Source organism: Barbus barbus, assembly GCF_936440315.1.
Source record: "Barbus barbus genome assembly, chromosome: 15".
NCBI classification, from domain to species: Eukaryota; Metazoa; Chordata; class Actinopteri; order Cypriniformes; family Cyprinidae; genus Barbus; species Barbus barbus.
Genome location: NC_136743.1, coordinates 21470739 through 21542827, shown reverse-complemented (window position 1 = coordinate 21542827; position 72089 = coordinate 21470739). Strand labels below are relative to the sequence as shown.

At 38.2% G+C, this 72089-nt stretch overlaps 4 protein-coding genes across 11 annotated transcripts in view; 1 reads left to right on the top strand and 3 right to left on the bottom strand.

Annotated features, from left to right (window-relative positions):
• The window catches only part of LOC306881373 (chloride channel protein 2-like), a 66214-nt gene extending 53633 nt beyond the window's left edge, over nt 1-12581 (top strand). Inside the window, exons 15-24 of the mRNA XM_079435455.1 lie at nt 1-71; nt 396-606; nt 697-830; nt 2135-2313; nt 4246-4354; nt 4477-4523; nt 6172-6210; nt 6579-6683; nt 11826-11912; nt 11987-12581. The exon at nt 1-71 is cut by the window's left edge and continues 40 nt beyond it. Of these exons, the coding sequence (XP_079291581.1) occupies nt 1-71; nt 396-606; nt 697-830; nt 2135-2313; nt 4246-4354; nt 4477-4523; nt 6172-6210; nt 6579-6683; nt 11826-11912; nt 11987-12442 (1438 nt within the window). The 3' untranslated portion in view covers nt 12443-12581. The remainder of the gene's footprint in view (nt 72-395; nt 607-696; nt 831-2134; nt 2314-4245; nt 4355-4476; nt 4524-6171; nt 6211-6578; nt 6684-11825; nt 11913-11986) is intronic.
• A 6338-nt stretch (nt 12582-18919) lies between these two features.
• LOC306881964 (uncharacterized protein) lies at nt 18920-27712 on the bottom strand (the record flags this gene model as incomplete). The annotated part of the gene is made up of 5 exons (XM_079436361.1): nt 27489-27712; nt 23541-23628; nt 23256-23441; nt 21182-21319; nt 18920-19329 (listed from the first exon to the last, which is right to left on the bottom strand). Exons 1-5 carry the CDS (start codon nt 27540-27542, stop codon nt 18920-18922), a joined length of 876 nt encoding a protein of 291 aa, XP_079292487.1. The 5' UTR covers nt 27543-27712.
• A 7352-nt stretch (nt 27713-35064) lies between these two features.
• Nucleotides 35065-61897, bottom strand: LOC306881366 (eukaryotic translation initiation factor 4 gamma 1-like). Of its 8 annotated transcripts, none has more exons than XM_079435438.1 (33): nt 61517-61897; nt 55198-55277; nt 54913-55031; nt 54741-54824; nt 54532-54564; nt 51650-51829; nt 51479-51563; nt 50994-51104; nt 50473-50624; nt 50309-50401; nt 50144-50222; nt 48205-48969; nt 48028-48116; nt 47739-47925; nt 46014-46147; nt 45805-45924; nt 45306-45701; nt 44589-44735; nt 44263-44496; nt 41833-41937; nt 41406-41675; nt 41164-41272; nt 40526-40640; nt 40169-40434; nt 39947-40071; nt 39669-39841; nt 39375-39500; nt 39216-39297; nt 39031-39129; nt 36531-36665; nt 36326-36407; nt 36076-36216; nt 35065-35479 (listed from the first exon to the last, which is right to left on the bottom strand). In XM_079435438.1, exons 3-33 carry the CDS (start codon nt 54985-54987, stop codon nt 35298-35300), a joined length of 4974 nt encoding a protein of 1657 aa, XP_079291564.1. In that variant the 5' UTR covers nt 54988-55031; nt 55198-55277; nt 61517-61897; the 3' UTR covers nt 35065-35297. The 8 variants fall into 8 exon arrangements, with proteins under 8 accessions (XP_079291564.1, XP_079291565.1, XP_079291568.1 ...); XM_079435439.1 differs by having other exon boundaries at nt 51488-51563; XM_079435442.1 differs by lacking the exon at nt 50994-51104.
• Nucleotides 61898-63558: 1661 nt separating this feature from the next.
• On the bottom strand, nt 63559-70842 carry LOC306881487 (serotransferrin-1-like). The gene is made up of 17 exons (XM_079435621.1): nt 70718-70842; nt 70464-70615; nt 70279-70381; nt 69458-69640; nt 68915-69050; nt 68777-68832; nt 68480-68640; nt 68138-68285; nt 67670-67824; nt 67467-67563; nt 67337-67363; nt 65590-65751; nt 65328-65478; nt 65152-65219; nt 64854-65041; nt 64459-64624; nt 63559-64307 (listed from the first exon to the last, which is right to left on the bottom strand). Exons 1-17 carry the CDS (start codon nt 70752-70754, stop codon nt 64270-64272), a joined length of 2028 nt encoding a protein of 675 aa, XP_079291747.1. The 5' UTR covers nt 70755-70842; the 3' UTR covers nt 63559-64269.
• Nucleotides 70843-72089: the final 1247 nt, after the last annotated feature.

Sequence of the window (72089 nt, the reverse complement as noted above, 5' to 3'; positions counted from 1 at the left end):
CGTCTTCCCCGATGGGATACACGCCGACAACACTGTATATCCCATAGTTCCTGGCGGATACGCAGTTGCAGGTGAGAGCGTTGATTGTGCATGCCTTCTCGCGGATGTCCATTTGTTTTCTTTCAAAAGCCATCAGTTTCAGCCCGTTGTAGCTATATCTTATTCACACACGTAATTGAACCTGCAGGGTGTTGTATGCAAGAGTCATACATTTTTCATTAACCCACACAGACCAACAGCCAAATTAGATCTTGCCTGTGGAAATGGCTTCAGTGGTAGCGCTGCATTGTGCAGCGGAGCAAAAAGCTTGTCAGGAGCATAATAGGAAATCAGATGGCTTGCGGTGGGTGACTGCTACTGTAATTTGATGCGGGACGAAATGGTGATTCCCACAGGGGCGGCGGCTCTTTCTGGCGCAGTTACTCACACCGTGTCCACTGCCGTCATTGTGTTCGAGCTGACCGGACAAATCTCGCACATCCTGCCCGTGATGATCGCTGTGATATTGGCCAATGCCGTGGCTCAGAGTCTGCAGCCTTCCCTCTATGATTCCATCATCCGGATCCAGAAACTTCCCTACCTGCCAGAGCTGGGCTGGGGACAGGAGTGAGGGCTGTTACGTAATTTCCCCAAATTATCACTCTCATATCATGCCCCCTGGCTTTTTGAATGCTTCTCTTTTTTATTTACCTGTAGGAAGTATAATATCCGTGTGGAGGACATAATGGTGAGAGACGTGCGGTATATCACTCTCTCGTCCTCTTACCGGGATCTGCAGGAAGCTCTCATAACAGGCCAGCTTAAAACCCTGGCCTTGGTGGAGTCCAAAGGTGAGACATAAAACATCTGTTTAAAGGTATATTTTGCACAAACAAATCGGTTGTTCTGCCCACGTTTGGAATTTTAAGATACATTTTAGACAGTCTTCTTCCCAAAGTGCCTTTTTCCCCATTTAGCTCAATATAGAAGATTCGACTGAAATAACTCTGCAATATCAGCTTTTGATTGCTGAACCATTTTCAGCAAGAAATGAGCTGCACTCAAAATGAGTTTTCAATGACTGATACCAGTATCTAGAGAGTAAAGTAGTGCGTGTGTGTGTGTGTACTTCATATAATACATATATAAAATGTTTTATTAATTTCAAAAAAAAAAAAAAAAAAAAACTTGCAGACAAAAAAATATATATTATTATTATTATATTTTCTAGAGGGGTTACATTAAGCTGAGCAAATGTATAAATAATAATAATAAAAAATATAGTTATACTAATATAAAAAAAAAATTCTGTTTTAAATAAATGTTGTTATTTTGAACATCCTGAAAAAAGCATACACAAAAATATTAAGAAGTACCACTGTTTTGAACATTTATAATTATACATAATTTTTCTTGAGCACCAAATCTGTATATTAGACTGATTTCTGAATGATTATGTGATATAAATAATCCAAAGAGCACCTGGCCTACAGAAGAACATCTGACCTTTTGTACAAAGAGTCAAATCATTTTAATTATTTAATTAGTGTAGAGCATTTTTTAAGCTTCTATTAAATTTTTTCAAAATCCTAGACATTTATTTCAAGGTTTATATTTAGATTTTTTAAATGTGTAAAATATACCTAATAACGATTTTGAGTCAATATATTGCTTGAAAACTAGACGTGTACAGATGTAGATGCCTGGAAAGTAAATGAGCTTCTGAATGAATTTGAGAAACAGTTTAGTTTAGGTGTTTGTGTGATGCTTATAAATGGACAGTGTGCATTTGTAAGAATCAGTGTGCATTTGATTTTTTATAAAGAAAAATGAGTCTGTAAAAATGAGGCTGTAATATTATTATAGTATATTTTTTTGACATTTTACTGATTTTAGTACAGTTTCTTTTCCAGACATTTTCTTGATGTTCCCAAATGAAAGCTCACAGTTGGAAATGTAATCCCACAATTCCACCTCATACCCTGTGACAGACACATTCTTTACCTTCTCCATCTCCTTTCCCGCCCTCCCACCATTTCCCTTTGCTATCCCCCATTCCTCCAGCTATCCCGCTGTGTCTCTCTCACTTCTCTCTTTCTCTCTCTTTTCCTTTCTTTCTGCTGTCTCCCTTGCCTGTGTCCCCACCTGACTCCAGAGTCCATGATCCTGCTGGGCTCTATGGAGCGCTCCCAGTTGCAGACCCTACTCTCACAGCAGCTCAGCCGAGCTCGCAGGCTGGAGTACTTGAGAGAACGCGCTCAGGACAATGGCACCCATGTGCCCACCTTCCCCCAAGACTCTCCCCCCAGGACTGATCGTGGCGTACGTTTCCTGGTATGAACTTCAGAGAGAAGACGCTAGTGCTAATATAGGTTTATACAATATAATATGATCATTATAAACATGAATCAGACATACCATTCAAAAGTTTTGGGTCAATACTTTTTTTAAGGTCAAATTGTCACTATTAACTGTGAACTATGACTTCTGCCTCAATAAACTCCTAATTACTGTTTATTAATAGTTAGGAAGTTTATGTATTGGGTAGGATTAAAGGATGTAGAATACGGTTAAATATTCATTTGATTTGATTTTAAAGAAATTAATAGTTTTGTTCAGAAAGGATGCACTGACCCTAGACTTTTTAATGGTAGTGTAGACATAAAAAATTACTGTAAGTTAAAGGAATAGTTCAACAAAAAAATACAATTGTTGTCATGTCGTTCTAAGCCTGAATGCTATTTTCTGGGAAACTGAAATATCATATGAACTTTCAGATTGCACCAGGTTTTAGATGGCAAAACGCTGTTAGGGATGCATTGATATTAACATTTTGGCCACTTATGATTAGCCGATAATTAGTTTCATTTTATGAATGGTAACTGATGAATTATTTTCTGTAGTTTCTACATTACAGAATATTTGTCTAAATCAAGTTCAAATGAAACACAAAAAAATAAATTCAGTCATATTAAATGCTACAAGTGAGTTTAGGCATCACAGCAATGAGGTCATGAACTGCCTTTGTTTTTTATTTTGTGCTGTTCTCGGAGGTCCACTTATAATGTTATCAAGATTTTTACATCAATCATTTTTGAAAATCCCTCGTCGAATTGAGCCTTGTTTGTAAACGGATCCGCGGTTAAACGAAGTGAACAAAAGACCGACTTCTTACTTACTTTAATTAAAAATAAAGTTCATCCACTCTTTCCTATAATGATGGGATCAGAAGAAACGCAATGCAAATACTGCTTTTCCACAACTTGGCACCGCACAGCATCTTTTTTCCAGCGCATCTTTATCGTTTGGTTTCTGCATAGACCTGTGCATTCGCCTCTCTCGTAAACACTTTGTGCATGAATTGGTGGGAGGGGCTGAACAGACAGTGATGTCGATCTTCTGAGGAGGAGGCGGTGCTTATCCACACTATTACATCATAGAGTGCTACATTCCACAAGCTGTTGTTTTTGGCAGACTGCCTTCAATATAAGCTGTTTTTAGATTTATACAATAACCTCTTGTATGTCAAAAGATCAAGGGAATTTTGGTTTCTCCTTTCATGACCCCTTTAAAAACTATTTTCAAGTGAATGTTAATTGATGGCATAGGTAATCTAAATGTTAAAATAAGGGAAGTGAGTATGAACAATTAAATATCCAACAAAGCAGTAAATCCAAAAATATATGATATATCATACGTACAAGTGAATGCTGCGCTTGAACATGCAAGATGAAGAATAAGATTTGAGAGCTGCAGCGAAGAGGCACATTTTCCATAACTAAGGACCTAAATTTCAGTCTGTGTAGTAGCGCTTCAGAGGTCTTGAAATATAGCAAATGAGCCACATGGACTCCTTTTATGGTTCCCTTACAGTGTTTATTGTTCATTATGAGCTTTCGTACAAAATGAACTGCATAAACATTTATCCTTCCGTGTTTGACTGAAAACGGCATATGGGCTTGGAACAACACAGAGAAAGTATTAAGTAATTTTCAATTTTGGGTGAAATGTTTCTTTAATTATGTTCAATGTTAGTCTGACATTGTTTTTGGAGTCTGTGTTCCCCAGTTGTCTGTTTATTCCTCAAGAAGAATAAAGCATTGTCAGATCGCCGTCAGGTGTTTTTTTTTTCATGTTTTCTGTTTCATCCCAAAGAATTCCTTCCCGGCAGGCTATCATCTCTGAGTTCAGTAATACAGCTGGGAGTATGTGATAGAAGTAATCAAACTTATTTATAAGTGGATCTAACGGACTGTTTTTCTCCAGATCTCCACTGAAGAGTCCTCCTACAGCCCTACACTGAGTAACTCCCAGATCCCCCTCAAGTCTGCTCTGAAGACAGTGTCTGCAATCAGCAACACAGAGTCACTGAACAGTGTGTATATAACACTTACTCACACATTTCAACTCCTACTCATGTATGTCATGTTGCGAACTGTCTGCGACCCCCCTGGTACGCACCCATCTTGTGCTAATCTAATCACTCCTCTTCTGCAGGCTCTCCAAACCTCTCCTCTGGGGAACCTGTGAAGGAGCTAGTAGAGGTACGATGGCTCTCTAGGGATCGTGGGTGATGTGTGGCACTTATGTAGCTGTAGATTTTACAGGTGCCCAGAGACTGAATATGGGACGAGAGACTGGGAGGAACCATCTGCCAAACCGGCCTAACAATTAGCCTAAACATCTTGTTTGTTACTTTTGAAATGTTTTAGTGCTTGTCTTAGGTTTTGTTCAGACTATCTTTTGCCGTATTTGACTCGCTTCTCCAATTTTAAAAATTTTTGACAAATGTGATTCAAAGCACATAAATATGTGGATAAAAAACCTGAAGTCAAATTAGATTTCATGGATTTTTTTTATTCAACATTTCTGCTGTGCTTTATTCAAGCTTTGTGGCATTTACTATTGAATGCTGAGCGGATCTGATTTTTTGAATTGGACTTAAATACAGACCAGAAGTCGGATTCACAAAAAAAGAAGATAAGAAATTTCCTAAAATAAATTTGTAAGAATACTCCTAAATGCAATTTTATAAAAAAAAAATCTAAAGTAGTTCTTAAATATCTTTTTAAGAACATCTTATTTTTTTAAAAAAAAAGGAATTGGATTTAAGTGCATTGTGAACAAAGCCTTAGTCTGCGTTTCTTTGGAGTTTCACCTCATGGTTAAGTAGACTCCCACAGGACTTTTCTTATCAAGCGACATCTGTTGACCAGCACAAAGTGAGCATTCTGTCAGCCTGGCATTAACATGGGATTTCGGCTGCTGTATTTATTTGTTACACACCCCTTTCTGCCTTTCTCTTTGGAGGAACTTCGGCTCTAACAGTGTCCCTTGATAATAGTCAATGTTGAAGGTGCAGCTGTTGAGAGAGCGTTGCGTTAGAGTTACATTAACGCTTTATGCTCCTCCCTTTTCTATCTGTTCTGTCTGGAAGAGCAATGCTGGCCCCATGGCTCCTAAGAGGAGCAGGAGGCCCAAGCGTGTGAAGATACCCATGGCGGTAAGAATGCAGCCGCAGGGACTCGTTCCACTCTCCCACAAACACGCATCATCGGGGGTGGCAGTGGCACAGCCAATAGGGCCTTTACTCAGAGGCCTTATTGCGTTCTGCCTGTGCTGTATTGATACTCTCCTCCAGCTTAGTACTTACCCTCTAGGGAACAGGGAACAAGCTGACTCACGAGATGATTCATGCCATGTTATGAAGTGTATATTTATCTCTCATGGGTTTGAGTGCGTTTGTGTGACGCATGGTTTGGTTTTGCGGTTGTCAAGATTCAGAACAGGCCCCAAATGTTTGTAAACCTACAGGCGGACATCAGGGGATGTTGCAGTTGGACCCGTTTCTTTTGAACAAAGCTTTACAAAGTTGATTCAAGTCCAATTTTGAACTGGAGCCTTAAACTCTCCAATCAAATTAAAAACCTTTCGAAAAGCTATTCCCTGTCTTAGTTCTTTATTGCCTTCGTAATGGCATCCAGTCTACCTCACCCTCCCCTGGGCTGCATTTAATGTATTGCTTAAGCTTGCTAATGTTTAGTAAAGCTTGAGCCGCTTCGGTAGATTACATTAGTATGTGTAGCTTGTCTTGTGAACTGAGTGAATTGCATGAGTGTTTGTGAGGACAAGAATGTATGAAAGAAACATTTTGTGCATTTCTGTGTCTAATTCTCTACTTGATGTTTTCAGGATACACCTGATGTTGAAGATGACATGTCAACAGCAGAGGTATATCAATTAAATACTATACTTACCCCTTAATTATGTTGTAACTGTATCATGATTCTTGTAGTGAGTCACTTATTCTGCTGTATTTTCCATTTCATTGTAACTAATGTGTATTCTAGAATAAACAGAGGGGTTTGAAAGTTTGATTAGGGGAAGTCAGAATTCTATTTAAACTCAAATGATGATTTTGCATTTTTGCTTGAATTATTTCTTTAATATTTAATGGACTGCTTATGGAGAGGATTATCTTATGATCTTGCATAAATAGTATAAAACATAGGATAACTGCCCCTGTCAGTTTACATTAAATTGTTTTTTTAAACTTTAATAGTAATTAATAATATATTTTTTAAACATTTCTTATTCAGATAGCAGAGTGGGAGGAGCAACAGTTGGAGGAGGCTGTTAATTTTAACAACTGTAAAATAGACCCCGCCCCCTTTCAGCTGGTGGAACGGACATCTTTGCATAAGGTAAAAGATCTGCTGTATCTGCCAAGCATAGTGTGCTCTGCTGAAGTGATGTTGTTTGCATCACCCTAGCTCCCTTGACAAGAACCCAGAAGGATTTTTCCATTGGCTTTTGGGTTATTACAGAAAATAAGCTCTGTAACCAAGTTAATCCTCACAAATTAACACAATTTTGATGAATTTTAAAGCCTAAATACAGTCCCTAGAAGGGAAAAGCTAAATGTACTGTATGCACGCAAATACAGTTTAAAGTATGGTGTTCAGCAGTGGTCAAAAAGGATTTACACATTCAATTTTGAATCAATTACTTCTCGTAAACTCAAGATGTGGATTCGATCAGCAATTAAATTGCCACATTACCTTGGTGTTTGTTAAAAAGCAGTAGGTAATTCGGCCTGGGTTGTTTACGCAGGTGGTGAGAGAAAAACACTGACATTCTGTATTTGGACGGCACTAAAATCACTGACTACCCCCTGTAAATGGTGAAAATAACTTGCATCCCCATGAGAAACAATTACTGTCCGAATAGGGCAAGAGCCCAGTTAGTTAACACAATGAGGCTGTAAAAACAGATTATTGAGTAGATGAGTTTACCTGTTCGGCATTATGACTTTTAATGTTCCTGACAATCTCTGTAGTTCCATTAGGCCACTTGATAGCAACCACCTTTTTCAAGACAAGTAAAAGCTTTAAAAAATCACAAGCATTTCTGATGTATTTTATGTCATAGAATAAAACATAAAAATGTCTTGAACTTGAGTGAACCACAGACCTTATTTCAGTCATTTAAAAAAAACGATGCCATCCCTACGGCACTCTTTTATTTAGCCATATAAAATGACCACAAAATAAATAAATAAAAGTAGTGCAGATCATTTGTATGATATATTCTGAAGCCACATGGCAGGTTTTTGTCAGGAACAGATTGTATTGTAACAGGGGCATGTCTAGAGGGGGGGCACGGGGTGCCTGGACCCCCCTTATGCCCCCCCAACAGCGCAGACTGATCATAGTATAACACCTGCGGTGCGGGAGCAGTCTGGGTGCATTTAAAATCTCACGCGCTGCCACTGATATCATACATTAATCGGCAGCGTAGCGCTGCTTGAAGTAGAACCTATGTGTAGAACACACCTACTCACTGTCTGGTTCGCTGCCAATCAGTTCCCGAATACGATGTCATTAGAGTGCTGTCAATTTCACAGCTCAAAAAGGAGACGCGTGATTTCGCAGGCTGCAGAGTGCATTTATAGGCCTGCTGAAAAGCTGAAAATGTATGTTGAAAGCTCCTTAGAGTTTGTGCTTATTTGTGTTGTCGCGATGCACCAGCACTGCTTAAATTGAAATCGTTATGCTATGTTTCTTTCTGTTGTTTCAAAGATTAAAGGCACAATCACTTTCCCAAGTAGTCTGCAGTAACGTGGTAAAAGCTAAAATGTGGGGTTTTAATAATGTTAGCGTTCTGACGCTTGGAATTTTAAGATGTAGCATAGTAAACACTTTATTGAATAAACAAACGTTTTTTTGCTTGTAGTCTTATATTTTTTTATTTTCGTTTGCAATGTCCAAGAACAGCTTCACATTAAATGATTTTGTCTTTAATCAGATTATAATATGGCTCTTAAATATACTATTTATGTAATATTAATGATTGAGTTTTTTTGACAGAATTTTGTGTAAAAAAAAAATGAAAAGGGGACAAAGTAAGGCACAGCAGCAATACATTCAAGGTTTCTTCAAGAAGAAACCATGTCAAAGACAGGTAGATGCAGTACAGTGCATGTCAGAGCCAATTCGCCAGGCAGGGGCAAGTAGGCCAGCAAATTAGCAGCTCTGAACCTGGCAGCACGGGTCAGAGCCAGCCATAGAGGGCCAGTGAGGACTACACCAGCAGCCATCTATCTGCAGCAACAGAACATGAGCAGACACACACACACACACACCGTCTGTTTGGACAATGAAAGAAGTTGAGATCAAGTATTGTCTGTTCAATGGTTTTTATTTATAAAAAGAGAGATGAGTTGTCCAGGCACTTGTGCACAGTGTTGTGCAAGTTACTTCCAAACTGTAATACAGATTACTTGTTACTGTTATTTAAAAGTAATTCCTTACCTTAAAATATTACTGTCTCAGAATTGTAATGCGTTACATGACTCCTGTATTACTTTTGAGTTACTTTCACCAAAATATCTACAGAAGCACAACTTAAAATTCTTAAATGACGAAATGTACTAGAGCCCTGCCCTAATGGCAAAGTGTTTATATTTCGTTCCGGCTTTTTATTAAGTTCATTTAGAAAAAAAGTTTGGAGCATTTTTTGTTCATTAAATAAGTTTTTTCTTTCTTAAAGTAACGACCAGCGGCCAGCAGCAGACCGGCAGGCTGATCATAGCTTATGTTTGATCAATTTAGCCTTCTCAAATCATCACAACTTGCCTAAAATAAAATCTATAGATATACTAAAACAGTTGAAGCATATAACAATGTTTAACGTTAAACCTAGATAAATGTGCGCTCCATCCAGTAGTTTGTGTGGAGAGTGGAAGCTAAAGCGCAGGACATGGAGGCACCAGCGCAATCAGTTACAATGTTTTTGCAATGGAAACAACTTAAGCCATAATGTTTGCTCATAAAGGTAAGAGTAATACATAATTCGGAACTGTAAAGGGTCTACTTTTATTTGTGTGCACTCTAGGGATGCGCGGTATACCGATACTGGAAAAATACCGATATATATTATATTTCAAACGGTACGATATCATAATTTTGCTCAATTCGGTATTTCATACGCTGCTGTTGCAAAATGCACCTGTAGGTGGCAGTGCTTCCCAAATTGCTGCGCAACCGGTAAATGTGACAACAGAACAACGCGATGGATCAAACAGATGAAACTCAGCGCACCCAAAATGAATAAATAAAGAGAACAGTAGAAGTGAAATATGGCATTACTTTGGATAAAAAACAGATGACAAAGGTGAAGGAACTGACCTCACTGCACCTGTATGCAAGCGTTGCTATAGGCCTTGCTCCATGTTGCCACAGGAACACATCAAATCTTTTTAAGCATTTGTCTCTTGCTCATCCTGATCTTTTCAAACAATTAAGAGATCGACAGGTGAGTGCATCATTCATAAATTCAGATTTGATTTGACCTTTTATTTACATCTGATCAACGCACATTCAGATGTAATACAGTAAGCGCAAATGTGCATGTGAGACACGCTAGAATCAATGAAGTTTTGGTCACGTAATACATGCACTTGCATTTCATACAATCAAATTTTAATTGGATATGAATTTAGCAAGAGTTTTGCTATATTACTTTTAGTATCAATGATATTTAGGGAATGTTTCTGACGCGCTGCTGATCGCTAATATGAAGCTGGTTTCTTTGGTTGAGTCTGAAATCTGAAAACAATCTGAGAGAGAGAAATAATAACATGATTTTGAATATTACTTTTACTGTTAGAATAACACTTTACAATAAAGCAACATTTGTTGCATCAATTGCGCAACTTCAGTGCTATTTTTTTTCTTCAAACTTCTTCAAAATGAAACCTATGTTTCCTGTAGGTTTTTTTTTTAGGAGACAGTTTGCACTGTGTTTGCACTGAAAAGATAAGATTTGATATATTTTCATCTTATTACTTCAGTTAGCCTATTTTTTTTTTACCTATGTTCCCTTTAGGTTTTTTTGTTACAGTTTGATACAAAGGTATTAACATATGAATCTGTTTTTATTATTATTATTAATAATATATATTTTTTTAAATTCACTTATCTTTTGAGGCTGGTTATTTGTCACCTATGGTATCCATTTAGTATCGATACCGAGGTACTACATTCTGGTATCGTACCGAAGCCAAAATTATGGTATGGAGCCATCCCTAGTGCACTCACAATATCAACAAAACGTGCTTTTATCTTGAACAGGAGCGCATCACAAAAATGAACTGAAATACATGCCTCACAGACATGATAAATATATCTAAAGAAAGCTTTAAATTACTACTTAACGAAATAAATAAAAACGAAGACAAAAACTATTTAATACAATCGTTATCCGTGAAGATGCACTTCTCTCTAAAGGCACGTCTAACGAGGAGATGGCGAATCCTTACTATTTCCCCGGACACATTCATGGTAATTACTTTTGCTGGGGCTTTTGCTTTATTGGTGTATTTGAAGCAGAACTCTTCATCTGTGCTGACGGCTCGCTGCTGCTGCGGGACACTAAACACAGCACGGACTCATGTTGTTTCCACCAGCGCGGCAATTTTTTTTTCATCAATAATTGATGGATGTCTAAAATATAAAGATAAGGAGAAGTCTAAAACAGGCCCGAGGCCCGGCCCGCGTCTGAACTATGACGTGAATATTGGCCTGAAGCCCGGCCCTATAGGGACATAAAAAAGTAGGAGCCCGACTTTAAATTAGATTTTAAAAAAATTATATTAATAATCGGGGGCTAAAGGTGTGTTGTAATGCAAGCGTTACTGAACATGAATATTACTGAAAATTGATTAGTAATGCCTTACACTACTGCGTTACAGCAAAAAGTAATCCGTTACTGTAATGCAGTACTTTTGTAACGCGTTACTCCCAACACTGCTTGTGCAGTGCCCTTTTTATATCATCCCACTTGTGTTGGGGCAATTGACTTTTCCCATGGGCCCCCCCTAACTGGATCTTGCCCCCCCCCCCCTCCCCGTGCCACCCCATTTAAAAAATCATAGAATCGCCCCTGTATTGTAAGCCATATAAAGTCATATGGAAAAGCTAAGGTAACACTTCAGTTTAGGGACCAATTCTCACTATTAACTAATTGATTAGCATGTATATTACCAGCATACTGGCTGTTTGTAAACTGTTAACTTGTAAAACACATATTAATGCTTTATTCTGCATGACCATATTTTAGATCCCTTCACCCTGCCCATTACCTAAACTTAACAACTACCTTACAAACTATTAATAAGCAGCAATTTAGGAGTTTATTGGGGCAAAAAACATAGCTGATAGTTAGATAATAGTGAGAATTGGTCCCCAAACTAAAGTGTGATCAAAACAAACAGACCCGTTTTATTATCACAGTTGCCCTTTAATGAAACATGAATGTCATGTATCTCTGTCCCTTTTGTTCAGACTCACACCATTTTCTCACTACTTGGCCTGGATCATACCTATGTCACCAGCACTGGACGTCTTGTAGGAGTGGTCTCTCTAAAAGAGGTGCGTGATTGTATTCTTTTACTAGCTCTTCTTTATTAGCAGAAAAACTGATTTTTTAAATTGTCTGTTTATAGCTGCGTAAGGCCATCGAGGGCTCTGTAACCGTGACCGGCGTGAAAGTCCGCCCCCCGCTTGCCAGCTTCCGCGACAGCGGCAACAGCAGCAGCGTCTCAGAGGTCACCGAGCTCCACAAGCTCTGGAGTCGTCACAAGAGCCTGTCGCTACCACGGGAACCTAACCTCCCCGACCTGGACGACCAAACGGAGCAGCCGTCCGAAGGCAGCCTGGTGAACGAGACCGAGTGCACAGAGCTGTCCAGTCAGAACAGCCCATTACACACAGACGACCAATCGGAGCTGCCCTACACTGACGCCACACCCCAAGAGGAGCACCTCGCGCAGCTCCCCTGTGACTGTACCCACCCTCTGGAGGACGGAGGCTTCGAGGCTGTCGGCGAGCAGAGCCCAGCTCCAGTGGAGGAAGCGGTGAGGGTGGGAAGCCCCTCACCCTCAAAGGGTCAGCCAGAATGACAGCTGCTTGCGGTCGGTAACGCACACTCCATTTACACCATAAACCGGATTGTGAAGTCAGGTTGAGGAGAACCTGGAGGAAGTCTTTAAGCAGTGAAGCACACTCTCTGCTCCGTACTAATCAAACCAACCCTAATCTCTGGTCCTGCCTTCACACGAAACACGCCGTGTGTGTTTGTATGTGTGGGATGTCATAGATACGCATTGCAGTGTGAGTGCCGTGTGGCTTCGGATGGGCTTGTGAGCGATCGTCTGTGTAGTCCTCATAAATTTGTGTGTCTGTTGATTTGTGGCTTCATAACGCGTTTCGGTGTTGATTTATGTTGATGAGAGGTTTATGTTCGATGATGTCATGGCGGGTTTTCATCATAAACGTGTTTGTTTGTTGATTTGTGGCACGCTTGTGTGTGTGTTTCTTCATCTTTTGCGCAAGCGACAGAGTGTGCGTAAGAAAGGCCGAGTGTGTGTGCGAGAGTGACTCAGCTGCACCTAGCCAAAGCACCCATCTGGTGTCGACACTTTAAATCCAAATAAAATTGTCTCTGAGAGCCAAACTACAATTTTGCTCTAAATATAGCCCTTAATAACCCACACTGCAAGGAAACACAGAGGGAGAGAGCGGGGGAAAGAAAGGGAACGGGTGGGCGAAAGAGGACAGAGAGAACAAGAACATGATGCAAAATGAACGAAAGACAGGAAGGACACAGGAACAAGAGTCGTGGAAAGGCAGGAGAATGAATGGGAGAGTGGGGTAAACTGTGCCGCTTTTTACTTAGATTGTCAACCAGGCAAGAAGAAATAAGTCATCAGGGAAGTGAATATGCCTGATTATATTTCAGAACAGATAAAGGCAAAGAAATATGATTTTTTAGGGAAAATGGCTGAGTGACAAAACTTAGCCCCACATTAGGGGTAAGATGTGCCATAGTCATTGGGGAATATTTGAACTATTTCAGGGAAAATTGAACATTTAATGGACATTAATCTTATATTTTGATGCTCAATATTCACATCTTAATCAACTAGAAAAATCCAGTGTATTTGCATGTAGTGTAACAATTTTCAACATTTTCTGATGTAAGTATAGGCCTATATATTATTTTTCCTGCAGTTGAATTTGCATTCGACATGCTTTACCCAAAAGCTACAATTTTTGGGGAAAACAAAATATTAATTTCTGATACATTGCTAAATGTATTTATTTATTCATGATGTGATTTAACAATTCATATCATCTTTTGCTTTCTACACTGGCAATTCACCAAAATGTATGATAAATATTTTTAGACATGGATAAATTTGTTTTGACATCAAACTCATTTTACCTGCCATGTGGAAAAATTTACTTTGATATTCTTTTTTTTTTTAATACACAAAAAATGTACAATATGAATCACAGGCAGCTGAATACAACAGACCTTTTTTAAAACGTGTTTTAAAATCCAGTTTTCCAGATTACAGGGCTGGCATATCTTACCCCACTCTCCCCTACAAAACCAACAGCGACTCATACAGAGGAGTTTCCAACCAGGGTAGTTTTGAAGCACATTGTAATTACCATTCAAACAAAACACAGCAATACACCGGCGTTTTCCATACTGACAGCATCAGAAAAAAACTCCTTTAACAAAGCATTGTTGAGCACACGGTTTGGATGGTGTTGCCTGTAATTACGAGTAATGATATCCCACAATATGTAGGCACGTTAAGCATGCGCAGATCTGTATCAGGACCAGTTTGTAGCATAGCTGCCTGGCCATTTAAAATGAATTAAAGCATCTTCCCTAGAAGCTTGAAATACTCTACAAGTGGAGAAACGGAGCCTCTTCAATTCTTAATTATATGCATGAACCCCGATGCAATCATTTGCATGCTCAGACACGCGCATAAACAATACGCTTTCCAGCCAGCTTAAATTGCCTGCATAGGCCTGTTTCACGTTACTTCATCAGGTTTACTTCCATGGCCTTTTGCTTTTTCTTCAGAAAATCCGATGCGCAATACTTTTCGACGGCAGTGTAGATTGAGGGACGTTTTCGACTGTGTTAGAACCAGCCTTTGTATAAATACCATTGCAGGGAGTTTGTGGTCACTGTGCAGATCTCATCCAGCAGTCATCAAAGTATTAAAATGTACTTCATTACAAAAATGGATATTCTGTGTACCTGCGATCACATCTTATTTGAATTGTTTGCATATGCGCAAATCTTTTTACATTTGATTTTGAGCTGCCAACTGTGCAATAATGTCGTATTAGAATTACTGCTTGCTAAATAGAGTTATTTTCCTGAACGCTGGCTCTATTTCTACAGTGCATATTATTTTGAAACTGTTTGCAATAATGCACATCATGAATAAGACATGTATTGAACAAGTCCGTTTGCAGGTAAATGCCTTCAGATTTTGTTTTCACAACTAGCAAAGTGTTTACTGGCCCTCGGCGGTGGAGTTTTCACTAGTATCAGCCTGAGAATGATGCATAATGTTCTGTTTGCATCAAAACTGTGGCTGAACGACGCTATGCAGTATGGTCAAGAACAGCACAACTACCCCAGACACAGCCTAAGCAGAGCTAAACGGAGAATGAGTTACGTTTCTTTTTCTCGTGCACTGCAGAAATGGGAGGCTACGGGTTTGATTTAAACGGATCAAGGCAAGTGGACCAAAACCATAACCATGACACTGACTTCCTGACACAGCTATTCTCGTTCGCTCAGAAACGACTGCTATGGGTTCTGCGAGCCACACAAGTGAAATGTTTCCTCGCCATTCATCCGGCTGCACTAATCAGCTGTTTTATTAACGTTTGTTATGAAACCCAATCCTGACGTGGGACAGGAGTAACTTAAGCTAATAATGATCTTTAGATATGTTGTGTCACGTTTTGTCTCTGTTTGCCGCTTGTGCAGTTTAAGTCAAGCCCACGGTGTGTGTAAAGTGTCTGCTAATATGCCGCACATTCAGTGTAGAGTCAAGCAATAAGTCTGCTCCCATATCCGTAAATGGTTTTTAAAAATACAGGATACAGGGTAAAGCGGTATGTATATGAACTCTACTCTCATACCCTGTACATATATAGATAAGTATATTGAGTCAGCTGTTACCATTATTTTTCAGAAAACATGAAATTGTTTTGTACATCAGTAAATATTAAATTTCAACTTTAAAGCTTTCTGTTTTATGCAACTCATTTTTTTTGTGGGAAATACTGGAATTATTATTATTATTTAAATCTTGAAGTATTTTTGTCTTGTTTTCCAGGAAAATATAAAAACACCATTAAATAAATTGTACACAAAGTAAATCAGAATAAAATTGTTAGATTTAGGCAAACCTCAAACTGCAAAAACACATTTTCTTAAGACACAGTGAAACGTATGAATATACACATACTTTAATGCAATCATAATTCTCACATTTGACCTCAGACATTTTCTGCACAAACAATAAAAAAAAAAAAACTTTTTTTGTAGAGGGACATTCACATCAATGAACATCATGACATTTCCGGTTCATATTGAGGATAATGATGACAAATGTGGTTGGTGATGAATTTACACTGCCCTTCCTCATGCTTCTGCAATGAATGAATGCAGTCTGGAAAGGCAACATATACATTTTACTGTAGCTGCATGTCAAGGTTGTATTAAATAGCTTCAGAACCTGTTCGTTCAGCAGCCAATCACAAATCAAACATCTATTGAAGGGCAGATAGGGAGGAAAAAGAAAGAAACATGGTAGAGGATTCTCACTCAGTTTGGTATGGAAGCCTATTTCTGCCACAAAATTAAAAAAAAAATCATGCCTTGGCAATCATGACATAAAAAGTAATTATGGCAAAGTTATGAAATAAAGTTGAAATCATGCGATAAAAAGTCAAAATTATGAAATAAAGTCAAAATTAGGAGGTAAAATGTATAATTGACAAGTCAAATAGGACTAAAAAGTATTTTATCTAATTTTATGACTTTCTACCTAATAATTTAGATTTTCTTTCCATTTCAATTTCATAAGTCATAATGTAATCTTAATAATAATGGCTTTTTGGGTCCTAAATATGACTTTTTATGTCTTTGTCTTAAATAAATTTTTTATTTGACTATCTCATAATTCTGACTCTGTCTCATAAATAAATTGTCTTTTTTTATTTCATAGGTATGGCTATCATAATTTAGATGTTTCATTTTATAAATATGACATAATTATGACTCAACATTATCAGATTTTGTGTCATAATTTATCAAAGTTTGATCTTATGCATGCGTCAGAAATGAGCTTCCATAGTTTGGTAATATACATCACACAGTGATCATAATAACAGGCACATTCTATTCCATCAAAGCAGAAACCTCCTGCACCTCAACCCTTCTGGAGCAAGCCGAGATACACAAGCACTTGCAGCGTGACATCTAAACCCAAACAAAATAAACAACTGGGGCTTTTCTGTCCCTCAGGTAACCCCCGATCCTGAAGTATTAACAACATTTTACTATGAGCATCACGTCACTTTTGCACAGTCACAAAAGGAAAACGTTTGAAACCATGTTCCTCACAGAGATTTTCCAGTCTCTTGATGTGTCGTCACAGATATGCGACAAGCGGCAAGGCTGCTGAATACACAGAGAGCGCAGGTAATGAGCATCACATCTGCATTTCACTGGATACTGCAATCAATAATGTCACTATCATCCAACTCGCTGCTTGAATGAGGAAACAGTGCTGTGGTTTTCTTGAACGCTCAATTCAAATGAAGAACATGTAGATCAAGAGGAAGCAGGGATAGAGAGGAAGAGGGGTAGCGGTCTCAAAAAATGGAAATCCTGTCGTCAACGGTTAGTTTCCCCAAAAATGAAAATTCAGTCATTAATTACTCACCCTCCAAACTCGTAAGACCTTTGTTCATCTTTGGAGCACAAATGAACATTTTTGATGAAATCGGAGAGGTCTCTGACCCTCCATAGACAGCAAGAATACTACCACGATCAAGGCACAGAAACGTAGCAACGACTTCGGTAAAATAGTCCGTGACATCAGGGGTTCAAAGCTACGAGAATACTTTTTGTGCACAAAGAAAACAATAATAACATCATTTATTCAACAATTCTTCTGCCCGAGGAACTTCCGTAATTTTAGAGAGCACCCCAGAACGTAATCGGCGTAGTTTACGTTCAGCGTCTGCGCGCTTTCTACTGACTGTAAACAACGGTGATTACGTTGATTACGTAAATTTGCTTCGTAAAATTCCAGTTGAACCCCTGATGTCACATGGACTATTTTATCAATGTCCTTTCTACGTTTCTGCGCCTTGATTGTGGAAGTATCCTTGCTGTCTATGGAGGGTCAGAGAGCGCTCTGATTTCATCAAGAATATCTTAATTTGTGTTCCGAAGATGAATGAAGGTCTTACAGGTTTGGAACGACATGAGGGTGAGTAATTAATGACAGAATTTTCATTTTTGGGTGAACGAACCTTTTCAGTTATCCAAATGGAATTGTTCATGCTGCTCTTTTCTATACAATGAAATTTTAAAATGGAAATGAAAGGGAAACTTTAAATAAGCACCATTAAAGTATCATAAGTGGTCCACATGACTTATGCGCTATATTTTTAGTGTTCTGAAGCCGTACTATCATTTGTGTGGCTAAATTTAAGTCGTCTTTCCTGAAATTCTTGCTTCTTTTTTGCATTCATTTTCACTGTTTGGAAAAGAGCAGCTTGAATCAGGGTTATCATCATTAAATAAAACTGAAACCATATTGAAAAATAAAAATTGTCACTTGAAATAAATATTAACAAACAAAATTAAATATATAAAAACATTTTATTTCAGCTAGTTGCGGAGACAAGATTTCTCATTTTCATTGTTCAGTCAAATCTTCGTCAAAAATGATACTAAAATAACAATGGCTCACACATTTTTGAATCAAAGAGATACTATTATACTGTAGTTTTTATAAAAATTGAATCAATTTAATATTTTCCATTTTCTATTACATTCACTTTCATTTAAATTTTAGCCTAGCGTTTTAATGATTCTGTTGTGTTTTTGCTATTTTTAGTAGTTTTTAATATTTATTCATTTTACGGTTTTAGTTTTTTTATGTAAACCAAATTAAATGAGAAATGTTGCCTTGGCAAAAAGCTGAAATACAAATTCAAAGTGTTTACTGGATATATAAATTATTTCAGTGAACTTGTTTTATTTCAAGTAAAAACAAAATGGATTTAGCTTTAGTTTTAGTTAACCATTATAACCCTGATTCTGCATTATTTGTGTTCCACAGAACAAATATCAAAAAGATTGATAGAAAAGAGGGAGTAAAAATGACAGAATTTTTATTTTTAGATGAACTATCCCTTTAAGTATGGAAAGAAAATCAAGTCATTGTCTCTGAATGCATAACAGACTGGACAAACACGTCACAGAAGGGTTACTACAAAGGGACCGAGACAAAAGGGCGAGCGAGAGCACAGCGTCACTGCTTGGAACCTTCTTCCTGTTCATCCTCCTCCTCCTCATCATCAAAAGACACAGCTCCAGAGGTATCAGAGATACTTCGGCAGTGTCTGTACCAGCGGATGACTTCCTGAAAGACGTTGTCCTCCCCTTCCTCCACCTCTCTTCCATCCTCCTCCTCTTCGTCCTCAGGTGAAAGGCCAGACTCGGAGTAGGAGGTGGAGTAGTAGCAGGAGTCTCCCTTGCTCCTCAAAGGCCTGCGGTCTGGTTTGTTTGAAAGCTGGAGTTCTTGGGCGAGTGGTGGCACTTCTGAGATGAGCGGCTCGTCGGGGTCTGATTGACTGAGCGTGCCATCAGAGCATGGGATTTCAGCGGTGTCCGTCTCCGCCTGACTTGGCACGGGGTAGCTTTGATTGGATAATACAGCGTCTGAGGGAGGAGCCAAGTGTAAGAATATTTATGGATACAGGGCAGAAGTGGAAAAGAAGATGGATACAGACAGAAGGATGACATGAAGCACAAATGATACAAAAAAAAAAAAAATTAAAGGGTTACTCCATCCCATAATGAAAATTGTCATTAATCACTTATCCTCATGTCATTCCAAACCCATAAAAGCTTTGTTCATCTTTGGAACACAATTTAGGATATTTGGATGAAAACCGGGAGGCTTGTGACCGTCCCATTGACTGCCAAACAATTAACATGGTCAAGGAAGAGGAAAATATTAAAACATTGTCAGAATAGTCCATCTGCCATCAGTGGTTCAACCGTGATGTTATGAACCTACGAGAATACTTTGTACGCAAAGAAAAAAAAAAAAAGATGACTTTATTCAACAATTGGTTTCCTCTTGGAGAATATCCGCTGGATGCAAACTGCGTACGCTGCTCTGTGTCAGTAGCACCACACGGATAGCTCTTCTATGTTTGTTTAAGCTTTGATTTGAATGAAAACAGTGTATCCTTGTGGCACCGCTGACAAAGAACAGCGTATGCAGTTTGCGTCCAGCAGATACTCTCCAAAATGGCGCTACACTGACACGGAGACGAATTGTTGAATAAAATTATTTTTTTATTTGCGTACAAAAAAAACTCATTGCATCATAACTTTACAATTGAACCACTGATAGCAGATGGACTATTCTGACAATGTGTTTTATAGTTTTCTGTGCCTTGACAGTGTTATTTCCTTGGCAGTCAATGGGACGGTCACAAGCCTCCCGGTTTTCATCCAAATATCTTAAATTGTGTTCCAAAGACACACAAAGCTTTTACAGGTTTGGAACGACATGGGGGTAAGCGATTAATGACAATTTTCCTTTTGGGGTGGAGTAACCCTTTAAGACAAGAAGAAAATACACCAGAAAAGGCAGATGATAAAGAGCAGAAAAGATGAATGAGAAAACCAAATCGCTGATGTTCCACATAAAAAGAAATGCATTGTGACAAGAAAAATGCAAATATACAGGGCCCACAAAGTATATCTGAACACTTTCGGAGTCAAAATGTCACTGCACTACATAGAAAATATCAAACCAAGTGGCATCTGAAAACATGTTACAAGAAATCCTTCCACTTTTCAGAGCACTTTTTTTTTTAAGGTTTTTAACAAACTGGATTTGAGATTTTTTTTCAGTTTAGTTCAAGTAAGACAAGCAGAAAGTGTCAAACCCTTTATTTTGTCTTCATTTTAAACAATAGATTTCTAGTTCCATATTATGAAATCTAAAGTAAGTGTGTGTGTGCGAGTGTGTGTGTGTGTTTTCTCTTTCAAATATATACTACTGTTGTTAAGTTGTGTATTAAGTGGGTTGTTAAGGTTTTTATGCTCACCAAGGCTGTATTTATTTGACCTAAAATAAAGTAATATTGTGAAATATCATTACGATGTAAAATAACTGTTTTCTGTTTTAATATATATTATTATGTAATTTTTCAGAATTTTTAGAAGCCATTAATCCAGTCTTCAGTTTGTCACATGACCCTTCTATTATGCTGATTTGGTGCTCAAGAAACATTTCTTATTATTATAATGGTATGCTACTCATGTTGCGCTACCTAATATTTTTGTAGAAACTGATTTTTTTTTCCTTTCCAGAATTATTTGATGAATAGAAAGTTCAAAAGAGCAGAATTTTATTTCAAATGAAAATCTTTTGTAACATCCACGCTCAATTAATTTCTTTCAAATAAAGTTTTGAACATTAATGTGTGCTATTCGTCACTCATATGTTTTTATTTGTTGCTCAATCTCCAAATACTGTATATATCATGCTCACCTGAGCTCAGAGTTGTTGTGATTGGCTCGTCATTTAGAGGAGGATCCTCTTCATAGGACTCTTCGTCCATCTCTTCCTCATCCACAGAGGTCCAGGCACGAAGCTTCGCCTCTGCAATAGCAAACTGCTCAGCCACACCTAAAAAAAAGAAGAATCGTATCGAATGACCCTGGAGTTTACACAATGACACTAATTAAACAGATGGCAGTGCAACAAAATCTCTTTTGACACAGTGATGACGTAGACGTTACTCGTGATGCTTTTGTTCTGATTGAAAAAGCTCTGCTGCCGAGAGACTCAGGTTTTGTTAAATGCCACCCTAACTCAGCAGCCACATTTACTGCAGTCAGGAAACTGATGACAGCCAAACACGTAGCAGAGTATAAGAGCCAGAAGACAGGAATGAAGTAAACTGACATGCAGGATCCGCAGGTGTAGCTTTCTAATTTAACACCATCTGCGGAGTCTAAAAGCCTTCAGCTGGCACATCACGGACGGGCTAAAGTTGACTGACACTTGATCAAATTCCTTAGTTACATTACATATTAATGCTAATTATATTCAGTATAATATTAATGTTAAAATAATAGTAATAATAAATGCTATAGAAAAGGAAACTATTTTTCAAATTTTTAAACTTTTAAAAAATAATTCACATTATTATATATGTAGTGATATATATATATATATATATATATATATATATATATATATATATATATATATATTAGACAGACAGATAGATAGATACAATTACTACATTAATTCAAGTGATTATTATTAATAATATTATAATGTGTATATTATATATTGTGTTTATATATAGTAATATACATATATAATATGTAATGAAGTATAACCATTGTTAATGTTGGAAATCTGCACACTTATTTTCAAACCAACTGTGAAAAGTTTGGGAATTACTCTGGACTCTTCCTTTAAGTTTGATCAACACATTAACACAGTAGTTCGTCTGAAACTTCTGTCTAGAGTAAAGCCTTTTCTGTCCTCCAAAGATCTTGAAAGAGTCACACATGCTTTGGTTTTATCTCGATTGGACTGCTGGAATTTCCCAGTCCTCTTTTACAAGGCTTCAAATTGTTCAAAACGCTGCAGCCAGATTTTTAACGGGAGTCCACAAACATCAACATATTACTCCTATTTTAATGGCTCTAAATTGGCTGCCGGTACGGTATAGAGTTGATTTTAAAATACTGATGTTTGTTTTTAAATCTCTAAATGGTCTTGCACCCTCGTACCTGTCTGAACTTTTAAATCTGAATACATCAGGCAGGTGTCTACGGTCCACAAATAGTTACTCTCTAGCTCAGCCCCGAACACGACTGAAGTCAAGAGGTGATCGTGCGTTTGCCGTTGTTGGACCTAGGCTCTGGAGTAGTCTTCGTTTTTATCTGAGATCCCTGTCCTCTGTACATGAGTTTAAATCAAAGTTAAAGTCTTATCTTCTGGCCAGAGCATTTAGCGATTCTTAATTATGTTTATTATGGATTACTGTTTTTTCTTTCTTTTTTATCTTGTATCTTAGTTTTATACTCTGTAAAGCACAGTGGCTCCTGTTGTGTTTATTTGTGTTTTATAAATAAATGAAATTAAATGTATAAATATATATATTAGACAGACAGACACACCGATAGATAGATAGTGATTATTAATAATTATATTAATTAAAACGGGTAAAAAAAAAAAAAAAAAAAAAACTGCACACACACACACACACACACACACATATACATACATACATCAGAATTATGAAATGAATCTATAATTATTATATTTTAATCGTTAGTACTAATGAATGCAGTTTTTGACCTCAAATTAGTTGATTATTAAAAAAAAACTTAATCTTAAAATAAACGAAAACCAGAAATATACAGATTACCTATACATTCATGCACAATTTAAAATTTTGATGTGCAAAAATGAATTTCATGTCCACATTATTTGACAACAGGCCAGGCATCAATATCTTTGTACGCCAGCAGTTATCTCCTTAATATTTCTTTAGCAGTGAGAGATTTACAGCTGTACTAACAGGGTGGAAGGAGACACCCACCTGCTGCAAAGCGGGCCTCCTGCTCACCCTCGCTGAGATGGGAGTAAGAGTTAAAGTGGGACTGCAGTGTAGCAGATGGAGGGTCTAAGGGCTTAGACCAACCCTTCCACTCGATCAGATGAGCCACCCGACCCTGAGCCATGGCCGTGGGTTTGGTGACGTGATCCTTCACCACCTGTGAGATGCCTGTGGGAAAACACAGGGGACTGTTAAAGACTGATTAACTCAGTGTGTTGCTAACATGCATTATATTCATGATGATGCTACAGGGGTTTAAACCCTTACCATTAAATGATGATCTGGCCAGAGCTGCAATTTCTTGGATGCTAAGGGCTTTTCTTGACTTGGGGAGCATATCAATAGGGTCATCAACCTGAGGAAGCAAGTTCAAAGACAAAATGGTTTCCTTTTAGACTGTGTAAACATTATAACTTCACAGAAACAAGCAGTTTAAAATGATTTAGTCATTAGTAATCAACAGTGTTGGGGAGTAACTAGTTACATGTAACAGAATTACATAATCTTACAAAATAAATGTAACTAATCAATTACTGTGAAAAAATGTGTAATTAAATTACAGTTACTTATGAAAATGTGATCGATTACAAAGAAGGTTGCATCTGAATATTTTCACACACACACACAGATTTAATTTGATTTCTTTCCCAAATTGCATTGACTCACAGAACAGGACACATGCTTATTTAAGCTATTTTAAGCTTTATTTTTAAGATTATCTGAAGATTTGATCAACAACAGTATCATAGCTAAAGAATGATCTCAAAGTAAAAAGAAGTGTTAAAGTTCAATTTTGTGGTGGATGTGCTTTAAAATTAAAATATTATCTTAATTCAAGCGATGAAGAATTCTGAAAGTCTGACAGTAAGTAATGTTGAGTACTACTGCAAGGTTAACTCTGCCTTTACATTTTAAAATGATTAACAGTTGAAAATATTCATTAGAATTTTAGAAAAGTAATCAAAAAGTATTTAAATGTAATCAGTTAAATTACTTTACTAAAGTAATTGAAACTTGTAATCTGTAACCTATTACATTTCCAAAGTAACCTTCCCAACACTGGTAATCAAACACTTAGCACAAATGATGAAACTCTGCATACACAAGTTAAACCAGTCTAAACATATAGATGATTACTTACAAATTGAAGCCGGTTACAAATTACATGATCAAATTTGTAGTCAGTAATGTAATATTAACTTTAAATTTGAGAGGACCCTCAAGTAAATATTTTAATTCAAAGGGGGTTGAAAAACAAAGTTTGGAATAATTTACTGAAATTGTGTGAACTGTAATAATATAATATAATCTATACATATATATATATATATATATATATCTCATTAAAGTGGGTGATAAAGTTCACTACATATCAAATAGATCCATCTATAAATGATATCCACACATTTACTTTAAGTGCCTCCTATGACCGGTTTAAAGTTATCCACTGCTGTATGTGCGCCCCTGGTTGGAATGACAGCATGGCTAAAACAATCATCAAGGAATTAATGGCCAGTCACCGATTAGTTCTCTTACCTTATGACATCCCCTGACACGCTTCTCTCGCTGTATGAATTCACACATTGCAAGCATTGATTTTTCCAGTTAACACACAAGTACCAAACTACAAGAGCTCCACATGAAAGTAAATGCTCAAAAGCCAGTGCTGACTCAAGCTTCACCTCAGAAACAGATGCCAAATCCACAATTAACCCTTTGACAATTCACTTGCACTCATCCAAGTTGAAGCATATGTTAGTTGCACGGGCTGCTCAAATGGATCTGTGAGAGATCAGCCACACTGTGGCATTAATAATCAAAGCAGCTTATGGCTCAAACATGTTTGGCCAATCAAGCCTCTTTCTGTGGCTTGTTAATTTGCAAACAGCATTCACTGCCATGTCAGATAATATTAGCCTGCAGCCGCAAGATGATAATAAAAAGTCTGGCCACAGCTGGGGGCTAATGACCTCTGGCATTTGACATTAATGGGTTACATGACGGAAATCTGAATTGACAAGTGACATCCATCAGTTTAAAAAGAGAATTGACGTGTCCGATGAGTGATGAGGTGACTATTTGTATTCCTTGTATTGCAAAGCTTTCTGAAACACAGATCCAGTTTCTATTTTCAAAGGTGAGGTATTCGTAAACCATCAAAACAAAAGTAGGCCACTGTGTCATACATAACATGCGGCATTTAAGCTATATCCCTCCCAAAACCAAATCACACAGGTGGTTCAGACATACACTTGCCTGATGTTGAAGTCTAGAATGAAAGTACATATGCTTAAATCAGATTGCTCTCTAAAGCCCATAAGAAAAAGCTGCTCCTGAGGAAGACTGCAGCGGCACCAGCTGCCTGCCATGTTTCAGTGCCGTATGTGGGTCAAATATTTCTGCGTGAGACAGACATGGGCCATGGTGATCGTAATGAGGTCAATTAAGCCTAAACCAGACAATTCGGGCATAATTTACTTCATTAGCCTGGTATTATATGCTAATACCATGGTACTTTGATATGGTAATGACACACACCCAGCTCATCACACCATTCAGGAGACACCTTCCAAGAAGAGCTGCAGAACAATTAGAAAAACTAATTCCAGACACACCTGCAGAATATATTAGTATTATTATTAAAAATATTATCACAATATTACTATGGTACTATGTAAAAAAAAAAAAAAAAAACGCTATTACCATGGCACGTCCAAAAAATGCGGTATTACCTACCAACCAACCTATACTGTCCAAAAAAAACAAAAACATTGCCACACTAATTTCTCAACAACAAAAAAAGAAGAAATTGTATTACAATGGCACTATGTCTAAAACATAGTATTCACATGGTACGTACCCAAAACAAATGGTGTTAAAATAGTACATGGCCTAAAAAATAACATGGTACTATAGTACTGTATCGTTACATTTCCATGGCACTATGTCCAGAAACAGTATTAGCATAGTACGTGCACAACAAATATATAGTATTACAATATTACATGTCCTGAAAAATAAATGTACTAGTCAAAAAAATAAAAATAAAAAAGCATAAAAACATAGTATTACCATGGCACTATGCCCATAAACATAGTATTTGCCCAAAAAACACTGTATTAGAATAGTACACTACAAAATAACTTGGTAGCAAATTAAAAAAAATAAAAATAATCCCTTTCAATATAAGAAAGCAACATACCATGATTTATGCCCAAAAACACAGTAGTAGAATAGTATAGCCAATATGTCCTAAAGAGAACATGGCACTACTTTCGAAAAAGGAACAAAATGTCCAAAATGTCAAATGTCCAAAAACATGCTATTTTGGTATGCATGTCCTAAAAAAATAACACGAGTAGATGATTTCCAAAAAAAAAAAAAAATACTATCAATCTGCATGGCCTATAGGACATAAAAAAGATTTCGCTATAAACAGGAAAAATTAAATACAGAGAAATTGTCACGGAAGGAAAGAGGTCACGCATTGAGATTTGTTTCATCTCAGTGAAATGAGCCGCAGCGTGTCTGTGTGAAATAAACACAATTAGCCGTGTAAGGTCAAATATATCACAGCAATTGCAACAGAAAATGTATTTGCAGTGAAGGAAAACGCATCTAAAACAGGCCACCTGAGCTCAATTCATGGACAGCAACACAATGCAGTTAACGCGATATAAAGGCCGGTCGTTATAGCAACAGGTAACCCGTGGACCATCTGTCCCTGAGCATCATTAAGTCCCATTATCCATGCACTACACGCAGACACAGCTCTATGCACCGCTGTATTTGGTTGGTTCGATTAGATTGGTTTTCCTCAATCTGTTTTTTCCCCCCCCAAATAAATATAATGACTGGCATCATTCCACACAGAATCAGTGATCTGAAATCCCATCTGTTTCTACGCAGTCCCTGTACGACAGCAATGCCACAAATAACCGGTTAGTTACAGATGTATTTAGCGCTTGAGGTGATGGATCAGGCCCTAATAAATGAACCCCATCACAGAAGTGAGGGTGACACGACAGGACACAAGAAGTCCATCAGCTGCCCCAAACTGACTGATTGACGAGCAGATCATTTTCATAAACAACAGCAACAGCGCGTGGTTTCTGATGTTATTGACGGCCTATTGCCATCTCAACAATACCAGCCCAATAACACATGCATTACAGTCCAAAAACATTGATGGTCAGTGACAATCAATACACGTACCTTTAGATTTAGTTGGGGTAAAGCTGTTAAAAGCATTGCACATGGATACAGCATTAGCGTTGTGTCTGGAGAAAAGAATCGCGGAGCCGTCTTCGGCAGTGAATAATAGACACCACCTTTTCTTGATCATCAGAGACAGGGGCAGAAATGAATGCTGTTAACCCACGAAACACATCGTCCCTACCACACTCTCAGCCTCTCAGAGAGCATCATCCACCTGTAATGCGGCTCTCTTAAAGACACACGAGTCTCTTTCACACGTACAGAGTGCAACTTACTATGGCAAGCCTCGTTAACATTTACAACTTAAACTAAGCTATTTTTATGTTAGTAGTACTTACTACTAGTGGGTACTCAATTATACACATATACAGGGCAAATAAGTATTTGATACACTACCAATTTTTCAAGTTTTCCCACTTACAAAGAATGGAGAGATCTGTAATTTTCATCGTAGGGACACTTTAACTGTGAGAGACAGAATATAAAAAAAATCCAGAAAATCACATTGTATGATTTTTAAATAATTAACTTCCATTTTATTGAAATAAGTATTTGATCACCTACCAGCCAGCAAGAATTCTGGCTCTCACAGACCTGTTAGTTTGTCTTTAAGAAGCTCTCCTATCCTCCACTCATTACCTGTATTAATTCATAGGCGTAATTTACGGGTGGGACGGGTGGGACATGTCCCCACCACTTTTTACCAGGCTCGATATTGTCCCCACCACTTTTAAAAAGTAACTGAAAAATAGATTGCGTAAGGTATATATTAAAGGAAAAGCACCATCTACAAATCGTCACTCTTCATAATTAATTCATTCATTTAACACATTTTTCCGCCGGTCAGACGCTTTTCAACGTCCTCAAAGATGAATATTAAGTCTCGTTGTGAAACTATCGCGAGATACGCGATATGCGTCATGGGATATGTAGTTTCCTTTCCCTATAATTAGTCTACAGATCCTGTACCTTTCTTTTTACGATGTTCGTATTGTTTGGATACTGTTTCAAGGTTGAAATATTTTATTTGAGATTTTTGAGAAGATTAATTGGACAATATCTCTGGTCCACAAGTCAAATCATCACTCACTGTAGTCATCAAGTGATCAAGTGATGACTAGAAGGTGGACGACGGTTCTTCTTCAACCACGCAGCGAGGTGAGTTCACTTGAGGCATTGTTAAAAAGTCACAAGTCACGGTTATTATTACAAGTCATGATTAAGTGTTATAGGAAAAATTAAGTTATGTAAGAAGTAAATAATTCATTTTGGGATCTAAATGTTTACATTTGCAATCATAAGCAATATATTGGCATTTGTCCATCATTGAAGGCTGAATAATAGTTAAAGCACTTTTAGGCAACAGGACAATTCTATGTTATGACTGGGATTTTCACAATTAAAACAAAGTATACAAGTCTTTAGTTCATAGTCCTTTAATTCAGTTTTGTATTAAATCACAGCGCACTCCAGTGGCCGCCAGAAAACATGATTAGCGACAGTATTCACGTAAATTAAATATAATATGTTTTCGTGTTAAGCAAAGTAACTTACTGTGCGTGGCTGCTTCACTAAAAAGCTTCTTATATCACTTCCACACTTTCTTTTGGACATTTTGTTGATGTTTTAACATTTATGCTATAGGTAGCAACATTTACCGTTAACTAGCCTTTACATGTGGGGTGGGGGAGGAAAAAATAGAGCTTTTATACAAACATAATAAAAAAAAAAGATTCGTTAAAACAATTTAATTTATTTAATTATTTAATTAATAAAGGTAGTTTAACCATTTTAAACACAAATAAACACTCATGTTTTAAACAAGGTTTTGCGTAGTTCAGGATTGGTTAAATTATTTGATTGGATGAGGAAAATTTTGTGGGCTTGTCTTGACTCTTGACGTAATGTTTATTAGAAAATATGCAAGTAATTATGAATGAATCGTAATACACACAATTGTGCAATTAATGAATACGCTGCAGCTGAGCTGACCATGAAATGGCAAGTTCACCATATTTATCTTGCGTATTTTGATTGATATTAGCTACCCTGGATGTGTTGTGATAAGCAAAACGTAACATTCACATTGTGAATGTTACGTTTTGCTTATTCGGATGTTTATAGACATATTTGTGAATGTGATGCATGTGTGCATCAAAGTGAAAATGAAGTGCATTTCCAACTCTGAACTCAGTCCCCAAGTAAATTCGGTTATTAAATAAACAAATAGCAAAACGAGTTGTGCGGTGTCCCCACCACTTTTCAAAGCAAAGTTACGCCGCTGTATTAATTGCACCTGTTTGAACTTGTTACTTGTATAAAAGACATCTGTTCACACACTCAATCAACCAGACTCCAACCTCTCCACTATGGGCAAGTCCAAAGAGCTGTTTAAGGACACAATTGTAGACCTGCACAAGGCTGGGATGGACTACAGGACAATAGGCAAACAGCTTGGTGAGAAGGCAACAACTGTTGGCGCAATTATTAGAAAATGGAAGAAATTCAAGATGACTGTCAATCTCCCTCGGACTGGGGCTCCATGCAAGATCTCGCCTCTTGGAGTATCAATGATCCTGAGAAAGGTGAGGGATCAGCCTAGAACTACACGGGAGGACCTGAAGTTTGCCAAAGACCATCTGGATGATCCAGAGGAGGCATGGGAGAAGGTCATGTGGTCAGATGAGACCAAAATAGAAGTTTTTGGTATAAACTCCACTCGCCGTGTTTGGAGGAAGAAGAAGGATGAGTACAATCCCAAGAACACCATCCCAACCGTGAAGCATGGGGGTGGAAACATCATGCTTTGGGGGTGCTTTTCTGCAAAGGGGACAGGACAACTGCACCGTATTGAGGAGAGGATGGATGGGGCCATGTATCGCGAGATTTTGGGCAACAACCTCCTTCCCTCAGTAAGAGCATTGAAGATGGGTTGTGGCTGGGTCTTCCAGCATGACAATGACCCCAAACACACAGCAAGGACAACTAAGGAGTGGCTCCATAAGAAGCATTTCAAGGTTCTGGAGTGGCCTAGCCAGTCTCCAGACCTGAACCCAATAGAAAATCTATGGAGGGAGCTGAAACTCCGTGTTGCCCAGCGACAGCCCCAAAACCTGAAAGATCTGGAGAAGACCTGTATGGAGGAGTGGGCCAAAATCCCTGCTGCAGTGTGTCCAAACCTGGTCAAGAACTACAGGAAACGTCTGACCTCTGACCTTTGACCATATATGTGTGTGTGTGTATTATACATTAGTATACATGAAAATGTGTATTTTTCAATTAAAGACCGTTTATAGATTTAATATGGGCTGCTTTTGGTGCTTGACACTTTTTTTTTTTTATTGGTCATTTTGTGTTTCAAGAAAAATGTAAAATGTTTCTCTCTATTTAACAACATTGAAAGACGACTTCCTGACTTACTGATCACGTCTCTTGCGCGGCTGGATGTTGGACTCATGAAAAATAATCACGTTGTTTGTATTCACCAAAACTGATTTACTGAAGTGAAAACATGGACGGAATTGGTGTTAGAGCGAGCACCACTTGCTGTGAGACGGGAGCGACGAGACGACGAACAGTTATTCACGATTTCTGATTTACTTAACATATACTGCGTGAGGGTGGCTGTGACTGGATGATGACAGGTCTCGGTGATCATTTTTAAGTGATCATCACTCCTGTTGTTGTAGTATCAGTCAGTGGTTAGCAGAAACAGGACAAGGGAGGTCACGTACGGGACAAATAAATTAAGCCCAATATACGGGACGTCCTGGCTAGTTTGAAACGGTTGGCAACCCTACATATCTAGTAGGCTACATTCTTCAACCAGTAGCATGTTCACACAGCAGCAGAATACGGTTGTAAGTCCTGTATAAGTGACTTTAATGTGGTTAAGTTCACAAAAAGTAGTTATTGTGGAAGTGACAACTGCATTCTGAACGTCTTCAACTGCATAGTCTAACCAAACTCACACCCATAAATTTTAATGACTGCATTCTAAAAACACCTGCGCTACTTGTACGGAACCAGACTGGACAAGTCGTCCATCACATCCCACAATATGAGAGCCACTCTGCACTGCACAAACACATCTAACTGACAGAAGTGGAAATGTGACATTCAGTCATTGCTCTTCTCCACTAGAGCTGCTCCCTTCAGTTTTGTGTTCTACACATTGGTTGACTCAAATGCTCCGTTGTCCACCCCGATATAAGAGTTGCTGTTGCCGTCGCACATTTATTCACAGGATTTGAGACTGTTATTTTGTGTCTGTGCGTGTGAGTGTGTAGATATATAGTCAGAACGCTCCATTAAAAATCTTAAGAAATGTTACTATTAAAAATCAGAAAAAAATATTAGTGTATATTAGGTAATTTATTTATTACCAAGAGAATAGGAATGCATTCTACTAAGTATTGGAATATGTACAACTAAATACTACTACCTAATAAACAATGTGTAAAACAAACTAGAAATAGATATTAAAAAATGGAATACATACTGATATAATGAACTGGCAAATAAATCAAAGCCACTTTTTTTTCATGCTAGGCTGCATTACAGAAACGTCCTGTTTACTCTTGACTTAAGACTTGAAAAAGTTCTACTTCCTAAGTGAAATTATGATGGTTGGGGGAAGTCGTGGCCTAATGGTTAGAGAGTCAGACTCGTAATCGAAAGGTTGCGGGTTCGAGTCCCCGGCCGGCAGGGATTGTAGGTGGGGGGAGTGAATGTACAGCGCTCTCTCCACCCTCAATACCACGACTGAAGTGCCCTTGAGCAAGGCACCGAACCCCCAATTGCTCCCCGGGCGCCGCAGCATGGCTGCCCACTGCTCCGGGTGTGTGTGTGTGTGTGTGCATTTGTTCACTACTCACTGCTGTGTGTGTGCACTTGGATGGGTTAAACGCAGAGCACCAATTTTGAGTATGGGTCACCATACTTGACAATACGTCACGACTTTACTTTACAGATAGGATAGGTTTAAGTTTACATTAACATTCCAGTAATGCAGTCCCTGTGAAACTAGTAGTAAACAAATAAGTAACTATACTCCTAGATACCACATTTAAGTTAGGCTTAAACACTAATCACTAATTGGTTTACCTACTTTTAATAAAATAAAAACACCAAAACTACTAAGAATAAATGTTTAACCGGCTTGCCATACTTCATAGCGTGCTGCCGTTTTCTCAATACATTTTCATTCCCTGGGATATGAAGGTGTAATTTGCTCGTTTCAAATGCAGTCAGTAGCACCTGAGATAATACAATAGAAAACATGTTATTCATGCCACAGACACTGCTGCTTATAAGGCTTCCTAAACCTGCAAGCTATAGTCTGAATAAGTGGTTGCCTTCATATCTAACGTATAATCGTGTCCAAATGGATCATAGTTGTCTCAGACAGCCAATGATGCATCAATTTACCCTGTGCTATAAGGACATTAAAACCTCTACATTTCAAGGTCAAGAAGCTACGACACTTTTGCCATTTTACTCCACACATTCAAAGGAAAATAAATCATGTTTAATTCAGCAGCAGTCAGAAACCATAACTGCAGTTGTGCATGTGATGCATGGAAAAAGTGTAATAAGCTAGTCCTGTCTCAAAGGTGGGCTGCAGTTTAAAATAACTTGTTAGAGGATGTCTACCTTCCGTGACTAGGTTGTCTCTACTGACAATTTGTCCTGAAGCACACGTTGAAATATTTCTTAATATCTTTTCATCCATATATAGTTCCTTCTGTTGACGAAGACTTAAAAAAAAAACTAATCACATTTCAACAAAAACCCAATAACCTTTCATCATCTTTTGCTTACCCTGTTAGCAAATGTGCACACTGATAAGGGAGAAAAAGTGTCCACATCCAGCAATAAGAGTTTGTACTTATAAACAAGTTGTCAGAGGGGTCAACTTATTGCCACAATTTTTCTACAGCATTTGAAAAGATCAAAATTAAATTCTCTAATAAAAACCTTAGTGTCATGAACTTGAGCAAAAGGCACATAATGAACAGTAAGTCCTGCCTTAAGCATATCTATCTTGAAATATTAAAATTCAGTCCCAAGTTCCCAACACAATTAACACTTTCACTGTCTGATACAATTCTTAATTTAAAAGCACCTTTTTAAAAGGCACTCATTTTATGGAATGACCCATAAATATTAGTAGCACACACCTAGTGTATAACATGATATGAATCAGCATAAATGTTTCTACTTTGTAGCATCTCTACAAATGCTTTCTGAAATAACCTGCTTTCTGCCCATGTTTCCAGCCCAGAAACAGCTCATCTTTAAAATTTCATACTAAAACTAAAAACTTTGAAACCTGGATCCCCTGCCATCTGCGCTTTTCTTACGTAAAAAAAATAATGCTGAAATTAAGCATTTGAGCAAAACCTTTGTCACAATCTGTTCAGCAAGCCCTCTCCTGGCAGAAGGACTCATTACAGCATTAAAGCACCAACATTGAATTTCTCCACAGGGAAAACACGCTTTGCCTTTTCTATTATGAAAATACCACAATGTGCATACGCCAAAAAATAAATAAAGACCCCACATCCCTCAAACACTCTACTTAGCAACTTGATAATCTTTTATTATTTGCAATGCTTCATCTCTCCAACGTTTTCCAGTTTGATGCGAAAGCATTTCATTCCTTAAATAATGAGCAAAAAAATATTTACACTTTTTCCCAATAAAACTAACCTATGGATCACTGTAAGCACCTCTTACCATCTGGAAGAAAACATCTTAAATACAGGGAAATTGCCATTTCTGTTGGGAAAAAAAATAAATGGCATTACATCAGATTTTTTAACTTTTAATTTCTGGGGAAAAACAAAAAAAACTTTTCCATATGTATGTACAGAACGCTCCTGAAATGTGTTTCCACTTTGCAAGTAGAAAAGGCTTTAGGATCATTACTGTCATTTCATCAAGTTGATTTTTCTATATGCTTCAAGTTTTAATGATTTCTCTTAAAATTCCACCGCAGGCTTGCTCAAGTAGGGCTTCACAAAGTCCCCCATCAGTTCTTCAAAAGAGGTAAGATGCAAAAGTGTGGGCTAGGAAGCAGGACAAGGATGGCTTAGTTGGAAGCATGTTGGACCCCCACCTCATCCAGCAGCACTAAGGTCAAAGGTCAAAGTCCATCCAAGACCATCATTCTGAAGTTCAACAGGTCCACCCCTTTCTAAAGGATACAGGAAGCAAAAAGAGCGAAATACAAACGCTACTCAAATTTCATTCGTCACTTAGAGAATTCATCAAATACTACACTCGTGTATCAGTCTCTGTAGATTTAAAAACGACTCCTCTCGCACGCACACGAAAGAAAACGCCTGTAACAGCTCTGCATTTGATCAGACATTACAAACCTAGAAGGCATGATCGCCATCACGCCCTCTACACAATATATATGACACCATGTCTGTTTCGTCATATGCCACATTGCATATAAATCTATATTAACATGTAAGAGCAGCGTTGGTTTGTACTTTTCCCCAAGAATTTCTCGTTAAAAATAAATGACGATGAATTGGTAACACGTTTAAGCAGTCCTGCAGATTTTTTTTTTTTTTTTTATTGTTGTTTTTGTTGGACATTAGCCACAATAGATATAGAGAGCAAAAGAAATGACTGAGAAATGATTGTAGTTTATATCTGTCAAGAGCCACCCTGAACAGATAAGATTGGCTTTATGAGGATCAAGTTCAACTTGGTTGCCAGATATCCTCCTCTCATTAGTCCCTGGCAGCAGATTCTCTCCAGTGCTACCTGGGCTAGCAAAGTTCAGGATTAGCTGTTGTCCGATTCGGACTCGGCCTCCCGTAACCAAGTGAAGAAGGCAGTGACGGACTTCAGGGCCACACCCTTCCCCAGCTGCTCCGCCGGGTCTTTGCTGGACTCCCATTTGTAGAAGGCTTCCTCTTTAATCACATCATCATCGTACAACGCGTCGAAAAACATGCGCAGTAAATCTGGGTAAAACAGAGATAAAACTTATTCAGCTGCACTTCCATCAGTGTACTTTGTTGTAAAACAGTAACTTGTATTCAGCAAGGAAGTATTTAATTTATTAAAAGTGGCAGTAAAGACTTTCCCAATATAAAATATTTTTTAAAAGTTTACAAAAGACTTAAATATTATGAAACACTATTTCAAATAAATGCTGTTCTTGAATTCTCTACGCAAAGAATTCTGGGAGATGGGGGGCGGGGGGTGTATTCATTTCCATAGAAATATTACCATCTGTTATCACATTGATAAGGAGCATCTAGTGAGCAGCAAATCAGCATACTAGCATGATTTCTTAAGGATCTGGAGTAAAGGCTGCTGAAAACTCAGCTTTTATCCACCTTTTTCTCAGCTTTTATCCTTTTCTTTTTCTTGTAAAAATGGGCAACGCCTTTTGAAAATTCTATGGGTCTAATGATAGAATACTATCATTAATGCTGAGAAATTACTGAAAAAAACAAAAAAAAGTAGTCCTTTTGGGCATTAAGAATGCAATGTCATCTGTGCATGTGACTGAAAAGGAGGAAGTGTTTATAATAAAAAAAAAAAAAAAACTCACTGGCAGGCTGCTCCATCTGCACCATGAGAGCCTGGAGAGCATAGAGTGCCTGCAGCTCCTTTGTTTCGTCAGAGAGGTACTTCTGCAGCAGCTTGGCCCTTTGGGTAATCTGCTCCGCATCCACCTTGTAGGGGTTCTCACCTATAACAGTTCATTAATGCACACAATTAACATCAAGTACAAGTCAGTGCAAGTTCAGGTCTGAAGTCAAAAATGAGGGAAGTGGATTGCGTCTAATAGATTCACTCACAAATAATGGCAGACTGACACACAGACGTCATCAGGGCCCGCACAAACTGACTGGAGCCCATCTTCTGCTCATCTAGGTTGGCCTTTAAAGGAGAGAAACGCCAGTCATCCCATGAGAATAATGTTATACCCATAATGCAGATCGCTGCAATACCTTAATGTTTGATTAAAGAGCCTTGAATCACAGCCAAAGCGCACACACTCACCTCTACCCAGTCATTGATCCTCTGGTTGTTGGCTTTTTCCTGTAACAACCTGTCCAAATGTTTACTCAGCTGCTCAGCAGTCAGTTCCTTCTCACCGGGCTTCTCAGACTCCTCACCCAGAGTGAACTCCATTTTCTGCAAATATAACATCTTAATGACCTTCAGGCTCACAAAGACATAAGCACAGTGTGTATGTGTGTGCGTATGTATGTATGTAGTACAAATGCATGTAAAATATACAAAAATATTATTGCAGAGGAAAAGAACTTCATGAAACATTTCACGCAAATACATCAAAAAAAAAAAAAAGGTTAATTCTTTTGTGGCGCTGTCAGAAAAAATTTCTTGATGGCAAAGGATCTTCATAAGAATAATATCATGAGAAAGGAGTTATGATGATTACTAAACTTAAAATAATGTATTCTTTTTGGGTACTGCCAGTAAAAACATTTGAGCACAATAATATTTGTGCAGTAATTTATTTATTTTTTTACACATACAGGGCTCGCAAAATTTCTAAATCCCTGGTAGCCCTTCGGGCAGGTACTCTTCAGATTCTGGTAGCCCGAAAATTAATTTAACTAACACAAATAAAATAAAGACCATAAATGTCAACCAAAAACATTTTCAATACACAAATAAAGGAAAGTTTTATTTGACTATTTACAAGGTATCTGCAGAATTCTTTAAGGCAATTTGAAAAATTATTTCTTATACCACTATACGCATTTAAAACAGTCTACGGCCTTAAAAACTCTTCAGTTTAGTTGTATCAAATTTAAGGACCCGTGAGAGCAATGTTCACTAATTGTTTTTCTTGCTGAGCAAAACTTTTCTCTATTGGGCGGACATTTCGGGCACCTGAGCAAAAGCATTCTTTATACCAGACCTGTACAGCACGCGAACAAATAAAGTGTGTAACTTTTAAATTTAATGTGCTATTTATATTTGATTTGACCCTTGATGTAACTAAATGTACATTTTAATTTACCTGAGAAAACATTTTTACTGTACAATACACCGCAGTTCAAAAGTTTGGATCAATAAAGTTTTTTAAAGAAGTTTCTTATGCTCATCAAGGCTGTATCTATTTGATAAAAAAAATATTGAATATTATTTCACAAAATATTGCAATTTAAAATAAATGTTTTCCATTTTAATATACTTTAAAATGTAATTAATTCCTGTGAAGCAAAGCAGTATTTTCAGTGTCCCATGATCCTTCAGAAATCATTTTAATATGCTGATTTTTAATCAATGTTGGAAACAGTTGTACTGCTTTTTTTTTTTTTACCTGTGATATTTTTAAAATATAATAAAAAGTTAAAAAGAACAGTGTTTGGTCAAAATAGATATTTTGTGTTACAATATAAACTATTCAAGGGGGTCAGACATTTTTTCCTTTCTCAAATATACTTTAAAAAAAGTTTAAAGAAAGTTAAAAACTTTATTCAGCAAGGATGTGTTAAATGGATAAAATTGATAGGAAAGACTTCTATTGTAAGAAAATATTTCTATTTTGAATAAATGCTGTTCTTTTAAACTTTATTAAATCAAAGAATCATAGAAAAAAGAAACAGGTTACAAATAAATATTAAGCAGCACAAGTTTCAACGCTGATAATAAATCAGCATATTTGAATGATTTCTGAAGGATCATGGGACACTGAAGACTGGAGTAATGATGCTGACAATTCAGCTTTGATCACAGGAATAAATACTATTTTAAAAGTGAAGGTATTAAAATAGGAAACCAATATTAGAAATTGCAATATTTCCCTATATCACTATTTTTTCTGTATTTTTGAAATGAATACAGCCTTGATGAGCAAGAGACTCTTTTTTGGGTCTATAATATAGGCCTAACATATATTATCAAAACAAACTATTTAAACTGATAGAATAGAATAGAATATAAACTGAAGCAAAACCTAAGCTGAGATCTGTAAGTTAAATATAAAAAACGTGAACGTATGAATTCTTCTATAGCGGTCTAAACATCGTTATGAAGTACAGTTTGTACAATACTCTTGTGTGTGACTGTACATGTTTCAGAGTTTTATTACCATTCTTTGCCCATCCTCCGCTATTTCCAGAACTTTATCAAGCCACTCTTCTTTAATACATGAGGATGTTTTATTTCACATGTCATTGCGTTTGCGTTGTCTCTCGTGTTGAGCGCACCGCAACCATTGAAGTAATCAGTTTCAACAGCGACTCATTTGGTGCATATCATTCTCTTTCTATGAAACCGGTTCTAACTCTGTCGTGACATCAGCTCTATAGCGGTTTGCCCGAGCATTGCTATTCTATAATCCACGCGCGCGCTCAGCTTAGAGGGAACATTGAGCGGGAGCCCTGTATTTAAAGGCAGTGATACATTTTGGTAGCCCGACTGGAAAACGCAATACCCCCGGGACGTCGGGCTAGCGATTTTGCGAGCCCTGATATACATTTCAGAAATGTTGACTGTCAATACAATACAAAACAGCTTTTTGTACCTGCTCTGTAACAAACATATTGACATCCTCATCTTCAGGCAGAAAGTCTTTCCAGCTGAGTCCTGCCTCCAACCACATCACTCCAGCTTTTTTGTGGCTCTGAGAACATTACAGAGTAAAAAAATATTATAATTCTGCAATATGCACAAATATTTCATAAGCATTTGCCAGAGCATGATACTTACCAGTCCTTTGCAGAGAAGGTTAAGTATTTCAACAAGCAAGATTGCTGCTTTGCCCATAGGGAGAAGAGGTTTGGACACTTCCCTGTGGATGATTTAAAAAGGTCAGATGATTTTATTTGATGGTTTATAATCTTTGAAAACCAAGGTTCAGTGCCTAACCTGAAGAGCTGTCCCATGGGGATGCCTCCCTCTTGCAACATGGGTGTGATTATCTCGGCCAAGTAGAGCCAAATATGAGGAATGTCAATGGCCATGTCATCTGCTATCTCCAGAATCTCCTGCAGTCTAGAGTGGGTGAAATCAAACAAAATAAGTGCACAGCCACATAGAAATCATTTATATTGTGTAGAAATCAGTGTTGAAAATCAAAAAGTGGCTAAAATGTTCAAATGTCATTGTGTATCCCTGCCTTACTAATGCACAGAATAATAAACTGCTGAACTATGAACTCACCCCTTGTAGTACTGCTCAGGAGGTAATATTCTAGCACCAACAAGCTTCTGAAACAGCAGGCCCACATGCTCTCTAGCGATGGTGCTGCGCTCCAGTGTGGACTCAACACTGTTCCGTACAAACACAAAGAGCAGCGAGGCGCTGTTCAGCTCCTGCACGCACTGCAATGCCTCCTACAAAAGAGTAACAAGAACAACAATTGAAGATGCCAGGGTGAATTTACAGGTTATTTTCAAAATGTTTTCTGGGTCAATAACATATGGATGTACTGTACATACCGTCATGTCGTTGATGTGGAGATACTCTTCAATGATGGATTTGGATTTCCTGTCCAGCTCTTCCTCACTCAGGGCGGGTTTGGCTTGAACTGGTGGTGGTGGAGCAGGAGCCGACATTGGCTTCACTGAGAAACCCAACAGGTAAAGTGTTGATCAATTTATGGATCGTCAACTCAAAAGATCTGTATTGCCAGTTCTTTCTTTAAGACTATCAACTCTTACCTGTCTCCTTGCTTCTTTCACGCTCTCGACTGCCTCGATCGCGGTTCTCCGTCATGCTGGACACACGGCGTACAGAATCCGGTGGCCCACGACTGTCGCTTCCTCTGCGCTCATCATTTTCACGGCTGAAGCTGCGTTTGGTAATGGCCTGACGGGGTCTGTCGAGACCTCGGTCTCTGTCATCCCGCCTACTATCGAATCGGTCAAAGCGATCTCTGTCTCGGTCACCGCGATCTCTATCGCTACGATCCCTACTGGAACTGTTCCTGCACAGCAAATGTTTAATTAGAACTTGTGTAATTAAGCAGCGTTGATGTTAGTACTCATTTACCCTACAAAACAGCACTACAAAATTACCTTTGAGGCACTCTACGATCAGAGTCAAGTGAGGAGGATGATGATGATGATGGGGGTCCAGACTGCTGCAATGCAGAGAAGCGGTTGAGCGTGCTAGTGGCCGGTCTCCCCTGGTCTGCATCAGATAAAAGGACAGCATTAGACTTGCATTTATCATAAAAAAACACTGACAACCATATGTTTACATTTTCTGAAGAAAATGAGTGATGCTTGCAAAACACGAGCTACGTTGAGTGTGGTTATATGATGTTAAGATTGCTAAGAGTTGTTTCTACAATGTTCTCTGTGGTTAACAACTGGCTCAAGAAAAAGAAATCACAAAGTCTCTAAGTCACTCTGGTTCCTAGATAAGATCTGTGTCCCTCTGTCAATTTTAAGCACTTCTCAAACAGGGGCCCAGTCTTGTGTCTTCATTTATCGGTCTATATTTTTCTTTTTTTGCCAGTATTAACATCCACCACAAAAACATAAGTCTGATTCCAATGAAAAGTGATACCACTTTTCCTAAAGGTATCACTCATGTCCACTGCCTTTATAAACAGCAGAAATTAAAACTAACAGTCTATGACATTAATAAAAAGCTGGACTTCTCTATGCTGTGTGAGGTCCAAGGTAAATAAGACTGGGCGATTGCTCACCTTGATCTCCAGTGGACTTGGCTCCTGTGCCTCCACTGCTCCCTTTACCCCAGCTACCCCATGAGCCCTTTCCTCCCGGGGCCAGCAGCTGGTTGTTGAAATCACCAGGCTGAAGAAAAAAGACAGGAGAAATATGGCTAAGTACATCAAACATTTAAAATCATTCTGCTATGAAAACATGAAAAAATAAAAAAATTAAAAATTAACAACTAAATTTTTAAAGTCAGCTCAAAAAGCTTCACCTTAGTAATTTTACTGAGGCGGCTGGTGTCAATTGGTCTGTTCTTAGTGGATATAGGCACTATGTTCCAGCCCTCATCTTGGGTCTGGCTACCACGGCCCCCAGAGGTGTGCGGCCCACCACGGCCCCCTCGACCCTGACTGGAGTCTTTCTTAGACAGCAGCTGTTGCTGTACTTTGACTTGCTCTCTGTGTTCTTCCATCTCTGCCTCTTTATGGATCTGATCGATGGTTTTGGGACCCAGATCTCCTCTTCTGGGCACCCAGTTGTTCTGTGTGACAGAGACCATATTACACAGTTAAAAGAATGAAGATATAAGTGAGAAGAACTGAAACACACCACATGTCTTAAGAAATGTAAATGAGGTTACTGACAAATACTACAGTGGCCGTTACTAAGAACATTTGCTTAACCAGGCATGTGGTTACCTTTCGGAGGTCCAAAACATCCTGAAGCATGAAGCGGATTCTAGAAGACGTCTTCTTCTCTTTAATGATCTTCTCCATTTGGTGGAAGTACTGATCCATTCGAGGCTGCATACAATAGAGTAACATTAAGTCTAGGGCTGGGCGATATGGCCTAAGAAAAAAATCCCAGATTTGTTTTTACAAAAAGTCCGGTTTACGATTTAAATCGGGTTTTTTTCCCCCCCTACTTAAAATCAATCTGCTGATGACAAAGAAATTGTTCAAAACAAGTTGTTTTGAGTTTCCCTTCTGGGATTTAATCTGGATTTCCCCCTTGGGGTTAAAGTGAAATCAGAAACAACAAGCCAAAAAGACAAGATGGCAGGCCCTGCCATAGTAAAAAGTGCGCTTACTTTTCTTTTTAAGAGCGCGTCAAATAAAAAATAAATTCTGATCAAAAATTAACCTTCCCATTACGAGGTGATATTTGACTCCTTAAAGTGATTTACAGGGAATTTAGTTTTTACCTTTGTAATGGCATTTTTCTAACTTTATTAAAAGCATGTTATCTTTTGTCAAATTCAAAAAAAATATATTAATAAGCCGTTTATTCTTTCTAATTAAAACAACAGAATAAAAACAAGTAGAATAAGATACCAATCAAATGAAATCAGTATTTAAGAAATAAATTTGTACTACAGAGGTGGCACAGTGGCTTGTAGGTGTATTTTCAGATGTTTAATGAGGCTCAGAGGTTGCATAAGTGCAATTAAATTCATAAATTCATGTTGAGGTTAATGTTTTAAATATACAATTTTGAATGTAGAAATATTAAGGCCTGGTTTCACAGACAGGGCTTAGACTAAACCAGGATTAGGCCATAGTTCAATTAGGACATTTAAGTACTTTTAATTAACATGCCTTAGAAAAAAAACATTACTGGTGTGCATCTTGAGACAAAACAAAGGCACTGATATGTTTTAAGATCAATCAGTTCAAGTTTATTTCAGTTGAAACAACTCAGAATTACATTTTAGTCTGGGACTAATCTTAAGCCTTGTCTGTGAAACCGGGGGTAAATGATTTAAAAAACAGAAAAGATACTTAATTAAATTAAAACCACCAGGAGCTGGTGGTATGTCACTGATTTGATTACTGAATCATTCATTTAATTGATTCCTTCGAGCGCTGATTCATTCAGGAATGAAGTAGACTGTTTTATGAATGGGTAATTGAATCATTGAGTCACTAGATTCGTTTAAAAACGCAGTTCATTCACATAAACGAAACACCGCTGTGTTTGAATGGAGATGTGCTGCGGCTTGGCTGGGACTTTGTTTGAAACTATTTTCGTTGATGAAATAGAGCAAAATAAGGCAATTGTGTTGTAGTCAGACAATAGAAGTCATTTAATATTAACTTGTTTAATGAACTGTTGTATTAAATCAATATCACATTTGCAAACTCCCTTAATAATCATTAAAAGCTGTCCCTCATCTTAGTTCATCGCGATCTCACCAAACTCCATTATAATCAACGAAGCTCCTTACACTGTGTAAATAAGAGATTCATGCACTGTCTACACTTCTTTTGTTATGTGATACATTACTCAACACTGCAAAAACACGTAACACGTTAGATACCTTTAAAGCTCCCTCAGCACAATCACAAATATGCTGATCGGGTCAGTCGCACTGGTGCTCCTAAATATTTTTTCATAGTCGCACGCAGTAGTTTTCAGTCGCAAATGGGATCACGAGCGTAGGGACGCACTGAAGTTATTTAACAGTAATCAGTTTTTCCACATGTTCATGGCCGTTGTTTCACAGTTGAAAAGAGACGGGCATCAGAATAGCTGAGACTACAACAACAGACGCTCACATTGACAAGCGCTTGTGAGTGAGAGGGTATGAGACAGCTCAGCTTTGTTATCAATATTTGTTATCAGTCATGACTTAACTGGGAAAAATAGAGCAGACACTGAACATGGTTGAAGCTTTCTAGAGCGCGGGCGGCCCAGCTTCAAATGGAGTAAACTTTGAAAGGCTGCGCGCTCGTGAACAAAAACGAAGTAAAGTTAGGCCTTTATCATCATGATGTCTATCAGCCGTCGGCCAAACCCTATAATATGGCAAACGCGCGGGGGGAGGGCTGAGCTCATTCGGAACTACTGGAGCTCAGAGGGGAGCATCAGCGGATGTTAAAAAGAAAACCGATTTTCATTCAAACAAATCGATGTAAACTACACATTCGAGTTAATCGATAAAATCGATTTATCGCCCAGCCCTAAGTCTGACTGTAACAGTAAACGACTGTCTAAAATGCTATACAGCAGAAAAATATACTACACTCAAAAGAAATGTAGACCTAATACAAGTGTGAAGCTCATATTCTGATGGGCATTTGATTGGTCAATTGCAGCATTCCGCATAAATACAAATGGTGCTTTACCTTGGCCTTCTCAAAGTCTAGATCTTTTCCAATAGTGGAGAGTAGCCGGCAGAGGCACTCTAAGCTCTCCTCATCATGGTTCTTCAAGAGCTTGACAATGCAGTCATGCATGATGGGTTCTGTCAGCATTTTCAGCTTGAACAGCTCTCCGATGAACTTGATGTTTCCAAGCGACCGTCTACGTGCCTTGTCCTTGGCTTCCTCCAGCTCCTCCTTCAGGCGCTGACGCTCTCCCTAAGGTAAAAATAAAACTGCTTTAATTTCAACAGAACTATTTCAAACACCTTGTACCAAGTTGAAAGTTTACAAATGTGGTAAGACGTCACCTCAGAGGCAGCATCCAGCTCTTTCTGTTTCTGCTCAAAGATCTCATCGTCATCCTTGTCCTTTTCAAACTCCTTCTGACAACGATTGAGTAGTAGTTTACGGAAATTCACAGTGACTCCCGGTTTGTCTGAAGTGGGGACTTTAAGCTGGAAAAGCAAATCAGTTACAATATTTCAATTACTTCAGCAATTCAGGTAATTTTGTCATGTGGTAAACAAATTCAAATATACAGATTTATTGCGCACATATCAAACAAGGACAAAAAAGGCTAAATTTAAATCAGTTCATCATATAAATAGTTTGAGTCTCTTCAGAATTTTTAAGATTAAACAGCTTGCTTCATATTGTTTTTTTTAAACAATGTTTTTATTAACTTGCAACATATTTGACAAAAAAGGACTTTCACTCGAGCAACAAATCTTTTGTTTTTTGTCATATGTTTGGAAGATGAACTAAAGTATTATGGATTTGAAACATGAGTTTGACAAGTGGATAATTCACTAAAAGATGAAAAATGATTCTACATTTGCAACCGCAGAAATTACAAATCAATGAAACATATTCCTGACAAACACTATCAAAAGCTCATCAGGTTTCTAAATCAATCAGATTTCTAAACCATCAGAGTACATCAGTGGCCCAGACACGTGGCTCAAATTGGAAGTCATCACTGGAGCCCACACATGCAAGCCTACATACAGCCGAACGTTACTCACCCCCATAAGGCAGCGGCACATGTTGGCATAAGCTACAGAGAAGTTGGGTTCGGAGATGGCTTTCTCGAAGATGAGGTCAATGACACCCTTGAGCCTCTCTTCTGTGTCTATGGTGAGCTCGGTCACCTGCTTCATCAGCTGCTGGAACATCTGTGGCGTGAGCTTGTTAAGGACGCTGCGCACGCGGCGGAACAGATCCTGCGTTTTCGCAGCTTCTGAGTCTTCCTCCTCCTCCTCCTCTCCTCCACGGCCTCGGACTTGTTTCTTCACTGTAGGCGTCCAAGCATTCTCAGCCTGGTTGAGTTCCACATTGTCTTTAAGAGACAAGCTGGTGATGATCTTGGGGTTGCGATTCATTTGGTCTTTGCCTCGACCTGGCTGAGGGCGCCGTGCAGACTGAGAAGAGTGCAACTTTTAAAAATAAGTGATCGATCTCAACATACAGGAACATTACTTTTAACTGAATTTTGAATCGTGAGAGTAAAGAAAGTCAGCTTACCGGTCCTCGCCCTCCTCCGCCAGATGACGGTCTACCCAAGTTAGCGTATGAAGGTGTGAAATCAGGCCCACAGTTCATCAGACTCCTGGGATCCAAGGGCCGCAAGGGGGTTTTATTTGCCTGTTGTACAAACAGCAAAGAGCAAGAGGGTGATTAGAATTTTTAGCAAGAGACAAGTTAAACCTGTTGGGTCCAGATAGAAGCCTCACCTTGTCCAAGACGACATCACTGATGTGTGGCAAACCCTCTGGCTTGTGCATGCTTGCACCAATGAACTGGAAGCCAAGCAGGAATTCTCGATCATATCGTTTCTTCTCCTCTGGGTTGATAGGCTTCCATTGTTCTGCAAAAGGAGAGTGAAGATAAAAAAAAAAAAAAAAGTTGCAAAACAGGCCCACAAACATTTAGAATTTGCCTTGCTCAAGACACACTAAAAATCAATAGTCTTGATACATTATGTACCAGCTTTCAAAGTTTTTTTTTTTTTTGCCTTTTGCTTATATCAATTTAAAAATATTCATTTTATTCACTGCTGAACACAAAATAATGCAATGAAAGTCAATGTTATAAAAGTATGTACTAATGTAAAAAATATTTTATCAAATGCATTAATGTAAATGTATATTTAAAAGTCTGTGGTCAGCGAGACCACTCTTTTCAACACTGATAATACAAAATGTTTCCTGAGCATCAAATTATAGTATATTACTAAATAAAGCATATTAGAATAAGTAGAATAAGAAAATTCAGCTTTGCCATCACAGCTATTAAAGGATTAGTTCACTTTTAAAAACACTTTTGCTGATAATTTACTCACCCCCATGTCATCCAAGATGTCCATGTCTTTCTTTCTTCAGTCGAAAAGAAATTAAGGTTTTTGATGAAAACATTTCTCCATAAAATGGACTTCATTGGGACCCAAACGGTTCAAGGTCAAAATGACAGTTTCAGTGCAGCTTCAAAGGGCTTTAAACAATACAAGACGATGAATAAGGGTCTTATCTAGCGAAACGATCGGTCATTTCAAAAATAAATAAAATAGTTTAAGTTTTATAAGCACAAATGCTCGCCTTGCTCTGTTCTGTGATGCGCGTTCGCGACGTCACGTAATACGCAATGACGTTGAAACGTCACGGTTGACTTAGGCGGAAGTACCGAGTCAGTAGGCTTTTTAATATTAAAACACCCAGGATATGCACACGAAATGGGCCTTTTAAACGATAAACTGACACAAAGACATTTGAATATGTGTATATGGTCCTCCTTCCGCACATTTGTAAACACTGACTCGGTACTTCCGCCTATGTCAACCGTGACCTTTTCAACGTCATTGCGTATTACGTGACTTCGCGAACGCGCATCACAGAACAGAGCAAGGCGAGCATTTGTGCTTATAAAACTTAAACTTTTTTATTTATTTTTGAAATGACCGATCGTTTCGCTAGATAAGACCCTTATTCATCGTCTGGTATCGTTTAAAACCCTTTGAAGCTGCAATGAAACTGTCATTTGGACCTTGAACCGTTTGGGTCCCATTGAAGTTCATTATATGGAGAAATGTTTCATCAAAAACCTTAATTTCTTTTCGACTGAAGAAAGAAAGACATGGACATCTTGGATGACATGAGGGTGGGTAAATTATCAGCAAAAGTTTTTTTAAAAGTGAACTAATCCTTTAAAATCTATAAAAATAGTATATTAATATTTCACAATATTATGGATTTACTGTATTTTTGATAAAAAAATAAATAAATGCAGCCTTGGTGAGAATAAAAGATTATTCGAAAACATTTAAGAAATCTTACTCACTGAAAACTTTTGAACGATAGTCTATTTACAGTAAATTGCCCTTTAAATAACAGTACTCATATTTCTGTAATACATAAAATACGATAAACATTACCGAATGAGATCCAAATAATCTAACTTCTAACCTTCTTTATATTGATACTTCTGTTCCACAGTTTTAGACGCCTCAGGCTCAATATTTTCTATGTCCAGCTTGTCCTCTTTGTCCTCCCATGTTTCGTCTGTCTCTTCAGCTGGTGGGGCAGGGGTTGGAGCAGGGGAAGGCTCTTTCTGAGCAACCTCTGGCTCAGGAGTAGGCTTTTCCTCCTCAGGCTGAAACAGATACAGAAGATTTATAAATGCACAACTGTACTCTTCACAGCAGTCACAGAAGTCCTACTGTAATAAAGACAAGATGTGTCATACTATACAAACCTCTTTGAAGGCATCTAGGACATCTCCTACATCTTTCTTATTCAGATCCTTGATCTTCTTTTTCTTCTTTGGCACGGTTGTTACGGCAGCTAGGAAGAGAGAAACCAAAGTCAAACTTAATCCTGAAAGAGAAAAAAAACAATATGCTAACTGTTCCACAAGAACTTATTTCCCCACCTTGCATAGTCGTTTCCTCAACAGGGCAGACTGTTACAGGAGCAGGCGTCTCCTCTGGTTGTTCCTTCTCTGCTTCCTCTACAGGTGCTTCCACAGCCATAAGGCAGCTCTGTTGGACCTGAGGAACCTCTTGTTCAGCAACTGGATTAGTGGAGCTCTCTGGCTTCACTACTGGAGCCTCTGCAAAGTCCTCAGGCAAACCGTTAAGCAAAGGCTGTTCCTTTGGCTCATCAACGACTGGCTCTGGAAAGGGTGTCTCCGTGGATAGAGGGGTGGTGTCATTCGACACAACCTCACCATCATTAGCTACAGCAGGAGGAGGCTCCACAGGAGTGGAGATGACAGCAGCCAAGCTAGAGTCATCAGATGTGGCCTCTGTTTCGGCCACAGGTTCAGGCTCTTTCTCTTTGGCTACCTCGGACTCCTCTTTCTCAACACCAATAGAAGTTGGCTCCACTGGAGGGGCGTCCTCGGGCTCCTTTTCAACTGGGGCATCAGGGAGTACTGGAGCATCCACACGGTCACCAGTTTGAGGATTTGAAAGTTGGGGATTGTTTGCAGGAGGAGGAGAAGGTGTGAGCGCTGGGGGTATCACCGGGTCTTCTTCTGGAGGAATGGGAATCTTGCTGACAGGTGAAGCAGATCGGATCTCTGGCACAGGTTTAGAGTCAGCTGCTGAAGATGCAACAGGGGCTTGCTCTAGCATCTTTGATGGAGGAGGGGAGGACACAGCTGGAGGAGGAGCCATGGACTTCACTTGATCATCTGAGGATTAAGGACAGGAAACAGTGTACCCAAAATAAGCACACAAAAAAAATAATAAAAAAAAATACACCTGCTGCTTTATCTTTCAAACTGGCCTGGAACACATTCCTGGGGCTGGATTCACAAGGCATTCTTTAGAATTACATTTTTCTTTGCTATTAGTCATTTTCCTTCTCAATTTCTAAAGAATGTTTTTTTATCCTAACAACAAAAACGTTTAGATGATCGGTTTTCTTAAGATTGTTCTAAAGACAAAACTTACAAATTTGAATTCCTGGTAGGAATGTCCCTAAAAATCAGAGTAAATAACTAGGGCCGGGACTTTAACGCGTTAATTTAGATTAATTACACAAAAATAACACGTACAATTTTTTTTACGCATTTTAATCGCACTTATTTTTGCACTGCGGAACGTTTCTCACTGGATGAGTTTCGGCAGACCGATTATACTGGAGCACCAACTAGCGTTCAGACAAAAACAAACCACAGTGAACATGGACAAAGAAGCTGATGAGACCGCTTTGGTTGGCCCTGTGGATGGGAAATTTAAAAATCCATATGAAAAAAAACTTACTTCTCACTGCTCTCAGGTTAAATATTTATATGCGATTAAAATGCGATTAATTTCGATTAATTAATTACAAAGCCTCTAATTAATTAGATTATTTTTTTTAATCGAGTCCCGGCCCTGTAAATAACAAAATTATGTTTGAGTTGTTTTAAACATTAAGTATTACAATATAAAACTACATATCCGTATTACTTATAGGAACGTGAATGAGTACACTGAAGTGACACCACTTATTGAGCGAAACAACAGTCAAGTTATGCATGATGTTTCTCTGAATTTGCAGGCAAATGAATACAACAAAATACTCCATCTTCAGACAGGCACTTTATAAATAATAAAAAAACAACATTAAAAACTAAGGTACTGAGTGCTGAATTCCAGTCATGCTTACTGCAACAAAAGGAAGCACAAAAAGACGGCCTTTGAGGTGTTTTTGATTCTTCAGCAAAAAGTGTCAAAATCGGATAACACCAAAGCCTCTGACATTTTGAACCATGGAAATCACTTACAATTTCCTGATTATTTCCACATTTGTAAGGATGGTGGAAACCCAGACTTTAACGTCAAAAACCTGTATGGGCATTTTCAAGAAAGCACACTCACCAGCTCTGACCACAGCAGCAACAGGCGGAACACTTTCACCATTGGTCTGGACAGGACCTCCCACCTCTGGACCAGCAGTCTGCGTAAGAACAGCAATCCATTAAAAGCAGCATGTAATTTTTGCCATGCTCATGTCATTTTAAACACATGAAGCTATCAACAAACCTGTGGAGGAGTGGGTGTGGAGGTCGTTCTCCCACCAGACATGATCTCTTCAGTAATGTCACGTCCACCTTGGTTGGGGTCACGTATTCTGATCTATAAAGAAACAACTGGTAAGTCTCAGACAAATGGATCAAATTTAAAACACACCAAATGTTTCCACACACCTGTTTGCGCTCTCTCGGTTTGACTGGTCCTGACTGCTGAGGCGGAGCTTGCTGTGGAGGTGGAGCTGGTTGCTGCTGAGGGGGGTTCATCACGAGAGATGTGGCGGACACTGACGTTGGGTACTGCTGTGTTGCAGGATAATAGGCAGCCGCTAAAGAACAAAAAAAAAAAAAACAAAAAAAAAAAAAAAAAAAAAAAGAGAAGATTAGATACCAAAATAAGAGACAGTCAGCTTTAATGGTAGGGGGATACACATGCAAAGTATTCCCCCTCCTGACAAAAACACTTTCTGGTGCACTGGGAAGAACAACACTTCACATCATTCTTGTGATAAATGACTTAATGATAATCACAGATCGATCCCAGAATGTTTGTAGTTGTTTTTTTGTCCAGCACACAGAGTCAAAGGTTAAAGTAGCATCAAAGGGTTACATGTTTCCTTGCCATGTTAAAGCACAACCAGCCAGGCTAAGACACAGACAAGAGGTGTAACAGACACAGCCCTGCGCTTCAGACTCACCAGGATAGCGCTGGGAGGTGAGAGGAGCTCCGTGCAGCGAGAGACGTCCGTTCTCTCTACCTGCACCTCTCCCCCCACCCCCCTGCCTCTCCCTCCCTGCCAGAGAGGGATCTGAACTCAGCCAAAGGAGAAGGGGAGAGAGGCAAGCAAAGAGAGACCGAGGAAGAGACAAAGGTCGAGAGTGAGTAAGAGGAAACAACAAGCAGCAGATATATGTGCTGAACACTGTTAGTGAGGCAATAATATGATCAGACATGAAAGGTAGAACTAGGCATTTAGTGATTAGTTATGACAGGGCTATTATTTAATGTATTTGACTGATCTAACAGTCATAAGTCTAAGGTGAAGTTACAAAATCTATCCAAAACATACACATGCATTTTATAACCCAAAGGGGGGGGGGGGGGGGGGGGGGGGGGGGGTTAAGAAAAAACAGGGTTGGGTGGTTCAAACAAACAGGGGAGGCCCAGAGCAGAGCCTCTTACCATATGTACCGTATTCAGCTGGACTGCTTCCAGGGTAAAAGCCTGCAGAGAACTGCTGTGTTGGCGGCATGTAGGGGGCGCGGTACTACAATAGAAAACAAAGTCGTTGCATGATGCATGAACAGCCTCACAAAAAGTGCACAACTTAGCTATAAAAGAACAATGTGCTACCTGTCCGTGTAGGAAAATGGCATGGCCCTGAGTGTTGGCGAATTGCAACTGCTGCTGGGGAATCATCATAACCTGTGAGGTAGGTTGGTAGACGTGAGCGGGTGCAACAGACCGGGGGGTGCTGCTGGGTGGGGCCCGAGGGGCACTGCCTTGCATGTTGGGCCGGTTAGGGTAGTACGCCTGTTGAGGAAATAAGAGAGACTCAGAAGACACAAGACCAAACTTCACATGTTCTGTTACTTCTTTACTGTTATTACATCCACATCCATGCAAACACGACTACATTTTCAGCTGCCATTACTCTAGTCTTCATTGTCATATGATCTTGAACAGTAGTGTAGAGAATATATTTTAAGATTAATACATTTACATTAATTGACGCTCATTATAATTAACATTATAACAAACAGAAGAGCTGAAGGGTGACATACACTTGCCACATTCATTCTGTAATACTTAACGCCTAGTGAGACCGCACTTTTTCCTTACATGGCATCAATTCACCGCAATAATTATGAATAAACTATTTTCCTTTGTGGTCTTTCACATAAAATCAAAATGACACCATTTTCTTAACACAAATTTCTAGTCTTGTGCAAACTTCATTAGATTAACTTGTAACTTGCTTTTTCTTTAAAATGTTCTTGTACAATTTGACATGCATATATGACAAGAACTCTGGACAGTCTAATTACGTTGGCTGTGGACAAAGGGAGATGAGAGGGCCAGTTACCTGCAGTGACCTGAATCCACCCTTCAGCCACACAAAATAGCAGAAGAAATAGAGTGGAGAGAAGGCGTGAGAGAGAAACACGACAAGAAGCAGCAGTAAACGTTAGCCTTCAGCAGTAAAAGCAAGCTCCCAACATGCAGAGTTAAGAACAGCCTAAGAAATACAGTGCAAGTACAACAAAAGTCAGCGGCACACAGGGAACAAGCTGGCAATGGTGAAAGGATGAGACTCAAAATGGCTATTAAAACGCATGCTGTCTTAAGACTGTTAGGGTTGAGAATTGACAATTCAGAATTATATGATTTCGAAGGTTCAGTTCCATTAACAACACTCAAACATGCATTCTTCTGTGTACGTAGAAACCATTGCATAAAAACAGTATTTTATTATATTCTTCACAATATCACTAAATTTAAAACCTACTGGTTCCAATCGAATTTCAGATTCCAAAATTTGTTTATATGAAGCCAAAGCATGGCAGTCCAATGCTCATATTTGTTTACATGTATTGATAAAACTCCAGCACACACATAGTGCCCAGCCATCATGTTATGAACTGAAGAAAGCATCGCTATAATGTCACTGGAGCTATGGCAAGTGTAATTGATTTTGATGACATATCCAAAAAGACAGAAGAAGAGTCAATGTCAGAAGTAAATATTAAATATACCAGTTTGTAATATATAAATAAACATACATGTGCATAAGAAATTGGGAAGTGTTTATATTCCACATTGATCGGATTATTTCAGGTCTATATCACCCCTTTCAACCCAACTGAAATTTCATTCGGCTTGAGGTGTTTATAAGGCGGCTTTACAGTCCGAATCACCCATCAATCCAATTACTTGTGGATTTGGTTGAATGTAAAATTAACTTGGTTGCATGCAACAAAGCAAGCATTTAGAACCACCAGTAACTAATAAGCCAGTTATAAATAAAAATAAAAATAAATAATAATAATCATCATCAATCAGAAAGACTGATTGGTTTGAAACAGTCTTAAAGGGGTCAATATGATGCGATTTCAAATTTTCCTTTCTCTTTGGAGTGTTACAAGCTGTTTGTGCATAGATCAGATCCCTAAAGTTGCAAAGACTAAAGTCTCAAAACCAAAGAGACATCCTATATAAAAATAAAAAAATAAAAAAAAGACTCGACCACGCCCCCCTAAAACGGCTACTTCACGGTGTGGGGAAATTTGCAAAACACCACCCAAAAGTATACGCAATGAAAGGCGGCGGAACTTTTATTCTCGCTCTTTTATGTAGTATTGTTGCTGCCGCCGGCGCCCTGTCGAGGAGACGCTATTTCTCGTTGTGAAAGCGAACGTACTTTGTTTGACCTTCCAAAAGGACATAACTAGAAATCTGTGGGTAAGTTGCATTTACAACACTGTTCCAGAACTGTTCAACCCAAATATTTGACTGTTTTATGGAGGACTATTTCCTGAAGCTGGAAGAGTAGCCTACAATGCTGGCTTGCACAAAGGCTGTTTCTATAATGTGGAGCAATTCCAACTTTGCAAGGACAGTCTGGTGCTTCTGACTCACAGCCTATAAGAATGTTTTGTTATTTAAAGAATTTGCCACTGACGATTCAAACGTTTTGAGCTGTGTAGAGTAGTGCTTGTTGTTTGACGTTTCTCCGATCACAAATGCAGACATTGTATCATTTACGTGGCGCAATACGGCATCACAATACGGTAAGGGGCGTAACATTTCCGTCTCACGCTTGAGGTATTCAGCCAATCACAACGCACTGGATAGCTGGTCAATCAGAGCACGCCTCGCTTCTCAGAACGATGAGCTTTGTAAAAATCGGAGCATTTCAGAAAGGTGGGGCATAGAGGAGCAACAATAATTTACAGTATGTGGAAAATGTGTTTTTTTTTTTACTTAAACTGCATAAAAACATTGCATTACACCAAAAACACAAAATGATGTTCTTTTTTTAGCAACGTCATATGACCCCTTTAATTCCCAACCCTATTAACAATGGTAATGAAAACACAGAAAGACCAGCGAAAGCAGCACCTAAATGCAAGAAAACCTGCAGCTTATTACAGACTAGTTTTGTGTGGGGGGGTATGTACAGACAGAAGACTTTGGAAATTAAGCAGGCTCCAGTTTATGAAAATTGGTAGTACCTGTTGGTGTAAAGCACGAGGCCCTGGTGCAAACTGGGAGGAAAGTAAAGAGTAAAAGGTCAAAGTTGAGATGCAAAAAGGAGGCGGACTCTGCCACACGTGCAGTTTTTCCTCAAACACAAGCAGGAATTAGGACATCTAGCTAAGCTACAAAACACACAGAAAGCTTTGTCGGTCGTGGAGAGTTTCATAGCTTGAAGATGGTGTACCTGTCTGGGTTGCGGTGCAATGTTCATTTGTGGAGATGGCCCGGGAAAAACAACAGAGGAAGGCTGACCTGGGGGATAGGCAGTCTGTGGAACAAATGGAAACACAGATATTGTTAAAAGAGACTCAAATATGCTTGATCATGATTGCAGGTTTCGCCGATTCCGCTTTCACCTGTGTCAGTCCTGGCGATTGGGCGGGGTGGGGAACAGCAGGGGATCCTGTTAAAGGCTGAGGTGGTTTATTCATTTCCTGTGGTTCTGCATGAGGGGGCCTCACACTTGCCTGCCAAACTAATGAATCAGGAAAACATGATTTTATGATTAATAATCACATAACCAACCATATTTTTAATATAGAAAGATTGAACTTTATAATGCCAACTAATCAATTAATTTTACAGCCATGTAAGTGAAGTATACAATAATGCATGTCCTACATAATTTGTGAAAATCATACCTCTAAATTAGTATTATGAATCTCTGGGGTATCGAAAAGCCCTCAGGGTGAGTCCTTGTGTAGTGTGTTAGCAATTCACCCTGGAGAGAAATAAGAGGCAATTAGTTTAATATTGCACTGAAAAAAAAATTACTAGCATCAGTTATTCAGTTAACAGGGTAGAAATGCTCATCACAACCAAAATCAGATCTCGTAGTCAAGTTCTGTATTGTAATATAGGTACGACAAGAATATGATCTATCCTGTGAATATTGTATGCAAATACAATTCAAAAACTTGATGTAAAAAAAAAAAAAAAAAAAAAAAAAAATCTTGATTTGTTAGACTAAAGTAACTTTTTAAAATGTAAACACGGTAGTCAAACTGTAACCACACCCATCTGTTTTTTGCAGAGTGGGACTAACAAACTTGGACAATGCAATCATAGCTCAGTTTCATTCAACAAACGAAAATCAAGCTACAATCAGCCTCATGATGTACAATGTGTAATCCTTCAAATATTTTATTAGGTCACAAGCTATAGTTCAAACGTCACCAAGGCTTTTAGTTTTTTTTTGTTTTTTTTTACCAAAAAGTTTAATATATTTATCAAGCTCAAAGCTTCAGTGTCATATGATTGGAAATCATTCTAATATGATTCAGAAATCATTCTAATATAATTTGGTACTAAATCAACATTTCTTATAAAGGTTTAAAACAGTTGTGTTGCATATGTTTATGGAAACCATGACATTTTTTCCAGGATTCTTTGGCCCCGTTTACACTAGTGCGTTTTCGTTTAAAAAAAAAAATGAACACCTATCTAACTATTGCTACAGTTACACCTATCATTTACACTACTCCGGCGTTTCAAGGTCGAAAACATACTTTTGAAAAAGCTGCAGACCCCGCTTTAGTTTGAAAACTCCGGGATTGTGTTTCTATGTAAACGGAGCAAAACGGAGACTTTTGAAAATGATGGCATGGCTGCCCACATTCGCACTGCATATCCTTGATGACCATGTTAACAATAACATCATACTCATTGTTGTACCCATAGATATATATAAAACGCAATTTTAAAAAGAAAACGCACTAGTGTAAACAGGGCCTTTGATGAAAAGAAAGTTCTAAAGAACAGCATTTATTTAGAATAGAAATCTTTTATAACATTAGAAATGTATACTGTCACTGATCAAATTAATGCATCAGTGTGGAACAGAAGTATTACATTTTTAAAAAAATTAAAAAAATGCAACCCCAAACTTGTGAACAGTAGTGAAGTAACAGTAGCGACAGACTATGCACAAGGGTAGGAAACATTCCACAACTAGCACTATTCATCTTTAAACACTTCAAAGAACAAATTTCAGCTGCACCAACAACAAGGAACCAAGTTCAATCAGTGACAAACATCTGAATGTCAAACATGACGGCAGCAAAGACTGGAACTATAAGATGCACCAATTACGCTGTAGCAACGTACACTACCTGATTACACTCGCAGAATGGCCTGAATGAATGCTCTCTGCGAGCAAGTAAAGAACGGGTGGGGGTCTTCTAGTGTCAATTGAGATAAGACCACACCACACCCTTAAGATCTCAAACACACAGAGCCAGACTGGGCATTTAACACAATCTCTCAGCATGGGGAAGCTGCAGGAGAGCAGCTGGAGAGCTCAGACCATGGGTTATAGAGATGTAGGCTCTTCATTCTGGGAGTGTAGTCTGCCCCCTGTGACCCTCACACAATAGGGCAGGACTTACAATCCAGCTCTGTGATTTTGATCCCAACAGATGGCAACCAATAAACACCCTCAGACCCTCTCAAAAAGTCCTGACTTTCTGGCAGAGGGCAGACGGGGGAGGCGAGCGATTCTGGGGAACTGAAGCACGTGGGGAATGTGCTTCCTTCAAAGGGAACACGAGAGCCTTTGACAGACCACCAAGGCAAAACTACTTATGAATTTCTTTCTCAAAAGGGAAAAAAATGGGGACAATGGGTCAGAAAGGCATTGGTGTCATGGGTGTAACTAAAGTAGGACATAGAAAACCTAGCCATTGGATGTGGACATCCAGATGAAGTGTGTGTGGGGTGGTGGGGGGAGGGAACACCAGGCTCGAGTTCTAGAGTTATGATCAATGCATTTGGGAGAACTGGTAAGACACCAGTTTTTCCCATACATTGATTTATTTGTGGTGCAGGGCTCCAGACAAAAAAAAAAAAAATCGAGTAAGGAGCCATTGGCTCCTATAAAAGAAAAACTTAGGCGCCAAATAATTTTTTTAGGTGCCACAGAATAAAAGTGGTTTATTTTATTATTATCATTTTATTTTTCCCCCCTATTTTAACATTTCAATCATTTTGTCATGTGTTTATGTCTTATCTTTTCTAGGCTTTATCAGCATTTTACTCCATCTTTTAGATGATCAGGTCGACCGGGGAACTAAGGTTCACTTAAAGTGTGAATTAAATGTCTTTTACAACTTGAAATATACAGTCACAAAGAATTGTTCGTTACACAGAATCTGTACCAATATCACGGACCATAAGCATCACTTGGCAACTGAGTGCAGTGCATTCTATAAATGTTGTCACGTCTTTCACACATTCAGTCTGTTTTTCTTCATTAGTAAAATGCAATTTTATAGGAGTTGAATCATGTACAACAGAATAAGTAAAAATATTAATATGCAACAGCGCATAAATATAGCAAAACGTTCCTCTTTATAGTTATTTTTCTAGCTGACTGATGAGTTTATGGACACTGAGTGGTTATTCTGAGGTAAATTAGATTAGATTAGATTCAACTTTATTGTCATTTATGCAGAGTACAAGTACAGAGCTAATGAAATGCAGTTAGCATCTAACCAGAAGTGCAAGAATAGTGTTTTATATACATATAAGTGCAGAGTAAGTGAAGATATGATTTACAGAATATACAGTGGAATTGCTATATACAGTATTGAGCAGAGACAGAATATAAAATAGGAATGCAATGTAGGGATTGTATGTACATATGAACAGAGCAATGTAGATTATATAGATTACAGATTATATATACACATTATGAACAGAAAGAAACGTGAGAACAGTGGTAATAAATAAATACAGCTGGATGAGTGTGCAAAGTATTGATAGAACAATGTATTCTATGCAAAATAGCAGTAGTGCAATATTTTAGAAATAGTTTACTGTGCTTGTACAGTAACAACTTTAGACAGTTTATAGTGTAATGACTTTGACAATGTGCAGTCTGTGCAAAATATGAGTAGTGCAAATGCATGTGTGTAAAGTACTGTGACCAGTGCAGTAATAAGCAGGTGCAGGTTAGATTGGTGGTGTGGCGTTCAGAAGTGTCACAGCTTCGGGGAAGAAGCTCTTCCTGAGCCTACTAGTGCGAGAGCGTAGGCACCTGTAACGCCTGCCGGATGGAAGGAGGGTGAAAAGTCCTCCTTCCATCCGGCAGGCGTTACAGGTGCCTACGCTCTCGCACTAGTAGGCTCAGGAAGAGCTTCATCCCCGAAGCTGTGACACTTCTGAACGCCACACCACCAATCTAACCCGCACCTGCATTGTAAATGTATTACAATGCAATGTTTACAAGCTTTATACATTTCCTCAGTTTGAAACACTGAATGAGCTTTTACATAAAACATTTCAGTAAGTTGTACTATAGGCTCTCTTATTGCCTACCTTTTGATCATGTTCATTTCATACTATAGTAGTAAATCGAAATATATAATGGGTTCACTTGCTGCTTTAACTGAGGTGCTAAAGAGATCGCGCCTGAGCATTAAGTGCGACACTCTCCGCTCGCGCGATCTGGACGCATACACGGACCGTGTGGACGCGGGGTACTGGTGTTTATATTACCGAAAGTGTGCGCTTGTGGTCCGTATTAAAGAGCACCCAAACCGTTATTGACTAATTATAAAGTAAACAAACAACTCTCCCGCTTAGCTTAGATATCACTGCTTTGCTTACTGTGTGGGAGACTTGCTGATATCGTGTTTGGTCTCGTTCTGCATCGCGTATCTTGTCCGTGTTGGCGCTTGCATGGCCATTTGTTGTGAAAAAATAAGGAAAGTGTGTCCAGCTAAATTAAATTAGTATTTTGTTAGACGGGTATAAAAAAAAATCTTAGTTTACCGCGGCAGCCGTCGCGTGAAGGCCTCCTTGTATGAAGACCGAAGAGTGTAAAGACCATCGACACTACCGTGCGACTCCACCGGACAGGAACACCGGATACAAGTATCACTTTTTATTTATCCTCTTTCCTACTAGTACTTGTTTCACTTCTGTTTCAGTTTGTTTTCTAATCATTTCTTGCTATGTGTAAGTTGTGGTTTTTTAGCATGCGTGTTTGGCAGTGGTTTTTTTTTTTTAAGGATTACTGAAACTACTGTCATTTGATTTGTATTTGACATTTATTTTAATTTTAGTTAAATTGTGTCTGTATAGGTCTTTATTAAGTTTTTATGGGTCTTTTAATTTGTGTTATTTTAATACTTCAACAAACTAAATGGAAATGAAATATTTATATTGAATTTATAAATGTGTGTATACATACATACTATACACAAACATACATGCATACACACATATGACCCTGGACCACAAAACCAGTCTTAAGTCGCTGGGGTATATTTGTAGCAATAGCCAAAAATACATTGTAAGGGTCAAAATGTATTTTTCTTTTATGCCAAAAATCATTAGGACATTAAGTAAAGATCACGTTCCATGAAGATATTTTGTAAATTTCCTACTGTAAATATCAAAATTTAATTTGATTAGTAATATGCATTGCTAAGAACTTCATTTGGACAACTTTAAAGCCGATTTTCTCAGTATTTTGAGTTTTTTGCACCCTCAGATTCCAGATTTTCAAATAGTTGCATCTCGGCCAAATATTGTCCGATCCTAACATCAACGGAACGCTTATTTATTCAGCTTTCAGATAATATATAAATCTCAATTTGGAAAAAAATCGACACTTATGACTGGTTTTGTGGTCCAGGGTCACAACTCTGATGCTCTCTGCAACAACCATTACCTTTAATGATTGTCACAGCCCTATTTCACATTGAAAAATGAACAGTCATTTACTCACCCTCAAGTTTGCTCCCATCATAAATTACTTTCTTTTGCATAACTAATTGCATCCACTGCATCTTTTTCCACACAATGAAAGTGAACGGTAACAGAAACCTGCCAAACTGCTTTACATTTTGTTATCCACAGAAAAAAGTGGGTGAATATACAATGAAAGTCCATTTTGGGGTTTAACTACAGCTTTAAGCAACCAAACCCACTATGGTGGTTCATATGACAGAGCCACGAGGAAATAAATTAACCAAACAGGCTGATTCAATTGTGAAATCCTTCATATATTCTGAAACTTCAACATCCAAATAGCTTTAAACTCATTGCAAAAAAAAAAACACCGGTTCAGCTGGGGAAAAAAATAAACCACTAGGGTAACATTTTCCAAATGTTGAGTTTAGTGCACGCTGGGTTCCCAGAAGCTGCTCCTACAGACGTGTCACAGAGCAGCCATGATGCACTGCCGGCGAGGCTAACAGAGCTAGCTCCATGTGGCGCTGACTCCACTTTCCATACCACAACAACATCGTTTTATTTCCAAACCAAGATTTAACGACCTCAACACGCCATATAGCGAAAACCCACCTCGACAGTCATCTGAGAAAACTATCCAATCAAGCCGGGCCCAAAGCAAATGTGAAGGGAAGAGTCGATTTCACCGCACTAGCGTGTTAGCTACCCCCCCCCGCCCTCCTCTCTAAATCAATGACCCGCTGAAAGCCGACGGTCCGGTTCGTTTACAGTATCGTAACACAAAGGTAAAGTCGAGTTTGTTGAGGAAAAAACCCGGTCAAACTTATTCTAGCGTGCGCGTGCCGACGTTACTTCTAGCTTAAACGTCACAGGAGACATTTAACGGTCACAAATGATCCTCAAATACCAGAAAACAAGCCATCCACTGAAGATAGGCCAAGTCAACCTCAGCGGGACAAAACTGTGCCGAGTCTGTATGTTCCCCAAATTTCAGAGAACAGATTCCCAGAAATACGAGCAATATGAATGTGTGAAACTGAAAAAAGCGAAGTAAAGCCTCAGAAACACATAACCGGGTCATCAGGGAGGACAATAACCAGTGAAAAGTTCAAAGAAAAGCGTTTGATGCAGAACATGTTTGATAGGGGAGCACACATCAGCATTAAACCCGGGGTGAGGATCAATCTAGGCCCGCTTGGCCGCGGCGACGGTCGGTTTAGAGGCGGCTAGCAGAGTTAGCAGAGAGGCAGCATTACTCACCGGCGCCGCGGACAAACCAGAAAACTTCAGGACAAGACTTCGGCGTGTTTCTCGAAAGTTTGTTTTTTGTTACTAACAGAGGGCTGCTTATTTCCACAGGGATATTTGGGTTGATCAGGTGAGAAGTGTTGGCTAGCTGCTGACACTTTAGGTTTAAATCCCATGTAGCGTGCAAAGGGGGAAAAACAATAAATACAGTTTCCAGATGTTACTACTGATAGAGATGATGCCCCCAGGACAGGCCTCTTGACTGGAGGTCCATGTTTAAGGCGCGGATGGTGACGGATTGCCGGTAAATTGATCGCACTTCTCTTAATAACCGCGATTAGAACAGAGCCATGGTGCTTCAGCGCTTCTCCCCTTGAGCCCGCAGAACCGGACGGAGTGCTCAGTGAGCCGCGCGGGTACTTCCGGGTTAATCGAGCGCTGCGGGGTCATTCGCAATAATAAAAGTCTCATCTACTCACACAGTTTAGCATACAGAAAAAATAATTTTATGCACACGTGTTTAATTTAAATTAAATCACTGAATGTTGTAAGAAATAATAAATAGATATAAAACGAACCGTGAGCATAAATCAGTACGGCACTGAATTGTATGTATTTATTTATTCCTTCATTTGACGAATTACTAAAAATATAATATGAAATTAGACATTCAATATGCCATTATTAATTAAAGTATAATATAAAAATGAGATGACAGACATGTTATAAAATAAACAAAATATGATTTTTTTCCCTTTTATTCCCTCTCCCACCCCACTTAACCTTGCAGCCTCTTTTAAATAGAGCACATTTAAGGCAGAAGATATAAAACACACACACACACACACAAATTATCATGCGTTATGGTATATCAGGGAAGCAGTCCACTCCATAGGCCTTCATAACGGACCTGAGGCATAGCAAAAAAAATAACGAGGAATGAAGCGAACAAAATATGACGAAACAAAATGCATCATGCAATTTTTCAGTTAATACAATAAAATACAATTTATGAGCATAAATAAAGCACAAATTGTATTGATTTGTTTTTTGTAAATTTAAAAGCATCATGAAACACAGTGGTGGTAAAAAATTAGTGAAAGAGAAAGTGAAGTGACGTGCAACCAAGTATGGTGACCCATACTCGGAATTTGTGCTCTGCATTTAACCCATACAGGTGCAGCCATATTGCTGCAGCAGTTGGGGGTTCGGTGCCTGGCTCAAGGGTCTCACCTCAGCCATGGTATTGAAGGTGGAAGACGCTGTACATTCGCTCCCCCGCCTACCAGCCCTGAGACTCAAACCCACGACCTATGGGTTACAAGTCCAACTCTCTAACCATTAGGCCATGACTGCTGCAAACACTAGTATTTTCACCAGCTAAAAAACAGTTTTAAGTCCGTTATTTTATCTTTTGCGTAGTGTGTCAGTAGGAAATATCAGTTTACATTTGCAAACATTCAGTTTGCCATTTATTGTAATAAGACAACAGCCAGTGCTCCACACAGAGATCTGATCTGATCATCATCCAGTCTGTCTGGAATAACATGAAGAAACAGAACACAGACAAGAAACCTACCTGCAAAGCTACCTGAAAAATTATGTGCGAGTGCACCAAGGGCAAAAACTGCTTTAAGCACAAGTGCCTAAAACTTTTAACATTACTGTAGCTTTGCAGGTAGGTCTCTTGAAGCATATTGGAGACGTTGTCACAGTTCTTCTGAATTTAGTCTGTCTCAGTTTGTTCTGTTTCTTCTTGTTATTCCAGGCAGACTGGATGATGATGAGATCAGATCTCTGTGTGGAGCACTGGCTGTTGTCAGACTCCTTGTGCAAACAAAAAACTCACTGGATTATTACAATTAATTAAACAAAGCTTTTTTTGTTTTGCTTCATACTATGTGGTGAAGTATTTTTTCAGGTTCTGGTCTAATTATTATTTCTAAGTGTTTTAAGAATTCAAATTAATACAGGTGTTTTCACTCTGACAAACAGCTAGTCAGCATAGCAAAAATTTGAAAAATAAAAAAAATAAAGTGGACTACCACAAGTAATAATGATGACCAACACATTTTATTATGAAGGGCCAAATTACTCAAAATTAAACTTAAACAAATAATCTCTGTATGTGTCTGTCCTCAGAAATCTTCTCATGTCATTCAGGAATCCATATTCTTTGCAAGAAGTGTTGCTATTATAATATTTTTCTTTAAAGCTGTGTTTAGACTGTCAAGTATATGTCAATCATTTATTCATAAATGAATAGTGTGTGTGTGTGTGTGTGTTTGTGGTTATTGTCTGACAGGTCACACTAGTTTTATGTTAAAGCAGGCCCTGAATGACAATAACGCTTGACATGATATGAATTGCACAGCTCCACCAGAAGAGGGTGCAGACCTTCAACCAAGTTTTTATTCCTATAGCGGTTATACTGTAGCCTTTCAAAACTCAGACTTTAATTATGAAACACTCACAGACATGGTTTTGAGGGAAAAAAAAATATATTTCATCCCCTGCTGTAATAAAGAAATCTGATCACATCCATCACTGTCCTGAGTGTGGACAGTTTGATCATCATAGCATATGAATTTGTACAGACTCTGCTGCATAACATGAACATCATGGTTCCCTCATTCTGGTAACTTATCAGAATAAACAGAGAGATTCACAAATGTAGATTCTTAGTTGGGGAAACATGCCAAGACCTTTGTCTGAATTTCAAATGGCCTGTATTTGGTGTGTATTCATGTGTATTTATGTCAATTTTATCCGCACCATTTAAAACTGCATGCCTTTACCAGATCTGTGAAGAAAAAGAACAGAATAAATCAATATGTTCTAAGTGGACACTATTTTGTAAGTCAAGACATGACTATAAAACTTAACATTTATAATAACATCTATTTTTTTTGACATATAATTTACCAGATATTGTAAATAGACACACTGTTTACCTGGTGGACCCTGGCCGGTCTCGTAGGTCCTTTCAATCATGTCAATGTACTTTTTACCCAGGAATTCCTCCAGAGGTTTAGTGATCTCTTGAAGGCATTTAGTGGAATCAGAGAAAAGGAGGTTTCTTTCACCCTGTGACTTAAACAGATGAACTTTTGGATCAGCCTGAAACATAGGGAAGAGGAGTCAAAACTAAGGCAAATTACTTTGCAGACAAAATGTAGAAATATATTGAGGTTAAAAATCTGGTCTGGTAACACAAAGAAATGAAAGAGTGAACTGAACCACGCTGCGCTATTAACACTGCAATAGACCAAATGCAGAATGTGTGAAAGAAAACTGAACTGAAAATGAAAATTACAGGAAATTCTACACAGAACTGCACTGAACTCACTTGAGCCTGATTCAGAACGTTCACCACATCGGCGCGTGCATCTTTCCGGGTGATCACAGCATGAGCTGGAACCTTGGCGAGGTTACAATTAACATAATCAGTGTGTTTTACTGATTTGTCTGGTGATTCTGGACAGATCAGTTCAAAATCATCAGACTTCAGATCCTTAGCCCAGTCCAGTCCTTTACCTAAGGAGATACAGATATAGAAAAGGAACCATATCAGAAAAATATAATATTTAAAAATGTGCCACAATGAAAAATGTGAAGCTTTATTTATCAATGCAAACCATGCTAACCATCAGTGTACTCCCCAACAGTAGTGTGCTTGATAAAAGCAACATCACCAGTTTTTTCTGCAAGACACCTACAAGAGGAGTAAGATCATATTCTGCTTTAGATTATGGAGTCAGCGTACAAATCTGATAAAGCACATTTTCCTTTTAATTACAATGTGTGGCATATGGTCCAGTACCTGAAAGCCCCATCATAGCCATAATAAGTCTCATCAGAAGAGGCTTTGCACTTGCTCTGCTCTCCCACTGCCTTCCCACTGCCTTTACACAGTTTACACATGTTTGATTTAGGATCAGCACCAGGAGCACAGCCTTCACTGAAGAAATTGTCTGAGAAACGGAGAGTAAATGTGCAATTTTATGTGATTACAACAACTTTGTGTGATTGTTCATAGAAAAAAAAAATTAACCAACTGTGAGTGCATATTTAGTAATACTCACATAGGGTACAGTCAGACGTATTGCCGCATATGGCTGAATCTGGGACTATCCAGCCAGCACTGGTGTTCAGGCCAGTGTGGCAGGACTTCTTCCCTCGCAGGTTATTCCAGGTTACACCCGAACCCTTACGCACCACGGCCACAGCATAGAAACTTGAGACCTCTGTGCACATCACAGAAATGAAGTTTAAAGGTCCATTCACACCAAGAACATTAAATATAAAGATAACTATAACAATAATGATATTAGCGCCGACACAAATGAATGATAATGTTGTGTTTGCTATAAACATGCTCTGCACTTTTGTTATCACTTTAAATGCTCCTTAAAGCAGGGTTGATTCTGATTGTTTTTATAGTTTATCAGCTGGAAAAAATAGTTTTGAAAGTGGATTATTCTATTCATTTTAGATGCTTAAATTTAACAAATTTTAAAATTATATCATTATCATCCTTGGTGTCAACAGGTGTGCATTAAAGGGATAGTTCACCCAAAAATGAAAATTCTGTCATCATTTACTGTGACTTTCTTTCTTCTCTTGAGCACAAAAGATGATATTTTGAAGAATGTTGGTAACCAAAAAGTTGTGTAAGAATTACAGAACCTCAGACACTTTGAACTTCTGAGATGTACAACACACACACAATGTATTAACATACAGACACCTGTCTCCACATCCCACTGAGAGAAAATGCGGGAAAACGCCTCTCTCACATATGCATCGGTACCTTTTCATCCCCTTCCTTCCCCTCACCCATCCTTCACTCAGCTCACTCAGAATGGTCAATAGTAGAATGGAATGTTCTACATTAATGCAAGTGATATTTACAGTCATGTTTGGTATCATTTGAATTGTCTCAGGGCGACTGGTACAATGGTCTCATTCTTGCAGGAAGTAAACTACAAGGTAATACAGATCCTAAGAGTTCAGAGATATTTTGCACACTGTAGAGGGCGGGTCAGTTCCCAGTGGTTTTCATGCAAAATTACCTTTTGTACCAAAAGGTGTTAACTCAATCAATGCAAATTACAATTGCTAGGTCTTGTCTCCATCTCGGGGGGTGTTGGTCTTGGTGTGAAGTACTTAAGGAAATGTTGCAAAATTTCAACCTAAATACGAGGTCATAATAAAATGGAGTCAGATAAAATAATAAAATGGAGTCAGATTAGAGTTTAACTAAAATTAAAGAACTTTGCGCATTGAAAAGAACCAAACACGCAGGAAACCTTCAGCCACCATTGGATACCTTCTTTGGGCCAAATGTGTGGATCGTACAGTTGCTTAACCCCATTTACTTCCATCGTATGGGAAAAAATACTGTGGAAGTCAAAGGCTAGTATACAATGATTGGTTACCAGAATTTTTCAGTAAATCTTCTTTTGTTTTTAACAGAGAAAGCCATTAATGTAGGCTTGGAAAAAGTGGAAGTTGTGTAAATTGTGACAGAATTTTCATTTTTGGATAGTTCACCCAAAAATGAAGTAATTATGCATAATTAATTGCTAATTATAACAGTAAGTGCATGTAACGTGTGTAACAAAGACATGTTAAAATAAAGTATCACCCTTCTTTTGTGTTCAACATAAGAAAGAAACTTATACAGGTTTGGAATAACATGAGGGTGTGTAAATGATGAAAAAAAAATTTTTTTGGGTGAGCTATTCTTTTAAGACAGGATTAGCGGACCAGTTTTCACAGTACAGTACAGACCAGTGTTTCACAAAAGTGGAAGTATGTTATACTTACCTCCACCAGCACCAGCATCACAGCTTTCTGCGAGGAAAAAGAGAATATAATATTAGGTTTCATCAAACATGTAAATTCTGACAAACAGGTGGCTTATAAACTGATTTATGAAATATGAGAGTGTTCATACTTTGATCATACTGCTCAACCATAACTGGAACTAGACCGCACTTTCCAGCAATATATACCTGGCCACCATCAACTGCAATGGCATCAGCTTCTTTGCGCTTTTAAAGTCAAGCAGAAAATCAAACAGAATATTAACTACAGGTGGACAGCACATAAAGATAATTGACATCAACCTCAGAACTCATCCATGTGATCCAACAATACCATGATTTTCTTGAAGCACTCTTCCACAGATGATTCCCTCTGGCACCTGATACGATCAATCTGACTGCTTATGTTGTCACACTTCTGTTGCTCTGCATGGCTAATGGTACACCAGTCAATTGGAGGGTCTTGATTCGGGGCTGACGGGTTCCCAGCTGATAAGAAGTTATACATACAATCAAGTAAATGTCAAGAACAGTACATAATACATAGTCAGCACACAACTTTATATGTAGCGTCTGCACTCACATAATGCTAGAGCATTTTTCAGTTTTAGTGGATGTATAGTCAATATCAAAGTTCACACAAAAAAAGACTAAATAATATATATGTAATTTAAGCAATCGATGAATGCTATATAATTAAAATAAATGTTGTTTAATACAGGATTATTTGAGGCTTAATTGTTGTAATATTTTTCAGGGACCCTGTACATTCAAATGCATTCTAAGCATAATTGTGTGTCACCTCTAAGAGCACGCATGGCCTCATGATAATCTTCTCCCAGGTAGATGAAGTAGTCTGTGCCGTTAGGGAGCTCCACCAGTTCAGATGTAGAGTCTAAGAACATCAGGTCTTTACCCCCAAAAGCAGCAGAAGAGAAAAGATCTGAATCCTGTTGAACAAAACAGTTGAATATTCAAAGCTGGCTTTCAATGTCTCCTGAATGTATTGTATTATATGGTTAAATATCTAGATTTTGATCAATATTACTCCCTTTCTTAAAACAATGTCAGGGTCTTTCTTCAGTAATAATCTAGTCAAGAGAAATTAAAATAACTAATATAACATTTATTTGAATTGGCATACCGGAATCTGTTTAAGGACTTTATGAATCTGCTGTGAGTCAGCGTCCTCGCGGCCGATGACAGCACGGAAAGGCTCTTTGGCGAGGTAGCAGTCCTTGTACTCCTCAACACTTTTCCTGCTGCCATCCATGCACAACAGCTGGAAGTTCTGTCTTTCACTCGCTTAAGAGTTCAGATTGGACAAGAAGCTTGTAAATCAACAGCCATGCAATCATAACCTCCTGCCACAAATCTAATATCTTTAACAGTTTTAAGACAGTCAATAATTATTTAGATTTTAGAAAAAGATATCACTCACATGGGATTGCATCCTGACAAACAAAGGCAACTTGTCCATGACCATTTTTCAAGCACCTGGAGAGAATGCAGGAGTTATATTGTTGTTCATATGTAGAGAAGACAATGGTATACGAGAGTGTGTTAGTGTGAACCGTACTGTAAGGCTCCTTCATCACCATAGTATTTCTCGTTTTGTGAGCAGCTGCAGTCACCCTGGCAAGCTTGGCACAGGTTTGGGTATCGGGCTTTTGATATTCCAGGAACGCAGCTACTTGAAAAGAACTGTGACACAGCTGGAGAACACAAAAAACACAACTAAAAACCTGATATTGTATTGTATTATTGATTTTTTTTTTATGCAGAATTAAGCAAATTTTACTGTAAATTGATAAATGAACTGCTATAGATAAATAACAAAAGAATAACAAAGTGGAGTAAAAACAAAAAGTCCTCATGATTATGATAATACATTTTATGACGAATACTAGTTTGCAACATCAAGCAGCATACTGGACTGAGATCAAATTGGAAGTCTTGCACATTCAAGTTAAAAATAGTCGTGTCTGCTCTTGTATTAAAAATAAGGTGGATGCAAAGTTGCAATGGATGACGGTCAATATTAAGAAATATCAGACAACTGAATATCAATATTCCAGAGAGCCGTGTAATAATAATTTACACAATAATAAGCCACACTAACCATTCTCAAGAGGCAGGTCATCATGACTGTCCCAGAGAATCTTATTTTGTGCAACCAGTCTTCCAATGGGTATATTCCAGCCTCCAGGTCTTTGATAACAACTGTGGCATGAAGTCTTTCCCTTGAGATCATTGATAGTAAAGTCAGTGTCCTTCTTTACCACAGCCACAGCATAACAGGATTCTTGAGAAGTGGAGAAGAAAGAAGGTGAAGAGATTTAAAAACATCTGACTGATAAATTAAAAGATATTTAGAGACAGTTTCATCATGTGCTGAATGATGATGATTTTTATTAAGGGAAAAAATAAGGAAACATTTGCTTATTTAGTTGTTACAGCACAAAATTAAAAATCATAAAAAGGGGCCATCTTGTCTCACTACTGGGCTAAGAGGATCCCCCTACATGGAGAAAGAAGCCTGCATAAACTTATCCCAGCTATTATCTGATTTTTGCAGAATATGTCAAATATAATATGACATCATTATTTATTTATTTTTATATTTCAAAAAATTTGTCATTAATCTGAAACTAAAACTAAATGAATGTTGTCTATTTTGACAAATTAGTTTAATAAATAAATAATGAATGACAAATCAAATAACAGAATCACAGTTAAAGAGATTCATCTGATTTGCATTGCATATTCTATGTAATAATTTATATTAACTTGTCATATTAATAAAATATCCATTTACATTGAAAAATACCAATCATTTGGTCTATAGGTTATGATGAATAATGAATATGTTTGAAGTGTGTATCTTATTTATTAAATATATTCTTGTAATCAACACCACAATAAAATAATAACATTTTTTACTTGTTTTAGACTCCTCTACTATGACAGGACGGAGGGCATATGGACGTAGTCCAGCTTGATAAATATGTTGTCCATCTACAGTTATAGCATCTGTTTCACCAGCCTGTGAATCATAGACAATTTAATAAAAATGTTATTTAAACAAACAGTGTGTGTGAGGTAAAGCAATAGGCATGTTTTATTACCTTGATGCTTAACATGCACTCAGTTACAGAAGATTTGAGAAGACACTCAAGCTCTGGTGATTTGGTGGTGAGGTGTTGGCATTTCTTCAGCTCATTCTGTGACTTCACACACCATTTGACTTTCTGAGCGCCGGCTGAGGGCAGTGCCACAACTGCAAAGAAAAAGACACAGTAATAGTTAATAGTCCACTTGAGCACAATAATTAAATAAGAACTGAAGAAAACATGTCAAAAATATCAAACATGGCAATTACCAAAGCACCCCAGCAACGAGATGAGCAGGATGTTCATGTTAGGCCTTCACCAGGGATTTTTGGCACGGGGAGACAGGAGAGATGAGGCTTTTTATAGGAGCTCTGCAAGCACTATTGGGTTGGATCAGACATACAAGACTAGATCATCATCATCATTGTTTGCTCATGATTTCTCAATATCTGTTTGTGCAGGCTATGTGCCAGTTCACATTTTGCAGAAGGGGCCATTTTCTATCATAGAAATTATCTGGTGAAGTTAATGTTAAATTCAAACATTTATTTTTTTTATACTTTTTATATAAATTAATAGTAGAACAGTACAATTATATTGTACATGCACCTAGAAAATTAGAAAACACTTTAGATTAGGGAATACCATTCACTATTGCATATTAGCATGCATATTACTAGCATATTGACTGTTTACTAGTACTTTTTAAGCACATATTAATGCCTTATTCTGCATGACCATGTTCTGGATCCCTTAACCCGGCCCCATACCTAAACATAAGTATTACAAACAGCTACCTCACTTACTATCAATAAGATGCAAATTGAAAGGGGAAACTCTTAGTTAATAGTGAATATGTGTTTCCTAATCTAAAGTGTTACCAAAAATTGAATTAAAAACAACTGACAACTTGCCCTTAACCTGACATTAATGGAAAATACCCTTCAACCACAGTTGAACCTTTTAGTTAAAATCTACATTCATTATACAGTGGACACTGAATGTTAGTGTAATTTTATTGTGTGTGTGTGTGTGTTATATATATATATATACATACATAAATGAGTGTGTTTGTGTGTGTGTTTAATATCATATATACAGTATATATATATATATATATATATATATATATATATATATATATATGTATATGTATGTATATAGGATATTGAAATTGTTAATTCAACTGGAATTTTAACTCAAACTAGTTAAGGTAAAGTCCCTGTGGCAATTAATCCTGATCTCTGCTGTTGTATGCATCAGTATTAATGATTTATTGTCCAACACATGTCTGCATTCAAATTCCTTATATGCTGCTTAACATGACTGACTCATGTTGTGGTGGATGGCTGCATTCGTAAAGACATTTGCTCAGAGTAAACAGTGTTGTCTCTGTTTGGAGAACATTTAGCAGTTTTTGCACTTGGCAATCAGTGGACTGGTCCGTATTTGATTTGAGTACATTGTAAATATTATTCAATGCAAGAGCGTAAAGTACAAACTGATGAAGGTTCAGCAAAGTAACCAAAAATCAGTAAAAGCGTTTTTGACAGATTAAATACATCATTTATCATCATATCCACATCAACTCTCTTTAGTGTCAGTCTTCCATCTAGAAATACACTGTGCCTATTAAATACA

Coding starts and splice junctions, on each gene's coding strand:
- LOC306881366 (XM_079435438.1), bottom strand. CDS start 54,987: ATGAATAAACCACCTCAGCCTTTAACAGGATCCCCTGCTGTTCCCCAC. Junction 41,676..41,832: donor ATGTTTTGGACCTCCGAAAG/GTAACCACATGC, acceptor TCTGTCACACAG/AACAACTGGGTGCCCAGAAG. Junction 40,641..41,163: donor CAAGTCCACTGGAGATCAAG/GTGAGCAATCGC, acceptor TATCTGATGCAG/ACCAGGGGAGACCGGCCACT.
- LOC306881487 (XM_079435621.1), bottom strand. CDS start 70,754: ATGAACATCCTGCTCATCTCGTTGCTGGGGTGCTTTG. Junction 65,752..67,336: donor TGATGCTGGTGCTGGTGGAG/GTAAGTATAACA, acceptor TGATGTGCACAG/AGGTCTCAAGTTTCTATGCT. Junction 65,479..65,589: donor TACGTCTGACTGTACCCTAT/GTGAGTATTACT, acceptor TCCGTTTCTCAG/ACAATTTCTTCAGTGAAGGC.